The sequence below is a fragment of the Phaseolus vulgaris genome, chromosome 3 (genome assembly GCF_051622355.1).
Source record: "Phaseolus vulgaris cultivar YP4 chromosome 3, ASM5162235v1, whole genome shotgun sequence".
Classification (NCBI taxonomy): Eukaryota; Viridiplantae; Streptophyta; class Magnoliopsida; order Fabales; family Fabaceae; genus Phaseolus; species Phaseolus vulgaris.
In genome coordinates, this window is record NC_143500.1 from 43,388,468 (window position 1) to 43,460,556 (window position 72,089).

Below are 72,089 nucleotides of genomic sequence, written 5' to 3' on the forward strand. Positions count from 1 at the left end.
CTACACCTGATTGAGGATACAAAGATCTGCCTTAAACCAGTAGGCAAGATTGCTAGAACAGTAGCTGCACCTCACACCAAGCTTTTGGAACCAAACCAAGAACAAGCACTTTGTGATTTTTGAAATCTTTGAAGAACAAATGCTAATCCTTTGTAAACTCTTAATTCTCTGCTATCAAAACTTGTTTTTGCAAATGTATGAACGATTCTTAAACTCAGAAACAAGTTTTCATTTTATAGAAAACCAACTTATAACAGATTTTTGAAAAACAGTTAAAGCTGTTATAAAATGAACAGATTGAAAATAAAATGAACAGATTTATTTTCAAAAGGCAGTTAGAGAATTTGTTAAGTGAGGAGACTTAGTCAACCATTCTGGTGCAGAGATAAAACTGAAAACGTTTAAGCTTGACATGGCACCAGAGACAAAAAGAATCTATTCATTTACAGATGAACAGATTTATTTTTCAAAACAAAAGCAGAGAAAGTTTAACTATTTAAAACTCAGTCATTTTGAAAAGAAGAAGACTTATTCAAAATACCTGATGCACAAAATCTAATTTCCACAAGACTTAGCCAAGGCATCAGTTTAAAAAAAATGAATCTGTTTATTTAGAAAAGAACAGATTTATTTTTATGCAGTAAACGTGTTTTTTGTAAAACATGTAAAAAACAGTTTAAGAAAACTTATGCTTGTTCTTATCACATGGTCAGTGGTTATGAGGTGAGTTACTCAACAAAAAGCCCACTCTTAGACAACCTCTAAGCACTACCTAAGACACACTTAAAGCAAAGCAAAATACAAATGAAATGTACATAGAAGTCTTCATCAAACACAATCTTGAAGGGGCAGCAACCGTCTTCAACAATCTCCCCCTGTTTGATGGAGACAAATCCCCATAGCTAACCTCATATCTTTGTTGCTTTAAGCACCTGCACTGCACCAAATTTTAAACCAGAAAAACAACAGCAATATTGCATAGCATAAGACATGGTTTTAAGGTGCAGAAAAATCTCCCTGTTTCAGTTTTCAGTAGCTATTTTTCTCCCCCTTTGGATTCATCAAACAACATATAAGCATAGGGAAAGCAAATATGAAACAGAAACCATAACCATAATAGTCCAGAAAAATAAAACCATATTGTTCAGCATTACAGACATTTGAAAAATGATAAAAACAGCATTAAAAACAGAAGACTATTGATCCTTGTAGTAAAGCTCTGCAAGCTGTGCCTGAACCCCTTCAATCTGATCATCAAGGTGTTGAAACCTTGCATGAGTAGTCTCAAAGTATGACCTTTGTTTTGCAGACATTACATCAAGACGATACAACACTTGCCTTTCAAACATAGACATTGGTTCTCCTCGGTATTCTGGAGCTTGGTAGGCAACTATGGCATTTGCAGCAACTTCCTCATGTTCAGATTGGGTAGCAGGTGAGTCATCATCCATAGGAACAGCTTCATCCTCATCTTCATGTTCTGCTTGAGGGTCCTTCTCCATGAGAACCATCCACTTGTCTTCAATTTTGTGAAAACCCATTTTGGTGAGAGTTGAATTATCAATCTCACTTACAGCTTTGATAGGGTCGTTTCTCTCATTTGTAACATCAACACCAAAGTAATCAATTAATTTGGAAACAAGAATAGCATAGGAAAAGCGGTAATCGGCCAACCTTTTTGACTTGAGCATGTGTTCATTGACAATGAACACCCAGTTTACCTTAATCTGGTTCATGATGCAATATAGGAGAATGAGATCCTCTTCATGTAAGACAGCATGGTTTGTCCCTCTTGGAATAAGTTGCCATGCTATGATGTATGCAACTAGGCGTGGAGTGAGGTTCAAATGCCCTGCATGGAACCTGTTTATACTCTCTGTAGGATTCCTCATGCAACTCTTATAATATTGCAGCTTGTTGAATTCTTGGATTCCACTAGTGTTTCCCTTTCCTACTTTCAATCTAGCATATTTTATTCCAGCCACAGAATTCCACACCTCACTTGTGATCTTCATCTTGGTCCCTTTCACATAAGAGACAACATTCTTTCCATCCAATGTGAGGTTAGTGTAAAACACCTTAACCAAGTCAGGATATACATTACCCGTTAATTCCAACATCTTTTTCAGTTTCTGGTGCTTCAACACAGCCCTTGTTTCTACCAGTTTTTCAGATTTCAGCCAGTTGAAATCCAGCACTTTGGGTATGTTAATCTGTTTTCTGCTTGTCTCGTGAATGTAGGCATTGAAGCCTTCTTCATTTCCAGCGAACCAACCTTCTAGCACACCTTGAAAGGTGGTTTGCTTCCCCTTATTTTTCTGTTTCTTGGAAGAAGAAGCCATGGTTGAACCTGAATTCTTTTCTTGGTTTCAAATGGTGAGAACAGAAAAGGAATAGCCAATGTGGGTAGCAAGTATTCACACAGATTTATATAGAAATGAATGGGTTGATATGGCAGTTATGAGTGGATATGCATGAAGATTTTATGCTCTAAATTTGTGCAGAGAATCTTTGAAAATATGCAGCAAATATTTAGGGTCACGATGCATATACTCATGCCTTTATTGAGCACCCAAACCATCAAATCGGTTACATAACCATGACCAAAACCGTCAAAGGTACAGAGGTTAATGCCCACTAGGTCAGTCAAGCAGTCAAAGATCAAAATTTCTCTTTCCTAGTCATCAATGCATATCAGTGCAGAAAATAAACACATTCAATTGCGAATAAACAGATTTAATTTTTCACTGCTAGGCACAATTGACATTTATAATACCCAATTCATTAAGCAGAAAATTAAACCTATCTTTGGCTAATGGTTTTGTGAACACATCAGCAAGTTGTAAATCAGTACCAATGAACTTAATATCACATGTTCCATTAGATATGTGTTCCCTTAAAAAATGATGCATAATTTCAATGTGTTTGGTTCTTGAATGCATGACAGGATTTTTGGTTAAGTTGATTGCACTTGTATTATCACACAGCAGAGGTATATGATTAAGTAAGATACCAAAATCATTCAATTGTTGTCTTAGCCATATAGTTTGAGCACGGCAACTCCCTGCTGCAATGTATTCTGCTTCAGCAATGGAGAGAGCTACACAAGCCTGTTTTTTACATTGCCATGAGATCAAGCTTGATCCTAGCAAATGACAGGTTCCACCTGTGCTCTTCCTATCAATTTTGCAACCTGCAAAATCTGAATCAGAATATCCAGTTAAGCTTAATGAAATATTACCTGGATACCACAAGCCAACTTCTTTAGTTCCTTGTAAATACTTCAAAATTCTTTTGACAGCATTGTAGTATGATTCTTTAGGAGCAGATTGAAACCTTGCACACATGCACACTGCAAACATTATATCTGGCCTGCTGGCAGTGAGATACAGTAGTGATCCTATGAGTCCTCTGTATTTGGTTTCATCAACAGAAATTTCAGCTTCATCATGATCCAAATGACAGCTTGTTGAGAAGGGTGTGCTGATTGGTTTACACTTGTCCATTTCAAATTTCTTCAGCAGATCCTTGCAATACTTAGCTTGACTTAAGAAAATGCCATCCTTGAGTTGTTTGACCTGCAAGCCTAGAAAATAGTTCAACTCACCTATCATTGACATTTCAAACTCACTCTTCATGACTTTCACGAAAGCTTCACACAATTCTCCATTGTTTGATCCAAAATCATGTCATCCACATATACTTGGACTAGAATTGAGTCATCTCCTTTTTTCTTAATGAACAAGGTCTTATCTGATGTGCCTCTGTCATAGCCTTGTGAGGTGAGAAAATCACTTAGCCTCTCATACCATTGCCTAGGAGCTTGCTTGAGTCCATAGAGAGCCTTTTGGAGTTTGAACACATATTCTGGATGTTGATGGTCTTCAAAACCTGGTGGTTGTGAAACAAATACCTCTTCATTAATATAACCATTTAGAAAGAACTCTTCACATCCCTTTGAAATAGCTTGAACCCTTTGATGCAGGAGAAGGCAAGCAGCAGTCTAACAGCTTCTAACCGAGCCACTGGTGCATATGTCTTATCATAGTCTATCTCTTCTTCTTGATTGTACCCTTTAGCTACTAGCCTAGCCTTGTTTCTGGTGATCACTCCATGCTCATCCATCTTGTTTCTAAATACCCATTTTGTCCCAATTATATTCATCTCAGGTATTATAGGAACAAGAGTCCAGACCTCATTAAGAGCAAACTGATTTAGTTCCTCTTGCATAGCTAAAATCCAGTTGTTGTCCTTGAGAGCTTCATTCAAATTCTTGGGTTCAACTTGAGATACAAAGGCCATTGCTTCACAGAAATTTGTCAAGGATTTTCTAGTTGACACTCCTTTCTCAATGTTCCCAATGACATTATCAAGTGTTAAATCTCTTGGGGTTTTCCACTCTTTTGGCAAACCTGCAGCTGCAGTAGATTCTTGTATAACATGTGTATCAGCAGTATCAAAATGAATCGATTCATTTTGATTTAAAACATTTAAATTCATTACTGTCAAGGTCATCAACAGCAGTTTTAGATATGCTATGATCAGTTTCATCAAAAACAACATGCATTGATTCTTCTACTATAAGCAACCTTTTATTGAAGACTCTATATGCATGACCATTCAAAGCATAACCAATGTGCACACCTTCATCAGATTTAACATCAAACTTACCAAGATTTTTTTTGCCATTATTCAATACAAAGCATTTACACCCAAATACTCTAAGGTGGCTTACACTAGGTTTTCTGCCCTTATACAATTCATATGGGGTTTTCTTAAGAATTTGTCTTATTAAGGTCCTATTTAACACATAAGCTGCAGTATAAACTGCATCAGCCCAAAAATACTTAGGAAGCTTAGATTCATTTAACATAGTTCTAGCTAGTTCCTCTAATGATCTATTTTTCCTTTCAACTACACCATTTTGTTGGGGTGTCCTAGGGGCTGAAAAGGTATGTGCTATCCCATGCTTCTCACAGAACCTCTCAAACTTAGCATTTTGAAACTCCCCCCATGATCACTTCGAATTGATTTTATGCAGCAACCATTTTCATTTTGCAGAATCTTTGCTAATTTCTTAAAGGCAGAATATGCATCATGTTTATGTGCAAGAAATAAAGTCCATGTAAATCTAGAGTAATCATCCACAACAACTAAAGCATACAAATTTCCAGCCAAGCTAGCAACTCTAGATGGACAAAATAAGTCCATATGTAACACATCCAATGGATTTTTTGTAGAGACAATATCCTTTAACTTGAAAGAGGATTTGATTTGTTTACCTTTCACACAAGCATCACAAAGCCTGTTGTCCTGAAATTTAATGTTAGGCAAACCAGAAACTAAATCTTTAGATTTCAATTTATTCAAGTGATTTGTGTGTATGTGAGCTAACCTCCTGTGCCACAGCCAACACTCATCACTTCTGGACAGCAAACACTCATTTGAAGAGTTAGTTTCCATGATATTCAGCAGATATATGTTATTCACTCTCTTACCAGTAAACAGTACCTTACTAGATGAATTACTTGATATTGTGCAGCCTTTTGACTCAAAATTCACTTTGTATCCTTTGTCACAAAGCTGACTTATGCTGAGAAGACTATGCTTGAGTCCTTCTACATAGAGCACATTCTCAATGGTTGTTGAGTTTCCTGTTCCAACAGTGCCTCTGCCCAAAATCCTCCCTCGGTTATTATCACCATAGGTTACATGTCCTTCTGCTTTGAGCTTCAAGTTGGTAAACTTTGTAAGATCTCCAGTCATATGCTTGGAACAACCACTGTCCAAGTACCACTGATTTTTCTTGCTGCCAATCTGCAAAACAGAATAAAAATGATACAAATGGTACCCTTTTCAGTATAGGGTCCAACACAGATTAAAGTCTTCTCTTTGGTAGCCATTTTGCTAAGTTCTTAGGAACAAGATGCTTTCTAGCAATGCAAGACTTAGATGTATGACCAGTTTTCATGCAATAAAAACAGGTTACATGAGATGCCTTTTTATCAATTATGCAGAAACGGAAACGAAATTGCAGAGAGTGGGAGAGAATGAACACAAGCAGTTATACTGGTTCACTCAACTGAGCTACATCCAGTCTTCACCAAAACCAGGTGGAAATCACTAAAACACAGTACAACCAAGTACAATTCCCACTGTTCTTAAAACCTACAAGAACTTAGGTACTCTTGCTGAAAAAACCTATTTCAGCACACACCCACTCTTCAAGAAAACCTATCAAGAAGAGTGTTCAACCAAACTATTACAAGAAATGAGAAGTGAAACGACTACACCTGATTGAGGATACAAAGATCTGCCTTAAACCAGTAGGCAAGATTGCTAGAACAGTAGCTGTACCTCACACCAAGCTTTTGGAACCAAACCAAGAACAAGCACTTTGTGATTTTTGAAATCTTTGAAGAACAAATGCTAATCCTTTGTAAACTCTTAATTCTCTGCTATCAAAACTTGTTTTTGCAAATGTATGAACGATTCTTAAACTCAGAAACAAGTTTTCATTTTATAGAAAACCAACTTATAACAGATTTTTGAAAAACAGTTAAAGCTGTTATAAAATGAACAGATTGAAAATAAAATGAACAGATTTATTTTCAAAAGGCAGTTAGAGAATTTGTTAAGTGAGGAGACTTAGTCAACCATTCTGGTGCAGAGATAAAACTGAAAACGTTTAAGCTTGACATGGCACCAGAGACAAAAAGAATCTATTCATTTACAGATGAACAGATTTATTTTACAAAACGAAAGCAGAGAAAGTTTAACTATTTAAAACTCAGTCGTTTTGAAAAGAAGAAGACTTAGTCAAAATACCTGATGCACAAAATCTAATTTCCACAAGACTTAGCCAAGGCATCAGTTTAAAAAAAATGAATCTGTTTATTTAGAAAAGAACAGATTTATTTTTATGCAATAAACGTGTTTTTTGTAAAACATGTGAAAAACAGTTTAAGAAAACTTATGTTTGTTCTTATCACATGGTCAGTGGTTATGAGGTGAGTTACTCAGCAAAAAGCCCATTCTTAGACAACCTCTAAGCACTACCTAAGACACACTTAAAGCAAAGCAAAATACAAATGAAATGTACATAGAAGTCTTCATCAAACACAATCTTGAAGGGGTAGCAACCGTCTTCAACAATTTTTTCATCTTATTCTCGCTTGAGCGAGATATGCAGAGAAATTCTGCATAAACCTGTTATATCTGTTAAATTCTAAACCAACATTTCATTCAATTGATAAATTTATACAATCACTGTCATTGAGTCATTGAGTTAGTATATACATCTATATATGATTTCTAAATTAAAATCATTTTATATCAAACAACCAATTCTCATCAAACATTTCATTTAAATTGATACAACAATCTATTCAAATACATTCATTAACTCATTTAATTCCAAACTCATATACATTCTACAACATCTACTATATCTAAAATTTCACATTTCAATCTCAAACAAATTTCAATCTACACAAAAATAAGAAATCCTGCAAGAAAAGTTGAAATTGGTGACCACGTCACTCCCTACATCCAGATCTTCTACCCTAGAGTTTTATTGACAATTTAAACTAACTTCCCCAGATACTAACTAAGAGCTTCAAATCTACCAAAAGCTTAAAGGTCACTTAACTTGCACCAAAGAGTCCTGATCACAAATCTAACTATACCACTAGAATATTGAGCTAACAGAGACTACTTCTAAAGATAAAAGCATCACATGCAAGATTAAACTAAAAGGCAGACCAAATCAAAACTAACTCAAAGGAAAAGGAGTAAAAAATGAACTTACTCTATCTAAGATTTTGATCGGGCAATTTTGTAGAGTTCACTGTCAGGAGTCCAATGGCATACTCTAATTGTCTGAGTGAAGAGGTCAGAATCTTAAAGAGAAGACAAAGGAAAGGAAAAAAGAGTTTTTTTTATAGAGATGATGGTTCTTTTAAAATAAAACATGAATAACTGAATTTGAATTTTTATTTATATACTCTTTTAATTTTAATAATAAAATATTCATGTGTCATTTTAATTGTATCACTTCTAAATTTTTCTTGATCCTTACATCTTTTTTATTATATTAAAAAAATATTTCAGTCTTTTTTTCGAAAAGATAGAACTAAAGTTTTAACAATAAATATATATATATATATAAATATAAATGAATTGTGTGTTAGGTATTCTATAAAAGATATAACATGCTTTTAATTCTGATTTAAAAATCAAACAAAAACACCAAAAAAATGATGTACTTAGAAATTAAGCAACGGAGGAAGTTAAAAGTGTAGCGTGGGCCATCCAATCCAATCTCACTTTAACACAAGATATTGAATTGTGCAAATGAAGATTGAAAAAAAGTAATGCTTTTGTTCCAATATTTTCCCACGAGTCTACGTGTCACAGTATAAATTTACTTCACCTCAGGGTTTTCTCATTCACTAAAACATGTTCTCTCATACAATCATAAATCTCATACCAGATCTTACTTCACTTTAAAATCACCCCGACAAATTTTTTCTTAACTATTCATTTTCATTTTCATGTTAGATATCTCTCCTGTGCTATACATGAAACATACGTTAAAACAACAGCAGATGTAAACTTTCATAGTTTTATTTCCAAGATTATGGTAAGGTTTGAAAATTTTACTTGAAACTGATTTTTGACCAAGGAAAATTTGTATTTATATAGTTTTTAATTATTTGAGTAATTTTTTTTATCTTATTTATTAAAATAAATACTTTGTTTGTCAAATATATCTTAATTGTCAAGTATATTCCCAACAAAGTTAGACATCTCAGATTTGATAATAAAAAATTTAAATTTAATTTAAATTTACCATTTAATTTAATTTTACCATTTGAAACAAAAATGTCCATTCATTTATATATTATAATTGACCATTTTAAGCGAAACTCTTCTCATTCTAAAGCAAATAATTATATACTGGATGTGCCACACAAAGTTGTAAGAATAATTACCTTCGTTGATCATGCTGGCCGAAAGTAGGTTCAAAAAATTTCAGGCTCAAGTTGTTGATTTGCTGCTGGCCGAATGAGGTTTTTTGGACGTCTGGTTTGAAAAGAACGTTGTCACAGCTGGGAGTTCCCCCTTCCTAATATGGAAATCGTGAAAACTAATATAATCAGAATTACGAAGAAATTTGTAAAATATTCTATGCTTTCGTAATATCAAAAATTCAAAATCTACTTTGCCATTAGTGTCAAATAGATCAGAAATCGTTTGTCACAAATGTATTTTGGAGCAAATAAAAACATCCAAAGGAAAACTCGTTTTTTTTGCTGCCCCTATGCAGAATTGAGAAATCAAATATAATAGTATTTTTTATGTAACATAATTATCATAATAATCATAAATGTAAATTTGCTAAGATGACAAAATAGGTCAACAACCGAACGAATACACTATGGTGCTGAAAGTTTTAATCCATTCCACAAGTTTTAATTTTTATTTTACATACGTATTAAAAATGTATTAAATCATGTAAATATTTTAGAACTTTTAATTAAACTAAACTTATATTATAAGTGTTAATAATTTAAGTTAAAATATTATTTCATATATATTCAAATAACGCCATAGAAGAAAAAAAATTGAAATAATCTATAATTTTGTTAATCGAAAAGAAGGTCAGCGGCCACTCCATCTTTGACCCCCAGGTTGTTAGTAGAGTGGGCAGGTAAAGAGGAGTGACCAATAGAAACTAAAAAAATGTAAACTCAACCTGCAGGCCCGCTTGCCTAAAATTTTTGTATCCTTTCAAAGTATATACTGGTGCCGAGAGACAAGTACTGAGATGAATAGCTAGAGAATATTATATATACCAAAATTTTGGCCACCTGAATGCAGACCACTAAGGGAATATTTAGTGGAAGTGGAACAAATACACGTCCCCAGTCTATCTTAATTTCAAAACGACCAAAACAGAGCATGGGAAAGTGATGAATGGAAATTCTTAATTCTCTAATCTAAACTGCACTGGTTAGAAGCTCAGTTCGCGTACTATCGGTTCTAGAATCAACATCGTTAGCTTTACGATCAGATTTGGATGCTTTAGCACCTGCAGTAGTCAATGGGGAATTACTCAAAGATATTAATTTACCCATTTTTTTCCTACTAGAAGATGATTCAGTGCCACTCAGAATTTGTCTCAGTTGTGACTGTTGACAAACAATGCGACCTTTGTTCCATTCAGGGAAAGTAAAGGATGATGATGGGACATTATCCTGCAAGAATGACATGGCAGCCTTTGCGATAGGGAAATCTTGGGCATCTATGGTTTTCTCCATCTCACCCCGACTGATTAAAAGGAAACAAAACATATCCACGTTAGAAGAAAGAATAAACCGGTAACCTAAACTCAAGGTACCGCATATAGCACTTTTTTTTCTGATAAAAAAGAGTTTAACTCGTGTGCTGTGCAGATAATAAGTTATTCGAGACAAGCAACTTACACCACAACAACTGATGCAAGCACAGGAAGATCCTCGCTAATCATGAACATTTCCTGCATATTGTTCAGCCAAACTGATAGTGCTGTTAATGCAGCACCTTCTGACATCCTGCAAGAAAATGAAGTCCTAGATTTTACATAATCCGTTGAATATAAAGATGCATAAAACCTCAATTTGGGAGGCTAAAATAAATAGAGTTCTCAACTTTCAATTTTAATTACTGTCCCTGGAAATTTGAGAAAGGCTTCTGGTCACATTTATCTGTTCTGTTATCGTTTCAATTTCATTATCATTCTCACTCTTAAATTTCGTAAACTACCAATTTGTCAGTTGGTGATTTAGAAAATATCATAATGAAGTACTGAAATCTCCAAAAGTTAACCAGTCTACATGAACACAATTAGCTATGGAGACCTCAGAAACTAAAATGGCTAATTGCAGAATTGCCTGAATTGAAAGCTGGAGGTTCTACACACCAATGCCTCAATACTGGGGGGTTTAGTATGTTTTCATTTATTAAATAACAAACGTTTAAAAAGAATTTATTGCCACTATACCTGTGTACATCCACAGACCATACTAGTTTACTTTTACGAAAAAGTTCAGGGAACAGCCCTCGCTTTGATGCTTCATTGAGAACTCTAGCAGCCCTTTCTCGCTGAAACATCCACCAAAGAGCTTCTAACAGTGCATTGTAGAACCTCATCCCCAACCCACACCCTTCGGAAGTGAGCTTGTCAAAGATGTATTCCACAATCTGCCAATTAGACTCGTCGTCAAAATCTCCCTTGATCATCTGTCCAATCACTTGATGGACATCCGACACCCTTATTTTGATCATTTCATCAATTAAATTATAGGCATCCTTTGATCTGAATCCAAAAATTAAGGAGGTAAGCTAAAATATATTAGAAGTAAAAAGCAATTAACAAGTGATCGAAGTCAAATCAAAGCTTTAGAGTTTGGACTTTACTTGATACAACAATGAGATAGAAAATTGCAAAAGCTAAGTAAATAAAAAAATAATTTCCCCCATTTAACATAAAGTGAGAAAGAGTAGTATCTAATCAACACGCAAATGTCCAAGAAGTTGTTGAAAGTTCCATCACATACCATTTATGTTTAGTTGGACTTCGAATATGATTTACATCCATATTTAATCTGGCTTCCTTATTTATTTGTTTTGGTTACCGGTGTAGCCTGTGACCTAGTAAGGAGATGGAGATTATAGCCTTAGGTCAAGGTAAAATGGCTTGGCTAGCATGCATCCCGTGATCAAGTAGTCCTCAGAAGGAAATTGGTGCCACTGAGTAAGGCTCTTAGGCCATTTTATATTTTAAATTGTCAAAACAAATTCTTGCAAACTCACTAAGGGCATGCTTGAAAGTATGTCTACCGAGCTTGTCTTACTCATAATCACTTCGTAAGCTTTGGTTAAGCTTATAAAAAGTACTTAAAACTCCTATAAGTTTTCTCAGTTCATTTCAATAAGCTTTACCATGAAGCGCTTAATTGAATTTTTTACCAAACATACCTAAGACGAGTTCAGTGATATGCAAACACAGTAGTATAACATGTATCAATTGAAAGCTTGAATTCAAAACCATATTTTTTCTGTGAAGTTCTCCAGTACCACCATTTTCAGGGGACCAGCTACCACAATTTAATTTCAAAATTGCCTATTGGGAGGTCACATCATCTATATGAAGCAAAGCAAAATTCAGTATACAATTAACACCACATTGATAGAACGTGTAAAAATTTACTACCAAAAAGGCAAAAAATATATAGATGACAAACAACATATTCTATTGATTTATAACTATCTGACAGTGACAGCTAGAACTGTCTAGCGGTGACAGCTAGAACTACACTTATAACTGTCTGACAGTTATAAACTGACTGAAAAAAAAACTGAAAGTTATTCACTCACAAGCAAGGACAATGAGAGAAATGTGGCCTATATAAATAGGTGTAAAGGGGTTCAGAGGGAGATTTCATCTTGTGGATTGAGAAGATTCATTAAGTTGTGGAAGAGTCCAGGTCTCTCGAAAGTCCTGGGAATCATTTTAGATCTTTTCTATTAATTGAAACTTTTCTTTCTATGATTCTGTTCAGTTTATATCAACTGGTATCATAACTAACTTGATCCAGAGGGAGCAGTAGGGTATTGTCAAAAATGGAAGCAAGATTGACTTTCTTGGAAGCAAGATTGGAGATCCCTCTGTTCTTAGGTGAGAACACCTGTGGGTGGGCCCACCAGAACGTAAAGATATTTGATATTTTGAGTTGAAAGAGTAGACCAGGAAAAAACAGTGCAACAGGTGGAAGAAGATACAGAGGGGCACACTTCGAATTGGTTTTAACAATCAAATCCTACTACACCTGCAAGACAAAATGGGCAGCATTCAAGATTGTTTAAATCAGGAGGTTTCAACCATCCATGATCCACTGATGAAATCTTGTTGGATTTGAAGCAAGAGGGCTCCCAACCAGAATTCAAGGAACAATTCAAGATATGTTTGACCAGGTAAGAGATGAGGAAAGGGAAGCTGCCCTCTAATGAGTCGCTATCAGCAGTGATGGACTTAGTGCAACTCATACATGAAGGATGTTTGTTGAAAGAGGATAAAAGGAAGGGGAATCGTGAAGGAAGGAGGAGGTACCAAACTAGAAACAAATGGGAGAGGTCATTGGGCAAAATCAGTGGAGACGAATGGAAGGGAAAACATTCCAAGTGGGTGGCTGCATAAACAACCAAAGGTGGGAAGAACAAGTGACAGCAGTGGAGGCTTAGGGGTTTAATGATCAAGCCATCATCATTGATAGAATAGCCACAACGTCTGGGTTCTGCCTGGAGCCTGGAGAGAGGTAGATCATCAACAATGGCTAAATTCTGGATCATCTTGGTTAAGCTTCCCCCACCAGAATCACACCTTGGTGCTCAGATGGTGGCTAATTTTATGTTGGAGTTAGAGGTAAGAATGAAAAACAGTATTGTTCCTGATGAGATGAAAGGTCTGAATCTTCAAATTAGAAACATTGCAGGTGAGATGAAAATGCTATTCAATTTTTTTACCTAGTGGATCAGTCCAAGACTGATAAAGCAAACTCTCTCCCACCACTAATGAAACAGGTCCAACAAGAAGAGACAGGAAATGGGTCTTAAAGATGGAGGCAAAGAGAAATTGGCAAAGGCTAATTTTTCCGTTCTTGTCAAACAATTTTAACCCAACAAAAGAAAGAGGATAACAGCACAGTTTCAGAGGCATTAACACTGTATTTCAAGGCCAAAAGGAAAGCAGAGACAGAGCACCAGAAGAGAACAAGCACACTTACAAATTGGAGTTTGACTCTAGAGAAATAGAGCTATTATCAGTATTTTGGGACTACAATTATTGAATGAAAACACTTAAGTATTTGAGACCTGATCAATCCCATGAATTCTAAATCACAATGCTGATCAAGTTTGGAAGTTTCTATCAGAAAATATTCAGATTGTATTTAAATAAAAATCTAAAAAGAGTGTGGAAAAATAAATTAACCATATCAGAAAACTGTATGGAATAAAACCTCAAGACCGAAATTCATAATTTAGTAAAGGTTAATACTATCCAATTGTGTGATTTCGTGTTAGTTGTATCTGGTATTAGTCTCATGGGCTTATTTAATATTCCTGTATTCAAAAAAAGAGAAAAAGGACTCATGCTTCAATGCTCTGATGATGAGCCAAAAATCCTTGCACTGTAATTTGTTTGTTTTTAGTTCAATTTCACAAACAAATAAGATAACGTACAGGAATTGGAATCATCATAACTCAACTGCTATTTTGTCCAAAATATTGAAATTCAATTATTTACACAATACTATCACTGTAATATGCTTGAGATCATCAATTGGTATTTGTAACCACCAAATTATTATAACTTCAAACTTAGATCAGAAAGTAGCAAAGCTAAATTAATAGAAAAAACACTGCAATATTATTAAAGAATGCTAACCTGTCATTCTTTGCATAAAGAGCTAGCATCATGCAGTAGCACATGACACTGGGAAGTAGTCCTGAAGCTTTGATTTCTTGGAACTGCTCCTCACTCTCGTCAACAAGCCCAGCAGTGCAGTATACACTTAACACTGCTTCAAGTGTCAGCTCATTAGGTTCACAATTTGCTTTTTCCATTTCAACATGAGCTTTAACAGCCTCTTCATACTGACCTGCTTGCCTAAAAGCTTCAATCTCACCGTTGAATGAATTCACATCCCGTTTTAAACCTGACTCATTCATCCTGGATAAAATTGCTTCCGCTTCTTTGTACAATCCCCCTCTTGCGTATGCATGAACAAACGAATTGTAGGTCTCAAGGGTTGCGTTGCTTCCAACTTCTTTCATAGTGTTAAATGCAACAAGAGCCTCTTCATACAGTGCAGCCTGCCCAAACGCTTCAATCACCCCAGTGTACGCCTTGGAAGTCGGCACTATTCCTTTCTCTTTCATATGCATTAAAATTTTCTTGGCATCTTCATAAAGCCCTCCCTTCCCACAAGCAAATATCAAGCCCTCGTAAGTCTCCATGTTGGGCTCAATATTTTCCTCCACCATGTCATGAAACAAAGTGACCACCTCCTTGAAGTACCCTCCCTCCCCAAAGACCTGTATGAGAATGTTATAGGTACCCACATCAGGATCCGTGTTACTTACTTTCATCTCAAGAAAAAGTTCACGAACATCATCATACCTCCCGTGCTTCCCATACAAATTCAACAAAATACTATACGTGTCCGCATTCGGCACACACCCTGCAGCCTGCATCTGCCTAAACACGCCCATCGCATCTTTGATAGATCCTAATTCAGCATGAGCCTCTAATAACACATTATAAGAAGTAATATCCGGCAAATTACCCCCAGATTCCATCTCCCTAAGAAGATCCGAAACCTTCTCTAACCTATTCAACTTCCCAAACGTCTGAACAAGATAACTATAAGTATTGATATCAGGAACTATCCCACTTTCATTCATGGTCCTAAACACCATTTCAGCCTCATCACCTAACCCTCTATGAGCACAAGCACAAAGCAAAGTATTATAAGTGATAACATCAGGCTGAATCCCCTCATGTCTCATTTCAGCAAACAATCCTAACAACCCCTCCCAATCCAACCCACCCCTAGCACAAGCATTAATCACAGTGTTGTAAGTCAAAATACTCGGCGAAACCCTCTCCTGCTTCATTGCATCGAGGAGTTCAAGCGAGGCCTGGAACTGGCCGTTACGGCCATAAGCGTTGATGATGGCGGTGTAAGCGTAGACGGTGCGCGCCACGCCGTTGCTTGGCATTTCGTCGAACACCTCGCGACACTTGTCGAGCAAGCTTTCGCGACCCAAGAGCGTGATCATGATGGTGCATATGTGCTCGTTGGGCTTGCACCACAGCTGGCGCTGCATGTACTTGAAGAGACGCAGCGAGCGCTGCCAATCCCCGCGCTGCGCGAACTCCTTGAACACGAGGGCGAAGTCGTTGAGGGAGAGCTTGTTTTTGAAGGGGTCAAGGCACCGCGCGATGCTTCCACGAGGCGGAAGCGCGGTGAGGCGGTTGATTAGGGTTTCCACATCGTAGCTGTACTTTCCCTTCTCCACCGTCACGGAGGGGTTTATGGGGATGAGCTCCTTGAACTTGGTGGCGCGTGATTGGAACTTGAAAATTCGTTTGGGGGAGGTTGCGAAGAAGAGTTGGCGGAGGGCGGTGGTTGGGTTGAGGAGCGTGGGGGAGAAAGGTGAAGGGTTGGGTACAGAGATAGGAGATGAAAGAGAAAGGGTCATTTTATGCGACGCGGTCGTTTTGCGAACCTAGTTGGGAAAACAGTTACCTAGTGGCGTGTTCATATCAACAAGAGCAATGTAGAGTAAATGGAAAATGGAGGTGGAAGAAGTTGGAGTGAGGAGACTGAGGTTGACGATGGTAACAGAATTGAGGAAACGCCACGTGGTGTTTTTCGTGGATAACGGTCAGAGGATGGTAAAAATGGGAAAGTAATCGGGTTATTTGACCCGATAAGCCCAATTCTGGACAACGGTTCAAATTCAATCGGATCCTTTTACCCCGGGGCAATTCGCGGTAACGGATTTTCAAACGACCTTCAAGCGGGAGAAATGTACTCAAGCTCTCTGCGTTTTGCTTACGCTATGCCACGCTGTTTACATTAATTAAATTAAATGTAATTAATGTTTAAATGGTGCAGAAGATATATGTAGTTGGGTACTTGAGAAAGACCTAACATCCGTTGGATTGAACGTCTACTATAAACATGATGATAAACGGAATTTACCAAAATAGTTTAATTCCTTCCTTATTTTACTAAAATGGTAAAAATTTATTTTTTTATAGATATAAATAAATCGTATTCGAAAGTATGAATTTATTATTTTTTAAATTAAAATCATATTTTTAAGTACATTTTCAAGTTTTAGAAAAATTTAGTTTAAATGTATGATATAGAAAATTTAGTTTAAAATCGTGTCATAGGCACAACGTTGATATTTTTATATTTATATTTTTTGTGAAATCGTATAGCACACCTTAAGTTAATTGTATGTTTTAATTTTTTTTTTTAAATGTGTTATGTTATGAAACATTTTTTTTTTAAATAATTTATTTTGCAAAAAAAAAAGCGTTTTAATCAATGCTTTTTCATTTAATAATTGTTTTTGTTTTTATTTATTTAAATACTTTGTTGTTTTTTAAAAATATAAATGAATATATTGATTTAATTTTAAATTAATATTTATATTTGATGTAATTTGTGAAATTAAAACCAATAAGATTATATTATAAAATAAATAAAAATAATGAACACCTCAAAAAAATAATAATTTAACAAAGTTATAATTCATTTTAACATTTAAGGTAAGGTAAACAAATATTTATTTGTGAAAGTTGGTCATAGTTAGTCTTCTAGTTTTTCTTATAGGTCTTCAATAGTGTTATTCAATTCATGTATCAATTTGAGTTTGTATGTTATCATATTTATTATTATTATAATTGTTTTTTTCTCACTTTTAGTTTCACAATAGGAAAACATAATTCATGGATGACATTGAATTGTATATCAAAAGTGGTGTCATCATCGCAGAGGTTGCAAATATGAACTTGTTGAATGAAAATTGAGCATGCATGTTACAATGATGATCCACATATGAAAATACTGAAGGTGACTACAAATTAAATTGACCAATATATTATTATGGAGACCAATGAATATTGGAAGAAAATCTAAATGTTGATAAGAAAGTTGTGATTGAAGTTGTTATGTGTCATGCAATGTGACATATTGTTGAAAAAATAAATGTTAACTTAGCGTGAATAAAAAAACTTGATTTAATGTATTAAAATTAAACTTACATCAGCGGGATATTGTTGTTGATGTGATATGCATAGATTTTGTTTTAAAGGAAGCACATTCCTCACCAATCTTTATCCTGATTAAGTCAACCTTTAAAATAACAAAATATCGGTTTAGTTGGACGAGGCATTAAGAGAGAGTACATACTGCAAGCAGGACATCAATATCCAAAAGAAATCATTACCTTACTCGAAAAAAATGAATAAATATCAATCATGTGTTATGCCTAAAGTTATAATTGAAAAAATTATAAATTTAAAGAGATAACAACTCCTTAATCTGAACGTCAAATGATTAATAATGTAGTTAGAGAAAGTTTCAAACTCTTCAACTATTTTGTGTTCACATTATTATCATTTGTTTCTTGTCATTTAACTATTAACATTTGTTGACTTAATTTACCACCTACATAACATTTACGGAATTAGTTATATTATGGAAACCGATTTTCATTTATGATACTTGCGTGTACGGTAAACAATAAAAATACCAACTACTATTAATAAATAAAAGAAAACATTCTTATTATCAAAACAAATATCACAACAGGAACAATGATCCATGTAAACAATACAAAACTTTTATTTTCAATTTTTTATTTATTTAAATTATTCATCTTCTTATTTGTTATCAAATTAGTGATTTATTTATTATTTTAATTTTCTAAATTATATTAAATTAACATCACTAATTTAGTCAATCAACCACATTTACAGAAAAAAATACACGAGCTTACAGATTAAATATAAATATTAACTTAAAATTAAATCAATATGTTCATTTAAAAATGTTCAATCAAATAAATAAAAAACAAAAGCAAGTCATTAAATAAACAAAAGCATTGATTAAAAACTAGTAAATTTGCAAAATAGATGATTTTAAAAAATCCAAAAATCTGCTAGCACAATTTTTAGAAAAAAAAAAAAGAGTTAATCTAAAGGCATACTTCGCACACGATTTAAAAAGAAATATTAATGTTAGGTAATATAATTTTAAACAGAATAAGCATATAGTTTTTCTTTATACCCACAACTTTGATTACACGTAATGGAATATAAACAATAGTGTGTCTGAATTTTTTATCATATTAAAATATTTAATTTTAAAAAATGAATAATTTATACAAATGCTCTTGAAAGAATATATTGTGGGGAAATCGTGCTCATTTTTGAATTATTTAATTTTCAGGGGAGAGGTTTATTGTGTAGTTACTAATTTATATTTTTGTTAAATAAAAATTATTGGTAAAAATATTCTAAAAATTAAAAAATGGCAAAATAACGGTTAGAAAAATATAATAGTATGTAAGTATGATTGATATTAAAAAAACTCATTATTATTTTATTTGCGTACATTATTTGAATTTACAATTTGTTTTAACAGAAAAATATTTATCAAAAAGAGAGATGAAATTAATTGTTTATGGAAAGTCGATGTAATGAAGAAGATACAGGTAGAACAGCATATTACAGAAAAGGTTTAACTTTGATATCACCACTGGTAAACTTTTGTAGAGTGATTTAATACTTTTTCTTTTAACATCTTTTTATTGCTTGTTTATTTTAAAATACTTACAAATATGGTTTTTTTAGCTTCTTAGCTCTTAAAAAATACTATTTAATTGTAAATTTATAACTTCCAACCGTCTCGTTAATCTTAATCATAAAAAAATAAAAACATTAATCAACATAATTAAAGTAATAAATATATTTTAAATTAATATAATTATAGCTTTTGAGATATACAGTTCAATAAAGTAATATATTTATTATTTAATATAAATAAGATAAATCCATTTTTTTTACTTTGTTATTCATATTTTTATTTATAGTATTTTTATTTTAAATAATTATATTTTGCTTCATACTTATACTTTATAATTTTATTATTATTTTATCTAATATATACATTTTTTAATTAATTAATTTATATTTTTAACTATTTTTCTTACATTTACATGTTAAATTATTTTATTATAATTAATAATAATTCAAATTGATTAAATTATAATATTATTACATATCTTTTAGAATAATACAATAAAGATAATCTTTTAATTTATTTTATTTTTAATTAAAAAAAAAATCAAACTGAACAACTTGTTTCCTAAAGTTGTCATCCGTGTTAAAAATCACTTTAAACTAGTCAAGTACAGATTTTCACTTGTTTCTCTTCCAGTAGTTTTATGTTGTTCATCTATGACTTTTTCCTTCTTTCTCTTATTCTGTTTTAGTTAAGCAAGATGATATATTTACAAACAACTTGTTTTAAAACAATTAAATTTTAATTTATAAAATATCAAATTAATTATTTAAATGTGAATAAAAATAACAATATATAAATAGAAATAACAACAGTCTCTTTATTTTAAAATTTAAAAGTTAAGAAGTTAAATTAGAAATAATATCTAAGTTTCTCGTATGAATTTGTTCATCATTCATTAATGTTGAGTCTCTTTCATGTCCAAAAAAGTTTTAAAAAACCCAACTGTAGTATGTAAATACTTATTATTTTTATTAGTTATCAACAATTTTCTTAACTTTTTAAGAAAAACATTGCTTTAAGGAAGGATCCATTAAATTAGTATTAATGGCAATAGTTTGATAAATGATTATTTATTTGTTATGTCTGTTTGTTTTGTAGTGTATTATTTTATCAATAGTAATTTAATTCATAGTACATGTGAAAAATACGAAGAAAATAAATTGATCCACGAGTAATATGAATATATATTCCCAAAATACAAGTAATTTCAATTTTTGAGAAATATAAGTTATATAAGTATTAGGGTTTTGTCTTAACTCATCATCATACATGGTGTAAATTAGTTTCAAATAGCAACCATGTTTTAACATTTTAAATATCTTCCACGCATCTGTTTGACTCTGACTGTAATTAAATAATGTTAAGATAATAGTAAGAGGGTGCTGTCAAGAATATTCATGATGCAGGAAAACCAATATAACGACTAATGTATAGTCACCATTTTAAGAGGCAACAAGTTTTTGTTTAACCATTTTGATTCCCCTTTAAGATTTAGCTATACCTGCAAAATAACGTATAATCAATATTCACCGCATATGTAACACACTGAAATGTAAAAAAAATAAAATACAAAATGGAATAAAAGAAAACCATTCTTTACTTCTTTTCCCAAAGTCTCTATCGAAATCAAATTTTTAAAATATAAAAATATAAGTAAAAATAATCTTTTAGATTAACGATTTATATCATTTCATTTTTCCATCAACCATAATTATATCATATGTAATACTAATTACCATAATCCAACTTCATTCAAATATTATCATCAATAGTCATATGGATTCATACATTAAAGATATCCAACTAACTTCTTCTGGAACATGTGTTAAGTAAGTCTTACCAGAGACTAACATCTGATATGATCTAGTATTTAAATTTATAAAACAATGCAATTATATCATGGTAAGTTCAATACAACTCAAGTTGTATACATATGTCACGGTATGCTTGAACTCCATCGCCAACTTCTCACCACTTGATATCTTAGTATATGTGACTTATATCATATGCTCGGTGGTCGGACATCAGTGTCTGCAGGAGCAAGTCAGCTCGGCTTTTGGGTCGAGTTCATGAGCCATTTGATTGGACTCAAGTATGTGCATAATGTTTTTCATACATGTATTTGACATAATTGTTTGCGTACAGGGGTCTGGTAGGTCAACAACGCATATGTTAATGGGCCTAGGGTGCATTTGGGTCTATCATTGGTAAAACGGTCTCTGTCAGCCTAAGCCCAAGTGCGCTAGGGTTTGACAGAACAGTTGGCATGCATGATACACGAGGACACATGCATGATACGTAATGACATATGCATGGTACAGTGATACGTAAAAGCATTTAAATGTACTTGAAAACAGATTGAACCCCGAGAGTGGTTACCTTAATTGGTACCCAGACAATCATTCTGTTAGAGTTTGATGCACTCTAAGGAGATAGAATTCTACACAGCTATGTTGTTAAGATTACACACACTGTAACCGGCACGCATCACATTTTTTTTAGTCTCTAAAATATTATATAATTTAATTAATACAGTAACTAATTATTTTTTATTTTTAAAATTATTTTTATTTAATAATTTTATTGTAGTGTGTATACATCTTGATCATTACGGTAACATTTGGGTTGCTTCATATGTAACAGATTCTCCTACTCCAGTAAATGGTGCAAAAAACATGGAATATTATTTGTTAGATATATAGTGTGAAATGAAATTACATTCCCAAACAACAGATATTTTGTTTTCCAAAAATACTATCTCAGAAAACTCTAATATATGTACCTCATATGCAAAATAAGATGAATAATTCACTTCATGTTTCCTCCAAAACTTACCATGCATATACATTATGATATTTGATTAGAGTCTTTAAATAATTTTGTAGACACCTTTGTTGCACCCAATATGTTGTGCTGTATTAAATTGGAAGGCAATAAAGTACAATAAGAAAGGAACATAGTAATTAAAAGGTGGTATTCTTCGGTTGAATCTAATGAATTATCTTGGTGAGAAAGGAGAAGTAAAATTTTCATGAGTTAAATTATTGCTTTCACGATTAAAAAATAACTTTAAATTCAACTTAATATTACAAAATCCATTTCATAAAATAAAATTTCTCTACATATATTAATTTAACCATATAGATGTCCAGTCAAATTTCTTATTTTTAAGAGTTTATTAAATCAATACATTTCACACATATGATTTAGTTTACACACCTTCCTTATCGCGTGAAAAAAAAATTAGTTGAATATGAAAACATAATTTTCTTAAAAATAAAATGTATTTAAAAATAGTTTTACAGTATCCCGAAAAAATGAAAATAAACATCCTCTTTTATATTTAAAAAACGGTAAAAGATAACTTAAAATAATGTTCCAACAAAAATATAATTAGAAAAAAACATTTATAATCTATAATAATTAATAAACATAATATATTTTTAAATATTTATTTATGTGCCCATTTTCTTTTCATCCTATCTATAATTTATGACAATTTATTTTTATTATAAGAAATATTATCTATAGTTTATAACAATTAAATATAAGATTAGAATTTTACTTGTTTAATGTGTAACCGTCTTATTGTTTGTATTTTTATCTTCTTTAAACAACTTCTTAAATAAAGATTGAAAACATTTTGATCACGCAATTATAAAAGTTAACAAAAATAGATTATTTTTATATATTTTATTGATTTTAATCTTTATGTTTGATAGTTATTTTTTAATTGTCAGAATTTTTTTAATTCTATTAATTAATTTTTATTATCATAAAAAATGTAAACATGAAAACACCATCTTCGACTCATAATTATTATTTTTAAATTGTGTTAGTTTTTTTTATGATTGAAAAAAAAGAACATGACAAAACGTTTTTTCACTTAACAATAGTATTCCCGATTTAAGTAAAACTAGTTGAAAGATTAAAAAAAAACGTGGATTTTGAGTTGAAGGGAAACCTAAAAGACGAAAACTAAAAACGAGGGCGTTTAAGGGGTTTAGTGGGTGCAGTTTCATGAAGCGGTCCACGTCAGCATTGTGAGATGGAGGTGGTGGAGCAGAGAAGGGGCCCACACTGGAAAAATATAAAACGGGAGAGGCGAAGAGATCAACGGGCCCCGCTCCCGTGTTACGGTTTGTGATTGCGACGTGGTAAATGTAATGTTATTACGCGGAGGACAATCTTGTCATTTCCTTTCTCACTTCCTAACAGACACAGCTCCCACTGTGAAGAGGGGAAGAAAGAAAAACAGAAACAAACTCCCATCCCATCATCATTCACTTCTTTCTGTTGTTGTTGGTGTTCCTGTTCTTCGGTTTGGTCTCAACTCAACCGAATCACCTAACACCCACTCTTGGATGCATTAGACAACAATGGAGGATTCCGAGGTATAGTTTTAACTTCCATTGGTCCGCACCATCTTTTTCAACTGCTTCTCCCGCCGCCTACCGCGGTTATTTCTTTTTCTGTTTTTTTGTTTTGTTTTGTACGAGGAAAATCGGTTCGCTTTCATTATTCTCAGGGTTCACGGGAATGGGGACGGTCGTTTTTGATTTGTGGCGCGTTTGGTGTTTTGGGTTTTAATTGGGTGTTTTGCGTTTTGATCAGAAATTGACGGCGTTGAAGAAGGCTTACGCCGATATCATCCTTAACACGGCGAAGGAGGCGGCGGCGCGTATCATGGTGTCGGAGCGGAAAGCCTCACGCTTTCAGCAGGAACTTGTTTCCACCAAGGATGAAGCACTTCGAATGCTGCTTAGGCTCAAACAAATGTTCGATTCTAAGGTTTGACATTCACGCTCTTGCAAAGGGGTCTTTTTGTTATTAAAAGATTCTTTCTTTGCCCTTTTACACTTCGTTTTTGTTTTTCTTTAAATTGGTCTGTGTTTGATTTGGAGTTTATTACCCTACTCATGCTTCGTGATGCTGGTTTTTTGTGTATTGTTTGTTCTCGATTGGTAATGTTTCGAGATTCCCGTTTTGCCATGTTGGTTTGGATTGCCGGCTGATTGCTTGAATCAGTTTGATGAGTTCAATGTAAAAATTCTTAGTATGTGGGATGGGAGAAGAAAGGACATTCTAGATGATTGTAAAAGGTTGCTTCTTCGTGGAGTTCTTGAAATATCTTCAATTGCTTAAATGTTGGTTGCTTTGTAATGGTTATGCTTGAATGACAGTATTATTTCAGTTCATCCTGTGATACCATTATTTTAAACCTGGGGTAAGAGTTCTTCGGAATTGTCACATTGTTGTTTTCTTTTAAGATTTGGATCATTGATTCTCACTTTATTTTTAGAAAAACAGGGTTGTTTGTTGGAAAACTCTTCCTAAAAATAAAAGGGATTGGCTATTTTTTTTTGTGACATTTTGTCGTGGTCATCAAAGGATTGCAATCAATGTTCATTTGATGAAGTATGTGATATAGTCGTGACATGGTATCAGAGGAATCCACTGGTACTTTTGTAATTGCTAACTGTCCATCAATGTACTGTACATCTAGTTTTAGGACGAAGCGAACTTTATTGTGAATGTAGGCACAAAACTATTACTGGATACTTTTCATGCTTGTATTTTTTTGCGTGATAAACTTGTTCTATTACTGGGGAATCATGTAAAGAAATATACATTGTATTATTGTTTTTCAGATTTTTAAAGTAAGTTCAACTCGTAGCAAGTGCGGTGATTTTTCAACAGTGAGAGATTACTACCATTATAGCACATGCGACATGCTAACATAAGAGGAATTTAATATACTAACGTAGCTGCTAATATAGCTGAAGCCAACCAATTGTGTCCTCTATCTTAAATAATTTTTGTGTTGTTTCATCTCCTGTTGTGTCTAATGAATGACAGACAACTTTGCAGGTCAGTGAAGCAGAGCTGATGTCATTGAATCAGCGGAAGAAAATTGAGGAGCTTGAAGCTCAGCTCCAGGAAGCTGAGGAAATAGTTAGAGACTTAAGAGCAGAGTTGAGAGAAACCCAGGCTGAGCTGGAGACTAGGATGAAACACCAAATGCAACCCCCTGTCGAGCAAAGCATAGAGGGTGAAATTTTAGCTCAGGAAAATTTTCTGCAAGACAACAAACTTGATCATCATGATGGATCTATTTATTCTGCTCCTGGTTTACAGTTTGAATCAGTCTCTATTTCTGAACCCAGGAATCCAACTGTAAATGGATCCATTGATAGCAGTAAGTTTTGTGGGTCACATGATCATTCAAACAACTGCTACATTCATAACCCAGACTTTGCATCCATAGTCATTAGGAGGAAAGAGCCCAAGCTCTACAGAAATGGATGCACTCAGAGAATACATGCATTTGAAAGGAGCCTTTTTGATGGCAATGTGTCTGTTTCAGGAAACTTAGATAATGTACAGGATGAAACTTTAGTGAGTGTGCATGAAGAAGGTAAAGCAATGACTGTATCAACTAATGCCAATGATGATATTATTTGTGAAAAGGAGAAACAGGATGAACTTGAAGTGGTAAAAGCAGATATTGCTGACCTTGTCAAAGTTCCAGTTCATAGAAAAAAGAGAAGATTTGGGAAAAGGAAGGCTATTAAATCTAGATTACATTCTAACCAGGTTAAGGAAACAAATAAAGAATCACATCTGTCTTGTGCAAAACATTCTCCCCTTGTATTGGATAACAATAACCCCTTAAGGGCAAGTTCTTCTATGGCATATGAAAATGAAACTCAGAAGGAAATAGTGTCTCCTGTTGCTGATGTACCCACAGACACAACTGCAACGAATGAGCAATCAAGATCTCATAGCAATTCTCAAAATGGGGAAGTATTTCTTAAAGCCTGTAGTGCTCAGGGCAACACTAAAGCGGACAAGGAACCAATGGATACATCAGATTTAACAACTGAAAGTGTGGAGATTCCAGCTTGTAAAAGTATTGAAGCATCTAACGGGTCACTGGATAAAATTAACCCAAAATTATCTGATGTAGATGCAAAGGTTTCTAATCGACCTACAAGTGATAAGTTTCTTAAGTACACATTCTGTAGAAAGCGTAAGAAGGAGGCAGTTAGCTGTGATGAAGATTGCTCTCAAGATAATATCAATTCAAAGAAAAAGTGTGGAGAGAAGCAAGATCATAATGTTGATCCTCAGAAGTCTTGCACGATGACTGAATCATCTCGGGACAGCCGACGACTAGCACAGGTTGCTCGTCAGGTTGGTGATTTGTGAATGTTAGTTTCCATCTTTCACTGTTTTTAGCATGCATATGTCTGCACATACTATGTGATTGTGTACCAGTGTTAAATAAACTACTCTTTTTTTCAAACATGGTCATAGCATTATAGGAGATATGTTGTTAGCTGCTGACAACGGTTCACTTTGACTAATATTTAGCTAATTTTAAACATACCTAATTAGAAATGGGCAAATTGTTTTGACTAACTGGTAATTTTGTTATACTCTTATCATACTTTCTTGTTTGGTGAAGAAAACACTAGAGCTGATGATTGATGATCTTCACTTTATTCAAGTTCTTATTGAACTTCTTTTGAAATCCTCAATTATTCCTCAAGTCCTTTCCATTCCCCCTTTCACTAGCCACTGATCTCATTTTATACAATTACTGTGGCATTCCAATGCACAGTCAAAGAATTTTCTTATGAAAAACTTGTACTTATGATGGCATGTATAGTTCCAAATGCTTATGAAATTTGATCATTGAATCATTTGAACCTGGCTGTAGACAAATCTCATATAGAGATTCTTTCTTGACTCCAGGGTTATGGTCTGGTAATAGAGACAACCAAAAACATTTGCCTCCCTTTGGTTTGAGGTTCAAAAACTGTCTAGTGTCCAATCAAACCCCTTTTACCAGAGCAATTTTCTAGCCAAGCTTGTCTGCATTAAGAGTCTTTAATCCTCCATTTTTTTGTGTTGTCTACTTCACAGCTCAATTTTTTATTTTTCTGCTACAAGATATTGCTATTTTTCTATTGATTTCATAGCACCATCTTCCTTTTGTTTTGACTTCTTTCCTCTGTTATCATTGCTCTTTCTCAGCCATGGCATCATCTTGGAGATGATGATTCCAATTAAGGTAAGCCTATTGAAAAGTTGAGTTACTTTAAGCTTTTAGAGGCTTGTGTAGGACTCAGTGCTTAACTTTTTTCATGTTCCTTGACTTTTGTTGTTATTGTTTTGTCAACTATGCCTTAGATTGGTGGGGGTGATTGCCTGTCTAGAGTCTCTCTGGACTATGACTTTTAATTGTTAATGGTGAATGTCTTTACTTTTTTTCTATGTACGTATAAGTATTTTTATTATACCGGTAACTTTAGTATGACAACATCCATCTCTCTAACCATATCTGGGATTGACGTATGTCTCTGGTTATTGAAAAACACTTCCTCTTTATGGAAATCCAGTTGTCTGGACTATGATTATTTATTCTGGTGATGTTTCCTCTAATTGTATTTGTTTCTATACATGCTACATACTGAGTTTTGCAATGTATACATGTCTTGTATGTCTATTTTATGTTATTTCACATTAGCCTATTATGTACACCCCTAGTGTTATTGATCCTAGAATAGATAAATTTTGACTGTTAGTAGCCTACTTTACCCATCAGGCATATATGGTTCACTTATTCTGCCCAGGCAATTATCAGTGTTGAAAACACAAGTTTGACTCAGTAAACACAATATTGTTGTCTCGAAATATGACCCATGCTAACTGATGCTTATTCATAAACTTCAATCTCTCATAAATAATTTAGCAGTTATGTGTTTCTCGTTGCTCAGAAATTTACTTTGTCAAATGCAAGTTGACTATTTCCAATTGGTTCTTGACTTCTCGCTCATCTTAAATAGCCTGTTTCCTTAGTTCTGTATTAGTCTGTCACATTGAAAAACTGCTAGCTCTTTCTTGATTCTATGATGTTGGCAATTTTATTTTATTTTTCACTATTTTTATTTCAAATGGAGTAAAAGATATGCTTTCTTTTTCATACAGAAAAGTAGTCATACATCTACTAGAATGAATATGCTGACTTGAATTTTTCACTTCATATACTGCGTTGTCTTCTGTAAACCGACCTTCGCATCTTGGTCTTCATTATTTGTTAGTGAAGACTGGGTTTCCCCAAGTATCTCCAGAATTTCTTTGTTAATTTTATAGACTTTTGCTTTATTCTCTATTAGCGGTTGTTTGGGCTAAATGGTTGGAAAGAAATGCTACTGTAGTCCACACTATGGTATTACTGCTCGAGTTAATTTTAGATTGAGTAGTTCACTTAGATTCTATGTGTTTTTCTGTTAATGACCTTTTTAGCTGTCTTCTCTGGTAGGTCTTACAGAGATTGGGGTGCTGTTACATTACCTGTATAACATGTTCTTTATCCTTTGTTTTTCCCCGTCCATTCTTTGATTAGTTTTTAAGGATTTCATCATCTACCATTTGTATCTCTCCTTTGTTTATTACAAAAAAAAACTGTCCCCCATTTTGCTTTAAATTGCCAGCACTGTTTGAATGAAATGCTAGCAATGATTTGGGTTCATTTTATGTTTCTACTTTCTAGTACAACTTCCATTTTTTTAATATTACTTTTGTGTGAAGCATGGAACACCATATGCACTAACCTTCTTTATAGCTAAAGTGGTAGACTTGAAATCTTTACTTTACGTATTATGCATTTTCTTCCCCAAAAAGACATTGACACTCGAGTCTTCATTTTATTCCCGTATAATTGCAATTAAAATAGAAACCCCTTATCTGGTTAGATTTTGTTATTGCATGTGTTGTTTATTCTACTTGCAAAGTTTCATATCAAACATCAAATGCTTGCCTCTGGTTCTATATCTGTTTGTTGAAGCAAGGTTCTTGTTTATTACTTTAGAATAAGCTTTTAGAGAAATGAATGAGAAAATGTTTACAAATTTGCTTATAAAGAACTAATTTTAGTTTATGGAAAAACTAATCTCATTGTTTCTTATTTTATTCTTCTAGAAAGGCTTATGACCCTTTGTAAACAAACGGAATAGCAAATATAGATATATTTGAACTGTATTTATTTTTATAGAAAGTGCACTTGTTTTGAGCATTGGATGTTGTCATCACAAGTTTTCCTTGGTAGTAGTAGAAAGATGTTTGTCATCTAAAAACTAAAGGGAGGAAGCTAACACACTTGAATTTGGTTTGCAGCTCATATCTTTGTCTGAGAAGAAATGGTGGCAGTAGATCCATCTATTTATGATGTGTTGGTTAGATGGGTGGGAAGAGACTCAAGCACAGTCCAATGCGCAATTGTTTCCGAAGGTGGCGTTTTTGAAGGATGATTAACCTTGATAAAGCTGTGGAATGTGTTAATATTATATTATAACTATATATCAGCTACTACTCTTTCATCCTTAGCTTAGAAATCTCTAGCATATTATTTAAAACATAAAGTTATATATAAATATATACTATTGCTACCCTTTTGTAGGGGTTCTGTTTGCAATACAAATTTTGGTAATGATATATTTTATATTGCCGTCAATGATGCTATTGCTTTTCATTATTTGTTTTTCAATACCAGAGTAGGTGTTGTTTGCTTGGCTATTTTGCTTTGAAGTAGCACTGTAGAGTGAGGCCTTGATGTGCTGACCGTTGCCTATGCAACAAGCAAATCAATAACAAGGCAGAGAACGGGGTCTCAAATATTTACTCAAGTTGTGAAAGTAACATGAAGATGACACTCGAGGAAAAGTTGAAAAGATTTGCGTGACTCGTGTAAAATTGCTGACTCTTGCACGTTGTTTTTTTAGCTTTGTTTTCGAGTAGTGGGCAGCATAGTCTTTATGCTTTGTTTGGAGTTGAGGGAGACGAAAAATATGGATTTGACTGGAAGATATTTTTTTAATAGATAAAAAAAGTAACATTATAGATTTAATTGAAATTTGTGAATGCAGTAAAACTTAATAAAATATACGGAAATTGTGATCAATATTTAGTGTCTAATTAATATTGAATGTACAATATAATGATGAAAAAAAAACGGTAAAAATACAATAACTACATAAAATAAAATAAAATTCATGCCAAGATGAACAATCTCAAAACCTCTATTAACATTTGTCAAATTATTTAATCATTATTGCTTCAACTTATACATCATCTTAAATTTGTGAAAGTATTTGACGATCACGAGAAATTGGGGGATGATGTGCAATGCATTCAACATAGTCATTAGGTATTGATGGGTGTTCCTCATCATTGTTATCCCTACCATGTTGTCATAATCGTTAACTTGAAAGATATTCAACTTGGTCAACAATTTTTCTTCTTCGAAATAAGTTCATGTCGTAGTGATCCATGATCTATGTGATGACAATGTCGTATGGAATAAACATGTTGTCTCAATCATGTGTTGCATGATGTAGTAAGGTCAATTAACCAATATATTATTTTTCATGACTCATAACATAAAAATGTCTTCATGCAACAATTGAGCAAAATGGTTAGTCTACAAACTCAATATGTGCATTAAGGTGTAATGCAGTCAGTCATTAATATTCAAACTACATACATTCATAACATTTTGATCGTGCATATGTGGTATGATAATGGATGTAAGTGTCATGTCATGATTGTTGTTCAACTCCTCAAGGATGTTTGAAGACCTCAATTTCTGACATTGGTACTTCAAATGAGTCAAAGTCAACCAATCTGAATGTGTGATTTTAATCTTCTTCTCTTTTGTTAACCTTAGTATTGAGGTTACCAACTTCTGTGATCTTCACATTTAAATAAAATATTCAAAGTATGGAGCTTGCAACATAAAAAAATTGATCCAAAGTTTGGAAATGCAAATAATGTAAAACCCTGACGGTGCAAGGAAGGGTAAATTCATGACTTTAGGTATCAAGATTGGTCTCGTATAAAACCCCTTTCCATACTCAATCATTTGATTATGTTGATTGAGAAAAGTGTATCAGGAATTGCAACATCAATTATTGGGAGTTTTTCCTTTACTTTCCCTGCAATTTCTTAACACATGAAAATAACAATCATATGTAATGTTACATTTCCAAGAAACAAAATAAACCCAAGAGTTTAAGCCAAAATTTCACTCCATTTTCTCTTAAACAAAAATAGGTTTGAGAGCAAAGTGAATTTTTCATGTTAACTTAATTAAATTTCAAAATTTTCATCCAAACTCAATACTCAAATTTGCATTTTGTAACACGCATAAAATCAATATGACCTACCTTGCTCAAAATCACAAATTTTAAACCAGATTCAATTCAAATTTAGCTCAAACATCCAACTTCAATTCTGAAATTAATTTCTATGTCCTTATATATAGAGTCAGAAATTTATAAAGAAAAAATAGGAGTAAAGAAAAATATTTTATAGAGATATGGTGTTTATTTTAAAATATTTATCTATATATATATATATATTATTTTAATAATAAAATATTTATGTGTCATTTTACTTATATTATTCTACTTTAAAATTATTTTCTAAGTTTTAAAATAATAAACAATAAAATTTTATAAAAAGGATATTGTTGAAAACGTTAAATGTAGTTGTATAGTTTAAACATTTATGTGGAATATAATAAAAAGAGGATATTATTCAAATGTTTAATCAATCATTTAGTTTTTACATTCACTTCATTAAAAAAATTATATTTAAATAATTATTAGGCTTTAGTTTCTATTATATATAAGAATACACTTTTTTAACTATCTTTGTAGATTTTTTTTTATTTGATAATTTTATCATTTATTAAAAAGAAACATTTTTTGTAACTACCTCTATTATCCTTAAATATAATTTTCTAACTTTTTTTTTCTATTTTAAGTAATAAATATTTTTAATTTTTTTAAATTATATTATTTAAATTAAAAAAAATGTAAATACACATAGGGAAGAATAGATGTGTTTCCGCCAATATAAAAAATAAATGCAAGAGACATTTATCTTTTTATATATTTATAAGAATTAAAACAATAAGTTAATGCATCTAAACTAAATGATTAATTAAATATTATTTAAATGGTTAGTTTTCATTATTTTATATTTTTGCATCTTTTTAGAGGAATTAAAACATTTAAAATCATAGATAATAAAATTTTAGAAAGAGTATATTACGAGTCCTCCCTGAAATAAATATTATAATAAAGTTGACACATTAAAATATCAATTGTTAGAATAAAAGTTCAAAATATTTATCATTCGTTCAATCAGCTCGAGAATAAAGAAATTGGCTATTTTAAAGACAACTATTAGAAGCCATTTGAATTAGTTTATTTTAAAGAAATACTTATTCCTAAATATTTAAAATATTTGTTAAAACTAAACTAATATTTATGGTCTAAAAAACCCAAATTAAATATGTCAATGGGAATTTTAATTTTGAAAACATTTTTATTAATAATTATAAAAATATTACCTTTTTTTTTTCTGTCTGGAAAGATTTGTATTGTTATATTTTTCACCAAAAAGGTATAGAAATAGAAGAAGCAGATAATAATAGTGCGGGAACTGAGTAAACCCTAGTTAGTGGAATTGGGTGAGAATGGGAATAGCAGGTAAGGTTGGGGATTATGCTTTCAAGGCTTTCACCGCCACTCTCGGATTCACCACCATTTACCTCACCGCAACCTTTTCCGTCAACGTTTACAGAGGCCTGTCATGGCACAATGCTCAAACCGTACTTCTCTCTCTACTATTTTTCGTTATTTCTGTGTTATTTTGCTTATTTAGAATCGGTATTTTGCATTACTTGCTTCGATCGATCTAGGTTTTATGGTTTGTGACTGTGAACTATGATTATGTCTTTCAATTCAATCGATTGTTATGTCCAATCAATTAACCTTTCCTGCTTGAACTCTCTGCTGCCTATAATCTAGCATCGTTTTGTGTGTCGCTTTTCCTCGATCGTTCCTGTTTCGTGCAAATCTCGTTTCTTCAAATTCTGAGACGTAATATTGCAGCATTTTGAGTGAGGAGCGTGATTTATTTTGTTGCTTCGTATTATATGATGCTGTTGTCTGTTCTGATTATTCGGTCTTCCAAATTTGTCTCTGCAATGCATTGCTTAATGATTATTTTGGTTGAAATTTTGAATCTCGTGTCATTGAATGCTGGCAATACGTAGTTTTAATTTCTGTGTTGGACTGATATTATGGATTTTGTTATGATGCCATGGTTTTACAGTCAATTGTACTCAAGCAGATATATCTTTACCACTTTGCCTAATGTTGGTCACTTTGGTACTTTTCTGCAGAAACTTGTCAAACAGGATGCTGATGAGCAGGCACCGTGATTTGATCTCACAAGCCCTCCTTCTTAAATTTCAAATCTTGTTGTGTAGAAATGTAATGTGAGTTTCTTTCTCATATTTTTTCACTTAATTGATCAATAATTGAGTGGCAAATGATGAGTAATAACCCGCTTAATTAACAAAGGTAGATACTCATTTTTTATAGATTGTGCTCATACATAATTCTTTGTTTACGTGTTAATGTGTCTGACGACTTCCTGGAATCTACTTCTGGTCATATACGATGACATACGATGGTAGATAATGGAGTTATATTGAGTAGGGGTGAAAATCACCTTAAATGTTGGTGAATTATTTGAGTTCATCTCAATAAATACTCACTATAAACAAATAAATTAAAACATATAATTAGGCTTGATAGTTTGAACGAGTCTCACCTTAACTCTCGCATACATATATAGAAAGATAAACGTATCACATACATAACATATATAAGAAGTCAGTTATAGTCTATTAGATCTATTATGTCATATTTGAATGGTCAAGATTGAGGGAAAAATTCATGTGAATTTTTAATTGATTATTTAACTAGTAACTAATTTTTAATTTTGATAATTTATATATTGTTGTATGACTTATATTTATACTTTTCATTTCATACAGCAATAATGGTTCTCACTTAACACGATTTTGAATGTCTATAATGTCACTTGGATGGTTGTATTTTTATTTGAAACATTATTTAGTGTTTATTGTCATCGAAGATATATATACAATTCTTTTAATGTTAATTTTTAGGAGTATTCTAAATAAATCTGTTTACATTTTCTTCAAAGAAGTCCTCTATTTACACAAAGAAATATATATTTTTACACAAAAGTAAAGTCGTAAACAAGTTAGAATTGAGTGAATCTCAGTTGTCTGGTTAAATAGTCGAGTCATTTTTTTTTTATCAGCATTAAGTCGTATTTGAGTATTTCTTTTAGCGGTCAAGCTTGAATAACTGTCTTGCTTGATTCATTAAGAGAATGTCTAAAAGAACTTATTTATAAGTCATTCGAGTTTTAAACAAACACTATTATTTTGGCGAGTTTGTAAAAATAGCTAGTGATATATCAATAAGCTTTTTAAATCTTATTTTAATAATTTACTACTTGCGTGAAGATAATTTAATTTATTTTTAATTTTAGAAACAACTGAATTTTTAAATATTTATATGATTAACACTTCTTTAATACCAGCTTAATTAAGATCCAACACCTAGTGTTAAGAATGTTGATTGGCCATTTTGCTGTATAGTTTAGTGGAGATGAATAACACCTTTCATCTTCAATATGAAGCTCGAGGTTTTCTTTCTTATATTTTATTGCGTTAAATTATTTTGAAAGAATTTGCATAAAGTTGTGTGATTATATGTAGTGACATGATTTTTATTCAAAATTCTGGTACTTTTGTTTAGTGATAGTTATATATTATTGAAAAGGTCTATATATTACTATTTGAACACGAATTTGATTTATGTTTTGTTCAAACGTTTTTTTCCTATTAAGTTGAAGTTTTATTATTCCATTTTTTAGATATTTCTCATATTGCCTTCTATCACCGTTTATCTACTCTGCCTGTAATAGCTTTACCTGGCAGCATCTAGATTTCAATAATTTTTTTTCATACATTTTGTTGAACATAAGGGTTGTGTAAATAAATCTGTTGTAACTTATAATTCATCTGAATGGTAATAGCTCTCGATTTTTTTCTTTTTTTTTTTCAATTTGATATTAATCGATATTTATTCTAGTTTTCTTTCAAGTTTAAGAATTTAAGCAAATAAAAGTAATATGAAGTGAATAATGTTTCTGGATGCTTGAGCGAGAGGCATAAAAGTATAAAAGTTTATTAAAATATTAGCTGTTAAGAATGTGATCCTTTCATAATTGTATTTACACATCTTGATTTTATAATTTTTAACAGTTGATTATTTAATCAAATTATAACTCGCATCTTATCTTATATTATAAGTAATTTATAAATGGTATTTGTAGTTACTGAGTGGACGAAAGAGACCGCGACACAAGTTATCGAGTATATTGTCGTATTGGGCCTGTATTGAACTATCTCCAAACATATTTCACAAAAAGTGATTCCAGAATGTGTTTTGATATGTACTCCTCTTTTATTCAAATAATGGTTTAAGATGGTTTCTGTTTCTCATAGAGTGAACTTCATAGCAACTTTGGTTAGAAATTCCAACTCCAGTTTACGTGAAGGGAGAATTCTCTCATACGATTGAAAGAATTAAAAACTCAGGATCACAATGATTAGAATTTAAGCATAATCACTACCAACATTATTGAAGTTCCTTTCTTTTAAGTATTCAAGCTAAAAGATGCAACCTGAATAACTAAAGCAATGTAATAAGTGTGAAAAGGTTTAGGGTGTCAGAATATTTTCTTAGGTTGGAGCAAGGATCACGATTCAGGTGGAGTAGAAGAAACAAACTTCAACATTCGCATATTATCACTTGCTCCTGCCTTGATATGCAGTTCCACTGAATTCAAGTAAGGATATTGTACATGCTAATCCATCATTGAAGCAATATCGTCACCATCTTCTAATTGAAGCACTGGTATTCTAATGCACACGCTTGGCACATTTTCTTCTACTTTCGATGCAGATTGAATTATTATTTTTTTCGCAGAAGCTTGAAATTTGTAAGAACGTTAGCTTAATGATTGGATAGGAGTTGGTTGTCATCTCGTGTTGCACAACGCTCCATGAAATGATTGTAACACAAGTTGAAGATACCATATTAATTAGAGATATAACTAAAACAAAATTTATAGTAGGAAGGTTTAGTAGGTCTATCATGTTAATCTTGTAAATAAATTAACCATAAATATCTAATTTCAAGATTAAAAATGTCTTTAGTTTAAGTGATGTAAGATCATCTAAAAATATAATTAAAAAGAGTATATAAATAATTATAAATCTTCACTTGTAAACTAATTTTGTAGGATTTAAGTAGAACTAAACTTACTTTCTATTAATATACAAAACAAGATATAAACCGTTATCTATTTATAAATGTAAATAATGTGTTTCATATTTAGAAAATTAATTCCTATTTAAGAGATATTTTGTGACAAATAGGAATATACAAGTTAAAAAATACTTTTAACTAATAGTAATGGGATTTTTTGGCCTAAGTTTGTTTTTTTAAATAAGTAGAATAATTTAGTCCAACAACAATCGAATAGACAACCTAGAAAGTGCTGGGGATGAGGGTTTGCACATGAGAATGTTATTGTTGGATCCTTTCCAATAAGATGCTAAACAAAAATGGATAATAGAGAGCACACATGAAGAATAATACACTAGAATAGAACATTGTTATCCAATGATGAAATGCCGATAGCATGCCAGTGTAGAGAACCTTTTAACATAACTCGAAGACACAATACTTAATCATAAAATACAAAAAAAAAAAAAAAGCAGCCTATCACTTCTCTGTACATATACAAATTCACCCTTATTTAAGATAGTGTGGTATTTAGTCGCGAACTCACTCCAATATGCTGTTCTTGTCCAAAGATTTATCATGAATATGCAAATGAAATTCTGCGCTGCGACGTAGAATATATGGTCTAGCCCGCACAGGCCTTCTTCACCTGGAACGAAGACTAGATGGAATACTCGCGAGTGGCAAAAATTTAGATATTCTGATCGAATTTTAATACCAATAAAGGGGGTTCTTCCACATTGAGAGAGAATCAAACTTGCATTCTAGATTGTCCAGTCATCTGCAAGGAAATAAGAAATACGGGAATTAGGAAAAATGGCATCTCAAGAATCTAAAATTGCATGCTGAAAGGTGACAGTAGCAGCGAGAAAGTTGGGTGCCTTGTTTAGAGGCATTTAGAAAGCTAACTTACTTTTAAGCTAGCTCCGATGTAGCAAAATTCCTCGAATCTGCATGAATCTCTGCCAGTGGATTAGTGATGAAACCTCCATCAGGCCTAAATCTATGGCTCGTCAACTTGGTTTCACCATTCTTGTCGGCTTGGTAGCTCATGGCAGGAAGAGATGGAGTGCCACCTGATCTAGAGATCCGTGGGATCGAATGCCGGCCATGTGTTTTCCTCCAGAATTTGGAGCTTAAAAATTCTGCTCCAGGTAGCATGCAACATGTGTTGCCATGAACATCAGATTTCGTCATCCTTCCACTTGATATAGCCAAATCATAAGAGATCTCATCCAATGCCAACTCAAGGCCATGCACACGAGTCTCTAAAGAACGCATTCCATTTTGTGAGCTTCCCATAAATTTCTGTGACAATATGGAGGAGCATGTTGGAGATGTTTGTCATTATAGAATTGACACAATGACAGTATAAAAGAATTTATTTAGGGAACTTGGTGTTAAGCATTAGGAACAAACCTGCAGAAGATCGAGTAGACTTGACTGCTGCTTCTCAATCTGATGTAGCTGATCACGGATCAGCGATAAATCTTCAATCTCTTTGTCATTCCTACGGAGATCTTTAGAGACACCACTGGCAGGAACTGAGTCTTCACTTTCTTCGTGATATGGAACCACACGAGATCCAGCTTTGGACCCACCATACTTGTGTATTCTATCGTCAGAACCTCTATATAGCAGTGCCCCCTTCATTTCTGGCATTGTAAATCTGCTTTGATCCATTTTGATCCTTTCCAAAGCAATTCCATCCATCTCCTGAAGATCTCCCTGATCAGCCACAGCAACTTGAGTATCCCAATTGTTATGATTTAGTTTTCGGGAAACAATCGAACTCGTTCTCTTGTTGTTGTTGCCACTTGAAGCACTCCTATTCTTGGCACCACTAGCAGAAGAACTATCTGTTTGACTGAATCTGCTAAAAGGTGTAGTTTTCTTCCGCAGATTGGCCATCACTGAACCAGGACTACATGAATTTTGAGAGACAGCAGGATAGCGTCCATCACTTGCATTCTCTGAATCAATAATGAGTCCAGAAAGAAAACAGGTATGAAAAACACTCAAAGACAATGCAACACAACAAATTAATCATACAACCAAATGAGCAAGTTGCCAAAATGGTGTCCCTAATTATAGCACGTTTGGTTCCAGACCCAATTGTGATTCACATAAAAGCTAATGGTCATAGCTTCGACATCTGAGACGTGGTTTCTTATTTTAGTTCCCAAATATGCACTAAATTACAGGAGACAAAATTCTTAGTTTATCTAAAGATCGAAAACCGTATATTGATCATCCCCTGTTACCCCTTACCCGTACTTTCATCTAATCATGTTTTCTATTTAAACCCACAACAGCGAACATAACATGATCAGCTATTTCGTTACTGATTCTCAACTATCACGAATTCTCCAATAAACACTAAAATCCAAAACTGCAAAATCAAATTACCTTTAGAAGAAGATTGTGATTTAGCAGGTGGCGTAACTTCATCCGAAACATCAGGAATCTGCTTCCACGCTTCCAACATCTGATTCATTACGTCCCGAACTAACTTTACCTAAACAAAACACCACACATTCTCAATTCACTTTCAAATTACCATAAATGAACATCAACGCAATTTTTTTTTATAGGATCCCTTTACAGTTCACACAAACCTTATCAAACCGTCGATTCTCAAAAACTGTCAAACACTCGGTCTTGAACTCCGACAAGAAATCCCTCTCTACGTTGGCAACCACCACGAGAGTCTCCGCCGCGGCCTTCCGCGTGGCCCAATCGTCGTTGCTCAACGCCTCTACCAAGCACGGAACCAAGCTCTTCAACGGCGCGTGACCGGACGCGCCGCCGGACGCAATTACGCTTCCCACGAGCGTCAACAGCCCGGGCTTCGCCTTGAATCCATCGCGCTTCAGAAGCTTTTCGAAACGCGGCAGGAGCTTCGACAGCCTGCCCGGGTCCGGATCCGGAGCACCATCAATAGCGGCGGCGAGACACAGCGCCGCGGCGGCCTGCGCGTTCTGGTCCTGCTCCGTGAAAAGCGCCTCCGCCAACGGCTTCACGAACGAATGCAACGGCTGCCTGCTGACGTGCCGCGACAATGCCGCAACCGAACTCACGCACGTGGATCGCACGGACGAGTCCGCGTCGCGGAGGCGGCGTACAATGCTGCCGATAATTTTAGACAGGTACGGCGCAAGCATATTGCCGTGCGTCTCCGCGAGTAACCCTAGGAGCTGCACACATTGCTTGCGGACCGGTGGCTTGTCGGAGGCGTCAGTGGAGTACATGCACGATAGAAACGCCGGCAAGGTGGCTGCATCGAGACACCGAGCGATAGACTCGAGTTCTGCGGCGGCAAGAGACTGCGTGTCGCGGTCGGAGAGTTTGGTCAAGCATCCGAAGACGCTCTGCTTTACGCTCTGCGGTGATGACGACATTGTGGTTACGGTGACGGTTCCGGAGAATGATCTGTTAATTTTCCGGTGGTAGAGCCGGTGGAATTTCCGGTAACATCGCAGGTGAGTTTAGTTGGTTTTGCGAGGGAGTGGAATGGGAGAAACGGTTTTATTGATGTCCAGTTGCCGATAGTAAAGGTGAAGCTGAAGACATAAACCGCGTGTCGTTTTCTGGTTACTTAAGCGAGAACAGCTGCTGAACTACGGTGTCGTTTTGTTGACGGAGACCGGGTTTGGTTTGTCAGTTTTTTATTTTTAATTTCTTTTATTATGTTCTCCTTTTTTTCACTCTACTCAAAGGCTGGTCGGGTTGGTTGTTTCCATGCTGCTTACTTCTTATGTCCTAATATGTCAATGAATGTTAATGGATTTAAAAAATTAATATATATAATAAAAATTAAAATTAAAATTAAAAAATATAAAAATAATAATATTAAGAATTATAATATGTTTGTATAAAAGATTGGAATTGCCAATTTATAATTACCCAACTTGAAATTCCTAATTTTTTCCTAAACTCATTCTCTTATTTAAATTACTATTATAATCCTTGCTTCCATGTGGGAGTGGGTTTCAATTATTTTATATCATCACATCATAAGTCTACGAATAATCTCACGTTTTCCCTCATAATCTGCTCTTTTTTTTTTCAACTGTAAGGCTAAATTAATAAATCATAAAACGTTATATTTTATGGAAAGGACATTTGTATAATTTGAAATATAAAATGGTAGCTTTTTTTTTCTTGGCCTCTCAATTAAAATGTGCTTTGTAGCTAATGTAGTGTTAAAGACATCCGAATTTTACTCAACCATTGAAGAAGGCCTTGTTAAAGGCCTCCACGTGTAGATATGAAATGTTGGCAGAATTATTATAGTGACCTAACACCACACTACAAATCACACACAATAAAATGGAGTCGCAGAAAACGTCAATGACGTAAAGAGAGTGTGGTAATGAGGATTGTGTATTGCCACAGAAAAGGCACACTCCAATCCCAAAGATGAAGAGATCAATTATGTGTTAAAGGGAATAATCAATCATGGGTGATCAGTGATGACGTTCAGCTCCAACATTGTTATTAAGGTGTCAGATTCTCGTATGATGGTGCCACGCCATTATCATTCAACACTTACTCTCCTCCTACTTAATCCACTTGCTCAAAACCAATGTTTCTTCATATATATTCATCATCACACTACCAGATTGAATTACTTTGATTCAAGTGATTCATGTGATGGTAGAAGAATAGCATTTATATATGACAATGAGTTATGGTTCATAGTAAAAATCTGATGGGATTATAGCCATCTTAATTAGTTTCAGAGTCATTAATCAAGCATGAAAGTTGCAACTAAGTAAATGTTATGAATTTGTATCGCAATTAAAACAGAGAGGTTTATATGGTTATGATAGTCATGACCATTACTCATTGGGTACGTTACTGTGGTTGAAGAAGTGTGAGAAGTTGCAGAAGGTAGGACCCATGTTCTTTATTTGTCATAAGTAGTTCCTAATATAACCATATCTAATAAAATCATAATAATATAATGAAAGTATAATGCTATAGCTCAGCATTAAATTGTTATCAAGGTGCAAAGATGAATCAATGTCGAACCTACTCGCAGCGTGGGTCTCAACCTCCACACCTACCTTTCTTCTTTTTACATACAAGAGAAATAAATAACTTAGCCTTTTCTTCACACTATTCTTAGAGCTTCAACAAGGTAAAATATACATTATTTTATTCAAGAAATTCTTATCGATTTTGAGAAAAATGACTTGTAATTTTAATTGAGGTTTCACAATGAGATTTTAATCAGCCACAATGAGGTTCCACAATGAGTTCACCAATTAGGAGGGATAGCATGGTATTGCTGATAAAAAAAAATAGCATGGTGGAAGGTTCTCCGGTTTTTAGTAAGTTGTGGAGGTGTGTTTTTAGTAAGTTGTGGAGGTGTAAAGTCGTACCTTCTGTTTTAGTTACTGCTTGAAGGATTTTGGAGAATAAGATCGCTACTAGGGTCAATCTGGAAAGGCGAGGGATAATAGTTGAAAATGCTTTGTGTTGTCTGTGTGGGAAGGAGGAAGAGTTTCACTACCATTTGTTCTTCGGTTGCAGTTTTGCTTGGCGTATTTGGTGTTTGTGCTTTAAATCGCTTGGTGTGTTGTTTGTATTTCACATTGATCCCAAGTCCAATTTTGCTCAGTTCAAGATGAGTCAGACTTCTGATTCGGTTAATAGTGTGTGAAGTACAATTTGGGCGGGGATTGTGAGTGAAATCTGAAACCACAGGAATTTTATCATTTTCAAAAGGGGTGTGGCTGATGTGTTTTGCGTTGATGCAAGTAAATGTTTGGTCTTGGTTTTCGTGCATGAGGATGGTCTCTTGATGATTTCTGGATTGTGTTTTAGGTTATGCTTATGTTGGTTAGGTTGACGATCTTAGTTTAGAAGTAACTTTATATAAGAGTTGAACCACCCCTGAAGTGGTTCTCATTAATTTATTGTTTATTACTGATAAAAAAAGACAAACACTCTGCTTAAAAATGAGTTGTAGAATGGGAGTGAAAAACTTTTAGAGTGTAACCAAATGTGGATCTTGAATACCATCAACTTCTCACCAAACACTTCATTACACCATCAAAACCTTGCCACGCTAGATAAGAAGATTCAGTGACCGGAATCAAGTTGGTGAACTATTCAAAATTAGTCTCCAATAGTTTTAATTTAGGTACGTTAATCAAACAAAATAGTACAGGTTTAGCACGTACGATTCAATGATCAGTCAAAGGGATCAATAAAAACTAAAAAAAACAGTAATAATATGATAGTTGGGCATATATTTAGTGGCGTAAAAACTCAACTTGATAATCATTAGAACAAACCTTGTGATTTTCAACACACTTGATATCCTTTTTGTTTGTTTGTTTTGTTCTTGAAAGCTGTGTTGTACCAAGGTCCTTTCGCGCCAAAGATCCTTTGTATCACCAATCTTCTTAGCCACTGATGTTATTCAAAATCATGCATAAAACATTGATGGAAAAGGACTAATCTCTCTTTAATTGGTGAGAAGTCATCTTTGCATTATTGTCTCTTCAAATACATATCTACATAAATTATACCCTCGTCCATTCATAATTAATTAAGAAACACCAGAAAAATTATTTTGTCCTTCATAATTGTACCTTCTACTTTTTTTCTTATGCATAAGTGAGTCTATAATTGATCTATACTTAACACATATATAGTTTTTGTGCTCCTTAACCACCGGAAAACGAGGGTTTTGCTAACTGTTTCTTATATTAAATCTCGTCACTCTTAACAACAATAATGTATTTATCAACAGATGTACGTGGTTTTCGAAGAAATATATTTCTTTTATGATAAAAAAAAAAGTTAATCATTGTTTCTCCTATGCTAATCGATATTTTTTAAGCATATTCATTTATTGATACTGTGGATTTCTTTGCCTTAAGAAATTGCATATTTACGCCATGTATATCATTTATTCATATTGTTTTCGTACATTTATATAGGTTAGAATTTAAAGTTAAAGATAACTTGTAACACTCTATTCCTTTAATATATAGAAGACATTTAAAAAAATCTGCAACCATAGTCATGCCAATTTCTAAAGACAAAACGCGATCATCTTAATAGTTCTTAGCTTTTTCACTTCAATACGCTTAAATCAAACACATCATTTATTTGATAATTTAAGTTTATATTTCTTTTTATTGTTTAGGCCATGTTAGGGTTTAGAATTGAGTTAAGGTCTTGGGCCAAATAATGATATCCATAAAATTTGAAATCTAGTTCATTGTTTATATCAAAATGTAAAAAAATAAAATACACACATATATATATATAAACGGTCTAACAAAGCATATGTCAATTAAATTCGTATTATGATATACTTTTATAATGTAAAGTATGGAATCACTTCTTATTTTCACTGTGGTCTCACAAAAGTAATAATATTAAAACACATAATAAGCATCTTAAAGATTTTATTTTTTTATATTTCAGCCTAAAAACTTTTTATATCATCAATTATAACTACTGTAAGTATAAATTTTGAAATAATTATTACAGAAGTAACTGTTGTACCACACATAATAATTTGTATTGAATTCCTATTTGAATTAATCCAACAAATAATTATGGAAAAGATTTTATTAACACCAAAAAGATCATATTAGATAATAAATTTTAAGAATTAGTTCATAAATTAATCCTTCTAATCTAACCCTCGTCCATAATAAACTTGGAATCTTCGACCAATGATACTGGCATATAGTGTTTGCACTGACATAGTTTTTTCACTATTTTATTGTAGAGAGTTTGACCTAAGAGAATGAAGTGTAGCTTTGGCAACTAGCCATGATTCACGTTTAGTTAGCTTTGTACAATGAGTATGCTGATCTTAACATGCCTTCTGACCAAAATCATTGATCTCAAAGGAAAACAAAAGTGTCCCACTCACATGGGAATGAAATAAACGACTGAGAATTTGTAACAAAAAAACAAAGAAACGAGAAAGAAACAAAACTGATAAACCCCTATGTGTCTATTTTCATCCCCCTTCCATAAAAAAAATATTATTCATGGTTGTTCCAAAGTTGAACCCATCAAGGCACGTGCAGTTTGGGAAGAAGCGAAAGGACACGTAACATGAAGTGGGAGCCAAAATCTGCGCAATTCTCTACTCCAGATACACATTCTTCACCTTACTCATGGATTTGTCTCCTTCGGGACACACACTATTTACTCTCTCTAACTACCAAATGTGAAGCGCATACACAAAAACAAAATCAAAATTTCTTATGACAATCTAAACTTCAGATCCTATCAATAATTTTTACATTGCAAATGCCCGTCTAGATCTGCAAGTTTTAAATTAAATAAAACAATTAATATTTTCTGATAATGATTATTTCAAATAATGTATTATAAATGTTCCCGTATGCCAATACAGTCCCACATCGCTCAGAAATCGAGGTCAATGGCAGTTTATATACTCTCTCCTCCCTTCACCCTTTGAGACGCCTTTTAAGAACAAAACCGTGATGGAGCAGCGACCTCCAAAGCGGACAATATCTCAGATGCGATCCAGGTATTTATACTTTATAAAAAATGTTTATGATTATTAATTTACCATTAGTCTCTAATTTAGAACTTTAAAACACACTTGAATTTATGCTCTAATTCAAATTATAGGTAAATAGAACATACATAATATAATATTTTAAGTTCTTAAATAATTATAACATCATAATAAGTAATAATAAATTATTTTCTCTCTCTTAAATTATCCTATATTTTTATCTCTAAATATTACACTATATCTCTAAATAATATAATATTACATATTATATAAATCAACATTATAGTTATGTAACTGATTATATTTATATTTAAATTATATGATTAAGTAGTGTAACACTCAAAATATTTACTAATGTTTTTTATATTTATCTCACAGGATTTAAAGTAAGCTTATGAAGAGTAAACACAAACAATAACTGCACAGTAAATGAAAGAATCTGAAAAAGAGAGTTGTAGAAGAGTCAAAAAAATAGAGCACTTAGAAAGAGAGAATAAAGTTTCACCGTATAAAAAAAAATTAAAAAAAAATCATTAAATAAAAATCAATTTTAAAAATAAAATATAATTAGTTGATATGGTGATTAAATTAGAGATTATTTTAGAGACTAAAAAAACTTTTAGTTTCTAAATTAATTTCTATTATTGTTAAATAATTTTTAAATTGAGATCTAATTAGCTACCAATATTTTAACTACCAATTATTTAAATTCTAAATTTGATAGTAAAAACCTTTGTAGCTAATTAAATACCAATTTAGAAACCATTTAACAATGATATAAACTAATTTAGAAACCAAAAGTTTTTTAAGTTTCTAAAATGATCTTTAATTTAGTCACTATAACAACTAATTGTTTTTTATCTCTAAAATTGGTTTTTATTTCATGATTTTCTTGTAGTATTTTTTTTTATCAACAATAAAACATAAATAAATGGGAACCACTTCAGAGGTGGTTTAACCCTTATGCATGCTACACAAAAGTCAACTTCAAACAAAAACCACCAAACTAACTAAAAAATCCTACCCGTACTACACCTAGAAAAAACAGCTTCAAGAGACCAACCTCATACATACCAAAGGTTCCAAACACCAATTAGAATAGGAAAACGAAGCAAAGCAAATTTTAACAGAAATCAAATACCAAACCTTTACTTGCACCAAAACAAATACTTCAGACGCGTCAGCCACACCTTTTTTAAAAATGATAAAATTCCTGTGGTTCCATATTTCACTCATCACCCCAACCCAAATTGTGCTCCACATGATATTAACCGAATCATAAGATAGAGTCATCCTGAATTGATGAAAGTTTGACTTCGGATCAATGTGAGACACAAAAGATACACCAAGCCACTTAAAGCATAAATTGTAGTGGTTAATACAGCATGGTGTTACAAAGAGTAAAAAGATCTTATATAAAAAAAATGAATAACGGAACAAAAAGGAAATGGGCCAAGCCAGAAAAGCCCAAAGCTAAAAACAACTAATAAGCCCAATCAGAAACAATTTTAACATAAGTGTTCATATAATTTTTTTGTATTTTTGTTGAGAGTTATTGTAAATAAATAACTTAGATTAATGATGAATACAAATTTTAAAGACTCATTTGCATGAAAAAGTTATTCAAAGATAATTCAAATTAATATATATTATTTTCATTAAAAAACTTTTTAAAATTATTTTTAACAAGAAAACGCTTTTAGATGTTATTTTGTGAACTTTTTGGTACGAGTGTTTACTCAGAGTTTAAAACACTCTATATTATCATCTAACAACTTTTTTTCTAAAAATTTATGAAATTACCTTATTTTAATTTAAAAAAATTATAAATTTGCCGTATTTTAATTTAAAGATTCTTATTTTGAACTTCAATTTAAAAATAACTTTAAACATGTAAACAAAATGAGCCAAAACAATTCAATGTATCTTGGAAGTAAAATTTCATCGTGTTTAGATAATGTTTGTGCTCCTCAACGCTACTTTTGTAAACCACGAATCTTATTCAATAAAAGATTATCATGTTTGATTGATATTTCTCATAATTATATTTGTTCTTTAAAAATACACATAATTAAAACTAAAGTAATTTTTTTCATGTGAAATATTTATGTTTAGTTATTTTTTTATAAATATTTTAAATATATTATTCACATTAACTCGATTTAACCAAAAATACTTCTATTTGATTGAACTATTGAAAAGTAAGTCTACAAACTCTATTAAATTAAAAAGTAGCAGGTTGTTATTTACCTTTTGGGTAGCGAAAGGGGCTACACTATTAAGATCTGGCTGCTTCTTCCTGCACCTCCATACCTTCTTGTGTCACCCCATAAATTTTTCGTATTTCAAAAATACCCTTTTCAATATTCTGGATTACATAATCTGGAAGTTTTTTTTCTAGATTCAGAATTAGCTTATGGATTATGTAATCCGGAAGTCTTTTATGATTAGCTTCCGGATTACATAATCCGGAAGTCTTTTCTAAATATGAAATTGACTTCCGGATTATGTAATCCAGAATATATCCGGATTACATAATCCATAGGCTTATTATTTCAAATCCAAGGGGGTGAAAAAAAAAGGATAAAATGGTATTTTCATATTTAGTATGGGGTGTCACAATAAGAATAAGGTATGGAGATGTAGGAAGAAAGAGTCTTAAGATCTCCCCACTAAAAAACTATTATTTTTAATGGAAATGCCTCGGATATCCCATAACACAATAAAAATATATATCCACTGCGCATGTTCTTGTTCATATATATTTGCATTTTGATTATTCTAAAATGAATTAAATTTAATTTTGTGTTATTTTTTGAAAATATTAACAAGTTCCTTCATATTATTTTTTTTCTCAGAAAAATCAATGCTACAAAAAATTATATACAAGAGAAACAAGTTCCGAAGAACCGAATATTTTTGTCAAAAAACATAAATATGAAAAAGAGAGGTCTAAATAGTCAATTGGGGTGCTGATAGCAATACCTCAAATTGATTCCATTGGGTCATCAATCTCGTATAAATTCAGCCCAACTATGTTTCCACCAGTACCAAACTCAAGAACATTTTGTCCTGGAAATGGACACATAAAAGGTGTTAATATCTTCCTCCACTTCTTCCTGCACTTTCATAAATATTTTAATTCTAAAACTACCATTCAAGGTGTAGTTTTTTTATTTATTTTCAAATTATAAAATCCATAGACCTTTCGAACTCTGTAATTTAGAATACAATTTTATATTATGAATTCTAGAACTTAGAAATATAAAATTATATTCAAAATTCTTGGAAGGTGGTTTCAAATTTAGAAGAAGAGGATGAGGGGTGTCAATGAAGAAGATGAAGAAAATGGCAAAGTTGTCATTTCATATCTTTTATAGAGGTGCAAGAAGAAAGCATGGAGGTGCAGGAAGAAATCGGCTAAAAGGTTTAGTTAGCAACTTTGTTGTTTGGGTTGATGATGGGCCATGAGTTTGGATTTACTTTTTCCACAATGTTTAGAGAATAAAAACATAAAAAAAATATTTATAATTGTGTTTTTCACATAAATGTTGTGTAAAGTGTGCTAATTAAGTACCCTATTCTTTCCATTCAATGGTATTCCAATTTTGGTCCAACCAGTTGCATGTTCAAAAGTCAAAACTATGGTATTATTGTGATACATATTACAAGAGTACTCTACCTTGCCTGTTAATAACTTCATCTCTGTTGAAAACATATAAACAAGGTAGCAGAGCATTACGGATATGTTTGGAACTTCTTCTTTTTTAATTAGTTTTACGAAAAGATAATATAAAAAAATAAAATATCTTTAAGTTAAAATTAATTAATGTACAAATTAATTTATGTAAAAGAATTATTTCATATCTTTTATAATTGTCGATAGAAAATTTTACTCAAACAAACCCTTACCCTAGATGCGTGTGGTTGAGTCAGGTTGACTCTTGAAGTACGATTATAATTACTCCTCTCGTACGTAAGTCTTTTGATTTCTCTCGTTTGAAATATATCTAAAAACATTTTTATCATATTTCAAATCCAAATTCGAAAAACAAAATAAGAAGATTGATAAACCTGTTCTCCTAATTTTATTTTATTTTTTTGTATTCGTGATAAACGAACTTAGGATCTTACAATAATCTAAGTTAAGTCCTGATTAAACAATTAAAAAATTTAGATCTTCAAATTAATGGATTCAAATTCATCTTGTTTTGAAATAAGGGGCGTAGATGTTTCTTATAATTTAACCATATATAAACATAAAGAGATGAATGGTTGAGAGTGGTCTTTTAAGAACCTAACAAATAATTATAAAATGGTCCCAAATTTATAACATTGGTGGCCTAACAAATTTATTATTTATGTTCTCATCTTTATTTATTTTTTTATTCAATTTTATAATACAACGTTTTTGCTGTCATTATTCCAAAATATGTAACATAAACGTGTTTTCATGATATATCCATACTTTTATTACAAAAAAAAAATAAAAAATTGTTATGTATTATTGTGTTTATGATGAAAAAATGTGTTTCCGTTATTAAAGAGCACTCCATATATAAAGAAAACGTGTTTCTACAATACATAACATAAACATGTTTTCATGATATGTGGAGAGTGGACTACTAATACAATAAAAACATATTTTCATTCTATATAAGTAGAGATAAGATAACTCTTTTACTTTCATATATTTTTAGTGATTATGGTTGTATTTTATATTGTAATTTTTATTTATAAATTGTTGAACATCTTTATGACATTTCATAGTATATAATTGGGTGCAAACATCACTTTATAAGTTGATTTTATAAGGTTGAGTTAAAGTTAAGTTCATTTTCTAATATGCTATCAGAGTCATGACAAATTCTCCCTGCACCTCTATATATTCTTTTAATTTCAACAATACCCTTTTGAGTATGGTGAAAAGTGTGATGTTTTCTTTTTCACTTTTAAGTGGTGGTGGTTTCTTGTGGTGGCTGGTGGTGAACGTTGGTGGTTGAAGTAAGTTTTGTGAAGTTTTTACTAGTAGTAAATTTTTCGTTCGCTTATTTTTTTCATTTTTTTGGAAGTCACAAAACCCAAGAAAAAAAACAGTGAGATGCAAAAATAAAGTACAAAACATTTTATAAAATTTATCTTCGCACTAGAGAATGTCGAATACAAACGAATATTCTCGTCAACCATTTCATACACGTTCAAATGATGAAATTGCTTGCCATTGGAAAAGAATGAAAGTGATGTGGTTGGAAGGGAGGTATGGCATGCACTTGAGAGTATTTAAAAAGGTTATGTTATGCTTCATTTCTAGTTATTTACATTTTTTAAAAAGGTTTAAATCGACTTTTTACCATTAATATGAAGGTGAGGAAGAAGGTATAGAGATGGAGGGAGAATTTTTCCATAAAAGTTTATTAGGCCACCTGCTATGAGATCGCCCATAAATATATAAATATATAGTTTTGTGCACTAGTTGACAGTCTTGACGTGAAAGAGTGTGATCATAACATTTCATAATATATAAGTGAGTGCAAATCTCACCTTATGGGTCTGTTTGCATCCGAGTACTATTCACTCGGATTGAAAAGCAAATAAAATATGTGTTTGTATCTGCGTAATGGTGAGGAAAGAAAAGCAATTGGTTGCGGGAGAGCAGAAAAAACAATCTTCAATGTGCAGCGAAGAAAAGCAACGAAACCAACAAAAAATTTAAATAACATTACTAAAAAGTCAAAATTACCCTTAACTTTATATATATAAAATAACATTATATATATATATATTACAACAATAATAATAAATTATAAAAAATATAAAAATAAATTACAAGTTTAATAATAATTAAAATAAATCTATTAAATAATAATATCAATAATAATAAAAATTAATTTTAATTTTGATTTGTGAAAATATTTTTTTTAAGAAAAGGATAAATTTGTAAACTTACATTTTATACAATTTTAAAAAAATAAAAATCTTCTTACAACCATCTTATCACGCACAAACTTCAATAAACTTTTCTCACAAAAACTCTAATATACCCTAATCCAAACAACATCATCTTCTTTACACTTTTCTCTCAAATCACTCTAAATCCACTCCCTCGAATCCTCTCCCCAATCCAAACACACCCTATAAGTTGATTTTATTTAAACTTAAAGTCTATTATTTAATAATTTCATTTATTAATATACTTATATAATTCTATTTTTAAGTAATTTATATTTCCATAATGTTAAACGATCTTCTATCTTATCTGTTATAAACATTAAATTATCCTACATTATATTTCAGAAGTCCACATATATCTAACCAAAATATTAATGTACCTAACATAGGTAGTGGATGTGAGCTCCTTTTTTTTAAATAACCCTTTGGTAAAGAATGTGTCAAACTTACCAAATTAAATACCACATACTCAACAAAAGGAGAACATCATCAACATAAAATAAACGAGATATTGTGAAACATCTTTTTTTGCATATTTGCATGATTCTTCAAAAACCATATAAATTATTATTATAAGGGATAAATTCTCCTTTCAAATAAGAAAAATGTAAAGAAAAAATTCTTTAAACAACTTAAGAAGTTGAAGTTGGATAACCTCGTCTCCTCTCAACAAAAGATATAAATATAATAGAGAATGTGATTAATTTGGTTGTGATAAATGATAACCAAAACTTAAAAATACCCATTAGGAAATTTTATGTTCACACAATCTTATGCATTTTTCATATTAAATTTATAGAAAACGTTCCTTTTTACTCTTTCATTACATTAAAACGTGATTAAATAATAGTTAAAAATGTTACCTTAAAGTTAAAAGACGTGATCTACACTTTATACAAAAATTTCACAACCAATTTGACGTAATTTTTTTTTAGGTTACAACTTTTAAAAACTACTCCTTTAAAATATTATAATAAGTCACTTTTTTCTTGTTATGCATTTAGATCATATTTCTTTAAATAATACCATTCTTTATACAATCTTTAAATATTAATATAGTATATTTAATTATTTTCAAAACATACATGTGTGCAATTAATTGATTATCTATTATAAACTAGTTCACTTTTGTAATACACATTTAATCAATTAATTGATAGAATAATAGATTAAGTTCATATTCTGTTTCTATATACAGCGAATGAAAAAATAATAGATTTCTTAATCATAATTGATTAAGTTTTATCAAATTGTTTTTTTTTATAAATTGTATTCTATGTTTTATTTATGAACAACAATTACTTTTTTTACCGGTTGGTACCAAATAAGTTATATTATTTGATCTCGATGACCAACTGACCGTGTTAGAATACATTTAAAGCAGTTATAATAAATAGTAGTTAATGCAGTTGTAGAGACTCCCTGAAAAATCAGGGACACATCCTACTAAATTTGGGTAACGTTTTGGGAAATCAGGAAACCTCCCCAAAAATAAGTTAACACTAATATTTGATAGATTCAGTCCATCATAACAAATGGTCCATGACCAAATACTATAAATAAAGTCTCTTCAAAGGAGTAAGATATGTTTTTATCAAATATATCATATACTTTTATGTAAAATACTTACTTGATCATCAGATAACCTTTTGCAAGTTAACTCTCAACCGGACACGAAGGAGCAAGTACGAGAAAGACGAAGGAGGAGCGACCAAGGGATCAAAGACCATTGTTACTGCCAGTTTCAGTTCTAGGGACTATCTAGGCTCCTTTTAGTCTATACAAGTACAATTGACACCCACTGTGAGGTCGAAATAGTATTAAAGAGCAACAAATAATATCAAAAAGGCAAATACGAATCCTTCGAGAATAAAATGATAAAATAAACCAATCAGAACACACTATTATTTTGGAGGAGGAACCTAAAGGACATTCCTTTACTAGTCAAATCATGGAAGCACAACTTCCTTATAATTGGAAAGGTTTGAACATTGTCTGATATGATTTTCGAATATAAACCCAATGTGAGGTAATCGGGAAAATGATTGTTATCATTTAAATTTGTTGTGATATTATTCTAAAGATAAAAAGTATATGATTGTTGTTATTTAAATATTTTGTGATATTATTCTAAACATAAAATATAGGTTCGTTATTATTTAAATATGTTATGATATTATTCTGAACATAAAAGATATGTTTGTTATTATTTAAATTTGTTATCATATTATTCTGAAGATAACATATATGTTTGTTATTATTTAAATCTGTTATCATATTATTATTAAGATAACATATATGATTGTTATTATTGAAATCTCTTATCATATTATTTTGAAGATAATAGATACAATTGTTAATATTTAAATATATTGTGATATTATTCTCTTGAGAAAAGACTAATGATAGGAGATCAACCAAAACTCTATAAATAGAAAATCATCACAAAAATAAGATAAGTATTATTCTATGCAATACACAATGCACTGATATATTTTATGCTCTTACCCATGATCGTTGGAGTATTGTCAACAAGTAAAGCCCCTCATCTCACTATGACTTCCACATATATAAGCATCCCTTGCCGAACGAACGCGGCACTACGTGTGACTCTTAGGCCAAGACAACTTGCTTAACAATTTGCAATCCTTTCTGAACTAACTCTTTGACCAAAGTAGCTTGCTTAACAATTAGCAGCCCTTTCCAAACAACTCTTCGGCCAACGCAGCTTGCTTAACAATTAACATCCCTTCCCGAACGAATGCGTAATGTGTCGATACGGTTAAGGAAGTTTTGCCTTAAAACAACAATCCCTACTGATATCCTCAATTTATACCCGTCGGCTCGACCTCTCTGAAGCTCGACACAACTTATTTAAATCAGATTGATCTAATGCTTAACATTCAAAATTGTCAAGCAATTCAAAAGCCTGAACGACGTCCAAAGGATCTTAATCTTAACAATCGTTATTGTTTAAAACTATACAAGTGTCAATAGAGGCATTCAAACAACTACTGAAAAGATCAAAAGCAATAAATTCGTTAGGTCAGCAATCAAAAACAAGAAGTCACTTCATACCTCGAAGCACCCAACCGTCACATTTAGACTCTTCTGAAATAAAGGTTCCTCGAGTCTGGGGGCAAGTGTATCGGTCGGTACCGGACAAGTCATGTCACTCGGCCTCGATGACCGACCGAGTTAGAATACATTTAAAGTTATTATAATAAATAGCAATTAAGGCAATAGAGATTCCCTAAGAATCAGGGGTACATCCCACCAAATTTTGGTAATGTCCCAGAAATTATGGAACCTCCCCAAAAATAAGTTAACATTGATATTTGATAGATCTGACCCATCATAACAGAGGGTCCATGACTAAATACTATAAACAAATTCTCTACAAAGGAGTAAGATTCGCTTTTATCTAATACATCATATACTATTATACATAGTACTTACTTTCGTTGGAAAACCTTTTGTAGGTTAACATCGAACCAAACACAAAGGAGCGAGTATGAGAAAGATGAAGGAGGAGCGACCAAGGGATAAAGACAATTGTTACTCCCAACAGTTCCAGGTACTATCTAGGCCATTATTTCTATCTAGGCCCCTTTTAGTCTATACAAGTACACTTTTGATATTACTAATTACATTTTTTTTAAAAACTCTAAGTTGAAAATCATTCTAATTACATATCTTTGATAATATCTTTAATCAAGGCCTTTTGGTGAAGTTATTCTCTTTACTCCTAATTTAAATATTTGGATATTTGTTAGTGTAGGTGATGTCATTCTAAACTTTTGTGAATACTTTGTTACATCTTGTGAGGTGAATTTTCGCACTAAGTTTATGCATCATAGGTTGTATCTCTTGAGAATTGTTATAGGGATATATCTTCACTATTAACAAAACTAAATAAACAAATGTTTGACAACTAAATTAAAATTATTAAGTGTGTAATAGATAGTAGGCTTAAAGAAGAAGGATGTTAGAGAAAAAGAACATTAACATATCCTAGGTAAATTTAAAACTTGTATGTATAAGGGGGTGTAACAACTTTAAGGAAAACAGGACAAAAAGAAAGTGAAACTAACCAGCTAAGACATGTCAAGAGAAAGAAAAGTTAACAATTTTATTTTCAAATGAAATATTTTAATAAACACAAAGAAATAATGAGTTGACGAGTTTGCTTAAAATTATAAAATCGTAAAAATAATAACTTTGTAATCTTTATTAAAACTCTATTTTTCTTTTATTAACCTGACAAACCCAAATAAAATTCATATCAAACTCATAATATAGCAAAACTGAAACATTATTGAAAGCAAAACAATTTGATGCAATCTTTTTAACCATTATTTTTTAAAATTACATTGTCCTTGAACTTGTATTTTGTTTCCATCATTGACTCTAATAGGAATGTATGCTTCCATTGTTTGTTTTTATTATATCTTACCATTGTTATCACACCTTCAATATGATACATGATTATTTTACCTATGTCACTTCACTCTCACGAGGTATAAGCCTTACTATTATATGATACACATATCACCATATTATTTCTTAGGGTAATTTAAAAATCGCTAAAGGGTTAAATTTGTTTAATTTAGATTATTAAAGACATTATTTCAAAATGTGTTCTCAAACTTTTCACATAATAAGATGTAAGAACATGTACCACATAATAAGATTTTATAGGAATTTCCTTTGAGAACTCCATGTCTCATCTTTATCTTCTACAAAGTATAAGATTAAATGTACTATCCAAATACTCTAATAATTGAAATTGAGTTTATAAAGTTCAAAAAATAAAAGTGATAAACATTAAAATTAAATTAAAAAATTTCATATAATAAAGTGGTATGTGTGGCAAACTCATTGGAGTAACAAGTTGTACCAACCTTCTTAAATTATGCTTAATAAACACTAAATATGGCATGCTTTTGGCATAAGTCATGCGAGTCAAGTACAAAAAGTTGTACCCTAATTATAAGTCACAGTCCTGCAACTTCAACACACAAATGTTCCAAAATGACACAAAATCCTTTAACACAGAAAATTAAGAACAAAAAAAGCAACAAACTATCAAGCAAGATGGCTAAAAGCATATAGCGAGCATCACTTGGATGCTTGAAGAGGAGGTGTTGGGTCTAGGATTTACGAATGAGAAATTATAAATTGGAGAATGATTTATTTTGAAACCTTAGTCACTAATTTAAAGAAAGTGGAGACTTAAAAAATGAAGGGAGAAAATAAATCAAATTTTATGTCAAATGTTGAAGGTAATGAGTGAGTCTCTTTCGGATAAACTATAATCATTTTATTAGTTTAGTCTCCCTTTTCATTACAACTTATTTGAATTCTAAATACAACTTTTGAAAATTATTGCATAAAGCATTAACCACTTATGAGTTGTGCTCTTAAGGTGACTACTATTTTTTTATTCATTGCCTCTTATGTTGTGGTAATAGTTGCCGACAAAAATCAAGGTAAGGCAAAAAAATATATAATGTGAATTATGCTTTTCAAATTATGTTTAGACAATTATTATATATTCGTAGACAATTTAAGTGTTTCCTAAAGCCAACAAGAGTGTATTTTTTATTTTATTTAAGCATCTCGTGAATAAACCTTGGAGAATAATTGCATAACACTCATAATATATCTCTTGGGCTAGAAATTTCTTTGACGAATTTCGGTGAAATTTATCAAGAGAGACTAAATTTTATTAATTAGTTTTGCATATAGTCTTACAAAAGTTGATAGATATTAACTCCTTAAAATTACTAGAAACAACTATTCCAGGGGTGAGAGAAATAAAGTTTCATAAAGTTGGATTAAAAAATCATTAATTTCAATTGATAAACCAATATTTGCAAAAAAAATTACCATAAAAAGAATTAGATCCACAGACCTTGTAGAGAGATGCATAGGTTATAGGCATTTGGAGACTTCATACTTGTTGACATGTTTTACAAAGAAAAGGATGCCACCTTTCACCCAATGAGGAACCATTTAGATGGAACGAATAGAATGTGTCTACCTAAAGGATTGTAGGACACTACAAATGTTGAGTTCTTGTATTACGTATGGGGGGAATTAATTCATTCAAGGATAACAATTGACTCTTGGATACCATTCAACCTTCAATTTTCATTTTCATTTTCTTGTAAAAGTTGTCATGAATAATTCAAACTTTTTCAAATCTAAAAGTTGGGATCCTCAAGTACAAGAAAGAATCCTACATCATAAAAATAACATATTATGATTCAAGTAGAGATGACAAAGCACCTCCAAATTATTGTTATCCACCTCAACAATATTCATTGTTGTCTTCATTTGGAGTCAAGAAAAAGAATAATGATTATTTTACGTAGGTAGAGGAAATATTTTTGTTCATCGATCTAGCTTAATTAGTTAGATCGCACCAAGTATTATTAGTAGTTGAAGTATGCCAGTTAGTTTTTTTTTTCTCTCTCTCCCTTCAACTTAGGAATGTCTAACATTTGTTCTTAACCATTCTTTGTTTTTTTTACGATAAGTTCATATCCCAGTTAGTTTATTTCTCTCTCCCCCCCCCCCCCCCCCACCCCCCTCTTCAACTTATGAATGTTTAACATTTGTTCTTAACCATTCTTTGTTTTTTTTACGATAATGAGAACTCGCATATCATAATTAACTTTTCATTATTGATTATAATAAACATATAGTCCATCTCATTACTAATAATGGAAACAATACATTTAATATTAAGTTAGACAGAAAAATATGATTAAATTTATCTCTCTCTCCCTTCAACTTGAGAATGTCTAACATTTGTCATTAATCATTGTTTGTTTTTTTACAATAAGTTCATATTCTGAGAACTCGCATAACATAATTGAGTTTTCATTATTGATTATTATAAACATATAGTCTATCTCAATACTAGTAATGGAAACAATACATTTTATATTAAGTTAGACAAAAACATATGATTTAATTTATTATATATGATATGTTTACTTACACGATTCTATTTAAACTAACAAATTACATGGATAACTCCCCTTTAACTTTACTTTCATTGATGTGTTTAAGAGTCTCATGATTTTGCTCCCTATATCATTGAGTTATTAATATCTTATATGATAGACACACAATTAACTATTCAATATGATTATTTTAGCACAATATTTTTTTTTATAGAAATGATTTAAATTTGTATATCCATAAGAAGATGACATGTGTAACAATTTATGACAAGATGAACATAAATCTAGAATATTATATGAGGAGAAAATTCTGATACTTAACTTTATACATAAATTTATCCAGCCAAATATTTTTTTCAAAATATTATAATTTTTTTTTACAAAAATTAATATAAACTTTTTATATTCGAATTTCAAATATTTTCCTTAACATTTATAGGTCTTGAATAACAACAAAATAATTTAAATTTTACCTAATAATACCTTTATCTTCTCCCCTTCCAAATTTAATTCAATCATAAAAATCATTATCAACATCCACAATCTTAAATTCTCTTAACCATCTTCATAATTTTTTAAGCCTATTATTCATAATATTAAAACTAATAAATGTCTCCATAGCTTTATGACCGGTATCCTTCCATATACCATGTATATCTTAAAACCTCTTTCATCCAACATGATTTTGTGTTTTTTCATATTCAATATATAATAACTTTTAAACTAACATATCTTGTTTCTTATAGTATTAAAATATTATTTATTCCCTAATATCTTTATCACACAGAAATCATTGAGATTGTATTAAATATGAAGGCGTCATATTAATTTTCTATTTTTAAACATCTGTTACACTTAATATGAAATATGAAATTTTTATTTTCTTCATTCTCTTTATTAATATATATATATATATATTAATATATTGTACTCTTAATAATTTTTTTGTTATACTTTAAATTCGTCTTTAATTCGTGATATTGGTACATTTCTTTGTCTTTCTATAGTTTTAGTTTCCAAATTTTAGAAAATCCACAAAAATGGTGTAATTATCACATTTGCATATTTTTTTAACAAATTTTAAATCCTAAACTCATTAGATTAAAATAAAATTAAAAACAATTCAAATAATTAAAATAGAGAGAATAAACATGTGCACAAAAATTAATTAAATCATATTTACGATTTTTCTATAATATAAATAGTAAAATCAAGAAATATAATAATGACACCAATGTCATAACTTAAATAGAGAATTGAAATTATAATTAAATTTATTTTTCTATTTAGAGGTGTATTTAACGATAAAAGATATTTTTTCTTAATTATTTAATAGATACTTTTTATCCTTATTTGTAAATTGATTTAATATTTTTTATAAACATGATTTATATTATAATTAAATTATTTATTACAAAGATAAATTAAATTTATAATATATATATATATTCCAAGAAACAATCAAGTGGGAATTATTGTTGCACTTATTTAAAGAGTTTATTTCAATGATAATAAATATAGGGTAAGTATATGCTTACGTAGCAACTATATCAACGACGTCGTGTTGCATCGCACATACTGATTTTTACATATATAACCTTGTCTGTCTTAATCTCCACGAGAATTGTCACTCTGAGTTGCAAGAATTTAATAAATGACAAGGGATAGTTAGGTAATTGAACAAGCTATAAAGATTCAAACCTGGACCTCTTCTGTTGCAAAAAAAGGCAAGAGGATCAGAGGAGTTACCGTGATCCATTGTTGTTCTCTATCTAAGTTTTTATTTCTCTCTCTAGAATTTTCTATCTGCTCGTTCTCCCTCACAAATTAGGGTTTTTGCGAATCTCTTGTTTGTCTGTAATCGAATCGAAGCCATGGTTTCCGATTCAATCTCTGCCGTGCCGATTCCCTCCGCCGCAAACACTAAGAACCCCGGGAAGAAGAAGAGGGTTCGATTTATTTTCGTTTTTTAATTTTCTAATGATACATGCATTAGATTTTTCATTCTCATCAATCTCATCGATTACAATTGCCTGTGTGTTCCAGACTAACAGGTCTGCGAAATTGAAGCAATATAAAATCGATGCGCGCCGCGAACAGTGGCTATCGCAAGGTACGTTACGAGCGCACGTGCGCACTTTTGTCTCCATTGATTCATTCACATCACACCTTGATTCTGGTATGTATTGTCGATTTGCATCCGAGAGTTTCAGGTGCGGTGAAGAGTAAGGGATGCAAGGACGGTGTGGAAGATGACATCGTTCGCGCGCCGCCGCCGGCTGTAAATCACGGCAAGCTCTCGTTGGAGCCTCTTAACACGAGGCGCGAAGGCGAAGAGGACGATGGATTGGTCCATCATGACAGCGATTCGGAGTCTCCTACCAACTGTCCCGCCGGCGTGTTGTGCGGCAACGATTCGGGGACGAATTTCACCGGCAGCAGTAGCGGCGGGAGCAGCAGCAGCAGCAGTTCAAGCAGCGGCGGGTGCTGTTCTGGGAACATTACCGAGGAGGAGGAAGAAGAAGAAGAAGGTGAGGACGATGATGATGGTTGCTTGGATGATTGGGAGGCCATGGCAGATGCTTTAGCCGCCGATGACAAGCACGAAAACCCTTGTTCTGATTCACCCCCTGTGGTTTTGCCTCGTGAAGGGTCCAATTTAGGGTCTCCGAATTCAAAACCCGAGAGTAGTAGATTGGTCCCTTGGGGCTCTGGTAGTAACCGAGCGTGGAGGGCAGATGACGCCTTTCGCCCTCAGAGTTTGCCCAATTTGTCTAAGCAGCACAGTATGCCGAACCCTGATCGGCGCTGCGTAGGAGGGGTCCCCTGGGGTCGTGTCTCCACGCCGTCCCCGTGTCCTATTTGCTGTGAGGATCTGGATTTGACGGACACGAATTTCTTGCCATGTTTCTGTGGGTTTCGGCTTTGCCTCTTTTGCCACAAGAGGATTCTGGAGGAGGATGGGCGTTGTCCCGGGTGTAGGAAGCCTTATGAATGTGAACCTGTTGAGACAGAGGCGAGTGTGCATGGAGGCAGCCTCACTCTTCGGTTGGCACGTTCCTGCAGCATGATCGAGAGATCTTGAGCCCGCGGTCTGTCCTTTTCTGTTTTTTTTTTTATCATCGTCTGTATTTTAGGGGATATCTAATTTTCATAGATCTAGCTGGCCTAGTGTTATGAGTTTTTGAGCACCTTGAAATCAAGTTGTTTCTCGTTTGATCTTATGGTGCATGTGGTAATGTAGAGTACTCATGTTGGTATGTGAATACATAAGGTGGTATAGAAATTCAATACATTTAAAATGGTTAAATCATGCGGGTTATTTCCTTTAAGCTTCTATTTATTTTATTCATGTTTTGATATAGTTTCTCTTCTCTGAAGTCTATTATTTCTATTTAGAACGTCATGTTTAATTGAAAAACTTAATTTCTGATGATGTAAACTTTTTTGGTGGTGTTGGAATGTGTAATGTTTATTTTCTATCTTTCTTTCTCTCTCTTACGTAATTGCATTTGTATTTATTGCACTCTGAGATACTTATGATGCTGTCATGTGTCATGACCTCTCTCCCTTAAGATATTTGTTGCTATGTATTAATGAATTGAAGGTATATGTTAATAATGATCATTAGCCAAGTCATACTCTATATTGTTTTCGTATAGTTTTTATCATCTGAGTGATCTTTTGATTTATGAGTGGGAAGGGAGGAGCGAGGACGAAATCGGAGGAGGGGGGAAGCATGGGAAAATAAAATCCACCCAAATATTGGAGGGCATTTGAAGGGGATATGTTCTTCTCATTTTCCTTTCCTCCACTCCCCACCAACCAATATTAATATTACCTTGTCTCTGCTTATAGGTCACTACAGTTTTTCAAAAGCAAATTTGTAATCATTTTACTGGCTTGTGAATTTCTGTCCACGAAAGATGGTACAAAAATACTTTTAGTTTATGTTGTATGCTACTTTGTGTCTAGCCTTTCACTACATTTAACAAATCTTTTATGCAAAATTAGAATTTGTTTAATATGGCTGCAACATTTTGTTGCTGGACCATCTTGCACAAATAAGATACATGCCATTATTATAGCTTGGTCCTTCTTTTTCCTACAACCAATTCTCTCCTCACATGAAAGGGATCTTGGACATCCAGTTTTGATGTGAGTTAAAATTGTAAATACAGCTTTTTTCATGACATTTGAACATTTTTTTGTATTGTTTCCCATTGATTCTCTTTTAGGAACCCAACAATATACTGGTGTTAAGTGTAAGTACGAAGACAGGTCAATAGTGTTTTCCAGTTTTTCAAGGTATGGGAATATCCTTATGGCATTGTTATGCATTAATCTTATAGGTTTGATTCAGTTTCGTCAAAGAATGATTTCTCCTTCCTGCTTCCTTGGGGTTCAGATAAGTGGTATATGACTGGTTTACCATTGATTCCAATCAACTACCATCCGAACATCAACTTGACTCCTTGTATTCTTTCAAATTGGTACTTAATTTAAATTTTGTTTTTACTAATAATTTGTGCAAAACAACCATTTACTGTGTATACAACAACTGCTGAGTCATTTTACATTGATATATAGTTCCTTTTATATTTTGCTCTTTCCTTCTCGTTCCACCCATGATCAAGAGACCCACAGAATAAACTAGCATAATTTTAATAGAGAAATTGGATTATATGTATAACTATGTAAATGTTTATAGAACTGGCTTGTCGAAAATTCTTTCAACATGAGTAGTTGGTTCTATAATGTGAAAAGTGAGTTAGTTTATTTAAAACAATAATTTTTTGTAAGATCAGTAGGCTACTTATATGATAATGAATGACTTTCGAGAAGATGCAGTGTAAGAAAGATTGAGATTTTAGAATGAAAATTATTTCATTTGCTTGGTATGATAATAAAGGAATGAGAAATCAGGAAATTTAATTGGCTGACAGTTGCATGTTTTTTGCTTCTCTCGTACTTGTCATAATATTCTCATTTGTGGTCGTTTTTATACTTGGTAGCTTGCTTTTCACAACCAATTTCTCTGTCTCTCCTGCAGTTACTGGTTTGGGGTTTGTTGTAGTGTAGACAATGGAACTGATCACGTGAAAGGTACTGATAAATATTTGTCGATGCCTTGTGAGCTCTGGTTATACAATTTGTACTTGTATTATGTTAAATGCTTCATTTGAGAAGGGATGGTCTTATGAGAAATATAAACCTTTTGACTCTCACCTTAGAAAAGATAAAAGGTTCTTCTTCTTTTTCTTCTTCTTATGTTATTATTATTATTATTTCTTTGATTTATGGGCTACAGATATACTCCTGTTGGTTGTTTTTTTCTGACAAATTTGATGCCAAACAGATGACACCATTGTTCGAGTATTTGAGAAATAGAACTATGATGAGACATACAAATACATAGATAATCAGGTTGCTCTGTTAGTGTTAGGTCTATCTTTTTTTTGTTTGATGACGTTCAGAAATAAGCTAAAGATTAGGAATGGAGTCCAGCTTCTATACAGGTTATTTTGTGCTGTCTAAGTTCCACTATTTTTAATATTTTTAAATATTACACAAATATTTTAAAATATTAAAATCGGTGTAACTTGGAGTTAGAACAGAAAGATAGCATAAAAAATGCATTAGAAGCCAATAGCAGCCAAATTCGAAGGAATCCCTTGGAAACTAGGATAAGAGTTTGAATGATTCTGATGATTATTTAACCAGAGTGATAAAGTAATAGCAGTTGCTGGAATGTCGCTTTGCAAACAGAAGACGTTTGGGCCATTGGGAGTGGAAACATGCACACAAAAAAAACTAACTCTTGTAAATGTAATTGAACATGCTCTGCATGTGAGTAAATTAGATTTGGGAAGTATCACTATAACTTTATGGTTGCCTGGCTGTTCTGTATTGATAAAGTTGTTGATGTGGAAGAAATGAGGAAACCTCTTATCTCAAGAAAAAATTACATGTTGTACACACTAAGAAACCAATTATAATATACCCCTTTATTGTTATTGGTATTAGTTATTGCGGTAAGTTTGCTCAGTTTTATAAAATAGGAAGGTGGGTAAGACTTGATGATGCTGTATCTCGTTTGCCGCGGCTTTGAAGCGTATGCTTTATGGCAAAACATAGGTTTTTAAACTGAAGATTGTAATGGATGGCCAACTAATATCTCGAAAGATAATTTTCTGTCCTTAGCCATGCTTTTCCTGTAATAGTGTTTCGTTTTTGTAGTTCGTAAACTCGTGGTTTGGCCCAAATATTAAATTAATTGTTTTTACACTGGCAACACATCTGTGATTTTTCAAACCAGTTGTTTGTGGATAGAATTCTGTTTACATTCCCCCTGAAAAAGTTTGAGGTGTGAAAACCATAAGCTGAACGTGCATTTAATATTAAAGGGTCTTGTGCTTTCAATTCCCTTAATCTTATTTATCTATGCATTTAACATTATCGTTTGTTTTTAATAGTTTTTTTCTGGGTCAAATGATATACTTTACCGACTTTGTGTATTTACTACCAACTGGTTGTTTATTTGGTTTGGCGCAATCGACGAGCTCGTATCTGCAATTTGTATGATGAAAATAGTTTCTCGTAACGAGTCTGTTCCTTGTTGGGCCATGTTTCTTTAGGATACGAAGCAAGTGCTGCAAACAAACTGGATTGCTTATTCGTAGTTGATTTTCTTTCTGCATTCACACATTGCGTAAAATGGAGTCTTTTAAATGGAATTTGCTCTAGTGTATTGGATTTGTAGTTTCCAACTGTTTGAGACAAAGTGACAGCATGTAGTTATGCCCTTCTCGTGAGTATTTGTCAACTTACTTTGTTCCCGTCAAGTTTCTGATGGGTGCGTCTTGCCCCTTTTGTGTATTACAGAAAGGAGAAAAGAAAGGGACTATTTAGTTATCAGAATTAAATTAGGTTTTTCGATACGTTACGTTTGACCGAGAATTGAATCTTTTGATTTTGTTAAATGAAGCTGGGTGTCTTACAGAGAAAATTAAGAATTAATCGAATTCATTTTTTCCCTTATTATTTCAATAAGTTGAGTAAATAGTTTATGCACAATGAATGTAAAAATTTGTTAAAAGGACATTTTTTTGTCAAAACGAATGGATTGTCAATTAAAGTGGACACTAGAATCTGCAAAAAGGGTCTTGTTTCTTAAACAGCGAAAAAAAAGGTGATGTATAAGCATCTTATTGGCACCTCTTGTTTCATTTTTTTTTAACATTGGAGAAAAGAAGAGAAAGGAAAATATGTATTTTTTTGACAATGAATACTTAATAATATTATTTTTTTTATTGTGATTTTTTTAAATGTTAATTAATTAATAATTAGAATAGAAAGAAAATAAATATGGGCGCAAATACGGACGTCGATGAAGATCTGGATGAGAAAAAAAATGTTATACCCATTAAATGTAAAAATCGTCAATGTTTTAAGAATTTAATCATAGTAATCCTTTTTTATGAATTAAATCATTCAAAGTCCCTTAAAGACATCTTGACATGTTAAACCTGCCTAGGAATCAATTTCTCCTTGATCTTATAATTCCAAATTTTTATGATTCTTGTGTGAAACTTTAGCTATATCTCAAATTCAACAACAAATTCTACGTTTGTTTTGTTTCAAGTTTTAAATCGATCCACTGCAATTTTAATGTAGGCCATCATGAAAACTTTAAAAAAGAAAAGGTTTACAATTTTGTCCATCGACAAAATTTAGAAAATTTCATTTCAGGTACCAATAAAAATGTCTCTATCGCATGATTGTTTAGCTTTTTGTTTATAGATTACCTTATAAGCCTGTAAGATCATATTTCTTCATTTTTACACGATTTAAGCGATGATAATCCTAACCTAGTAGTACAAATAAGAACGAAACTAAGAAAAAAGAAAAGAAGGTTGCCAAAAACATATAGTTATTTTAAGTTCACTCATTTTTAACACTTTTATCAATAATTGGAGTATTAAACAAGAACACAATTCCTCCCGCCAGAATCTGTATGTAAAGAAGTCATTTACATTTGATTTGGAGGATCCTCACAACTGGATAAAAACGAACCAAAAAGATTATTACATTTGAAATTATTTAATTCACTGGATTATTAATTAATAGGATGAATTAATGTTTTAAAACATCAGGGAATTTTGTATTAGTTTTTAATACATGAAAGACTAAGTTAAAGATAGAGTGATGCATTGAGAACCATACGTGGTTTGGAATAATTGCAAAGAAAGAAATGGCATGGTTACTTACTTACCCTGAATTGATGCGTTTATTGAGGAAGTTTATAGAAGCTTTGACCACTTCTTGGCGTCCCTGTTCATCATATGCACCAGTCTTGTGAGTTTCTTCACTGCCACAGGAAAGAAATAAGGAGAAAAAGAAAGAAAAGAAAGAAAGAAAGAAATGGGAAATGGGTCACAGTGGAGGTGGCTTTGGCAGTTGCACATCCCACATCGGTGCAAGATCTTTCTATGGCTGGCATTGAACGAGAGGCTCCCTACATCAGTTCCTCACATTGCAGATTTTGCCTTTTCACCATGCCCTTTTTGCCACGGCCACGAAACTCTCCTTCACGTGTTGCGTGATTGCCCTCGAGCCAGAACCGTGTGGGTTCATCTTGTTGCCCCCCAGCACCAACGTGCATTCTTCTCTTCCTCCCTATGGAACTGGATCTTCGCCTATCTTCAGCACCCTTGGTCCAGGGCTAACTCCCATGATGAAGATGCTGTTTTATTCACTGCCACGGTTTGGTTACTGTGGAAGGATAGAAAAAGTTGGGTGTGTGATGGACGTAGTTTTTCCTCCGAAAGAGTGGTTCAGCGTGTGGCCACTCTTGCTGATGATTATGGGCGCGTTGTTGCAGTGGAACACTCTTCTCCTACCACCGTTGTACGCTACGTTTCATGGTGTTTCTACTGGAACCAACCCCCTTCGCAGCTTCACTTGCGCTCCATCGTCTCTCCCAAGTTGTAGATTTCCATACTCATAATCTTTTTTACATACATCTTCTATATTTTTCACTATATCAAATATTCACTTCCTTTATACACACCAAAACTCTACTCATTGTAAATGCTAAATTTCTTCAGACTCATTTTAATCCACTTTTCATCCACTCTATGCCTCTATGTTGGTTATCTAATGTAATAATGCATGTGATTATTGTTATGAAATCAGAATAATATTATTATTTTGATAAATGTTTATGTGAAAATATAAACTGAGCTAGTTGAGTTTTTTTAATTTATTTTATTAGCTCGCTACAACCTACGTGTGATACGGATTTGTTAATACCCAATTTTGTCTGGTTAAATAAAATTTTGTTGAAAATATGTGTTCAATTAATGTAGAAAAAAATAGACATTTTAATAAAAATTGTAAATATATGTATATATATATATATAAAAAAATGTACAACAAGTTTTATAATTATTATTAAAAAATATACACAAAAGGGTGATTTGATTTTTTTTTAAATATCATACAACATGATACATACATATTTCACATATATCAATCACATCACATCATTAACATATCAAATATTCAACAAATTACAACTATATTATTTTTAACTAAGATCAAGAAATCATCACCCACATCTCAATGATCATGCAACATGATTTATTATATTTAATGTCTTTTAAATTACTAATGTTAAACATATCTTACTAAAAATTAACATTTGACCTATTGAAAACACTATTAATCAACTCAATTTCTTATGTTAGGATGACTACTTGATTCTTAGGTCTTAAATAAGATCTCATCCCAATTCCCTCGATCATAAGGATACAAAATTATTTTGAAAATTTTGAAAATTGAAAGTATAAATAAAATTTATTAAATAGTGTAAGTCTTATAACTCTCTTGCATTAGAGAAAAAAATTGCAAGGTCTTAAAAATATGTGGTAAAGTGGAGTTTCGGTATTGAAGATGACTTTAAATGTGTGTATAGTTACTATTTGACCCCTTATAACTTGATTGAGTCGTTTGATTTAATAGAATGGTAATGGATTTTAGTAAGAAATTTATTGGTATATCTGATTGAATTAATAAAGGTTGACAAATTATTTTTAGTCTAATTTTAAAATTGTTTTAAGGTGTATTTTTTTAAAATACAGCATTTTTTGTTATAAAAAAATTAGTTGAGAAAAAAAAAACTTAACAATAATATTAATTTATATAAAATTAAAGGAAAAATTCAATAAGTGAAATTACTTTAATAACTGAAATATTAAATTTTAGAATAAGTTACTAATTTACCAAACAATTATCACAAATTCCACCACTTTTTCCTTATCTCCTACTTGATCCTCTCTTTCAAAATCCAACAAGTTCTCAAAAATCTTTAAACATTCGTCAAACCAAATACAGATAATTCTCATTTATGATCTCAATTTAATCTCCATCAACTATAATAAATAAAGCTTTAGGAAGTCAATAATGCACCTGCTGTTGCGGCGTTGGCTAATAATAAGTTTTGTTGAGCTGACAAAAGGTTGATTCTAACAAAGATTCCACTAAAAACCGTGTACTGTCCTTAAAGTCTTTTTGGTAGGTTGTAAAATATTAATAGTATGTTTGAATGGGGAAGAGGATTTGAGAAAGAGAATTTAGAATGATCTAGGAGAAAAGTAAGATAAGATTGTTTGTATTGGGATATATTAGAATGATGAAAGTTTATTGAAATTTGTAATTAATGTGATATTGAAAAAGATTTTTTTAATTTTTAAAATTATAAGTTTACAAATTTGATAAATAATATATTTTAAAAAAAAATTATTAAAGAATTTATTATAAAAATTAAAAAATATATATTAGAATTAAAATAATTTTAAAAAAAATTAAATATTAAATTAAATAAAAATATGTATTAATAATTAAAATTAATATTAATAAAAAAATTATGAATGTTATATATATACTAAAATATATAATTTACATACATAATCATATATAATTTATTAATTTTAAAAAAAAATAGTACCAACTCATCTTTCTCTGCAAATCTTATTATGAGAAAATTTTAAAGCAAAAAGTTGCATATTTTTTCATGTTTTAACTTTTTTTTCTTTTCGTTTTTCTAACCTTCTGTGCATTCTCTATTCTTCGCTATTAAAGATTGACAATCAGGTCCTAATAGTCAAGAAAAGACCATTCAATGTCGAAAAGTTTTGCCCTACTAACAATAGGAAACAGCAAAATTACAAGGAAAACTTTTCCACGACCCCTTTTCTCAAGCAAATCTAAGTACAATAAAGAACCAGAAGGAAAATTGAGGGTGGAAGGAGAGCGATGATAAAATCTTTTAATTTATATTCAAGATTGTATCGTTTTCCTTGTGATTTTTCCTAAACTTTAAAGATTCATGCACTTTATAAAGTTAAAGAAACCATGATAAGTGAACAACGAATAAATAGAACGGAGCACTTTATGTAAAAAAATGTTGCAGAATAGCTCTCTATTTGTGTATATATTGGTAATTTTCCACTGTACATGAGCAAGACCAAATGACAAACAAGAGGCCAAAAAATCAACGACTCTGACATTTGCTTTTCTGATTGATTCCTAAGGTTGCAAAACACAGTGCATGCTTTGATATCAACACCACCAGGTGTCGACAAAATTGGAGACAGACACTAGTCAATCTGTGATCACAATCTAGCCTTCTTTGAGGACAATGGTGAGAGCAATGATGGTGATGGATCGCATGGAAGAGAGATGGGTGAGCATGTTGCAGACAGAGGTGGACTGCAATCAATTGATAGCATTCTTTTGAGAGATTTTTTCTCAACCTCCTTCACTTTCCCTTTCATGATGAAATCTTTTAAGCGTCTTACATCTGACAATTTGACAGGTTTCAAAAGAAACTCCTCTGCTCCTTCCTCCAGGCAACTGTCAATTAGTAGGAATTAACTGTTAAGAAACATGCCTATAAATACTTGTCACCCATTACATGTATGCATTATTGCTAGCTGAAGGATATAATGCAATGTTTTTATACAATTTGGTACATTACCAGAAGGTTCTGATAAGAAATTTGGTAACTATTTAATATTTGCAAAGCACATATCAACCCCTATTATGATTTCTTATGAGTCGGTGGCTTCCAGCATAGTTAGTGAGTGCTAAGCTAATCATGGCATAACCAATCACTGAGCCACCATATGACCTATTGGCTATTAAAGATTTGTAGGGAACTTTAATTACTATTCAATATGTCAGATCTACACAAGGATAGGTAACTAAACGTTTTGAGGTACTAAGTCAGTAATATCCTTGTAAGTATCAGGCTAGAATTAGAAAAACGTTGATATAAATTGGAATTCAACTAATGGAAAGGATTCGACAATAAAATCCAAATAGTCGTATTTTTTCAGTAAAAAAATATCATACTGTAGATGCAATATGAAGTAGATCTCAACGTTTGCGATACATTTTACGCTCCACCTCGCCAATTCATAGACAAATCAACAAACACCATCGAAATTGTAAAGTTACCGAAATACATAAATTGTTTGAAGAGTTCATTGATAAAAAAAACTAGATGCCACCTACAATTCCATTGTTGATCCAAAATACGTGTAAGCTAATGGAGGATGCTTACCTATCAATTCGAGTCAAAACATTCTCCGATGACATGATCACCACTGGAATCTCTCTAAACACGGAAGACTCCTGTTAAAATTAACAGAAGGGAAGTGTAATTAAGAATCAACGCTCCCCTGTTTACAATCTAACGACCAACTTTAAACCCAACCCAAAAGCACAAATACACAATACAATTTGTGTCCAACTAACAAAATAAACACCAGTAGTAGCAGTTATCAATCCTTAAAAAAAGAAGTTAACCTAATAACACCAAACAAAACACCCTTCAGAGAATAAAAATCGAACAGACTACACACCTTGATTTTCTTGAGTAATTCATATCCTGTCATCCCCGGCATGGAATAATCCGTCATTATGAGATTAACCTTCACACTCTGTCCCCACAACCAATAAACAAAAAAGAAAACGTTAGCACCAACCTATTTCAACAATCAACATATAAAAAAACTCCAAAAACTAAATAGCTGAATTCGCTTACATCGAACCCGAGAGAACTGGTCTCTCCGTCCAAGCCCAAATACTGAAGAGCACGCGTTCCACTCTCCACAACCGTCACTGAAAAACAGCCATTCCAAACACACACACAACTTCAGAACCAATCTCAATTTGGCAAACGAAAAAATAAAAAACTGGTTATACGCAACGCCGGGTCACCTTTGCAGGAAGAAATCTTGAGTAACCGTTCAATGACCTTGCGATCAACGAGGCTGTCATCGACGGCAAGAACGTGAAGCTCGGGAGCAGCAGAAGGGGATTCCTGGAGAAATTCCGTTAAGTTGTGGCGGAAAAAATCGCCGACGATCGCCATGAGTGTGAAAAGTTGAAGAGCAGTGGGTGCTGTGAGAAAAGAAAGTAAGGAGGAAAATGGGTGGATTTTATTTATATATATTTAGTTGGAGAGAGAATGATGAATATATTAAATAATAAAATGGATGAAAAGTAAAAGAAAATAATAATAATAATAATTAAAGAAGATGGATTGGGAGGATCGAAATCTGAGAGATCTTTGGAAATCCATGAGAAGCGATTATGCCACCTCCACTTGTCCCTTCTCTTCTCACGTCAGTATCAAAATCTTACTTTTATTATTACATTTTTTCTTTTCATTATTGAATTAATTAATAATATTAACCTTGGTCACTCTCAGAGGAGGCCAACCGTATCTTCTTTGCCTCCACCACTCTCTTTCTGTACTTCCCGCGCCTTCTCAATGCCAAGTTTTGACTTCGCAATGCCTATCACACTTCTCCCTGCATGTATCTTCCAGGCGTAATAATTCACTTTT

General features: G+C 32.3%; 5 protein-coding genes across 14 annotated transcripts; 2 read left to right on the forward strand and 3 right to left on the reverse strand.

Moving 5' to 3' along the window:
* Positions 1 to 9,828: 9,828 nt before the first annotated feature.
* PTAC2 (plastid transcriptionally active 2) lies at positions 9,829 to 16,658 on the reverse strand. Its single transcript, XM_068608634.1, has 4 exons — positions 14,492 to 16,658; positions 11,048 to 11,362; positions 10,491 to 10,598; positions 9,829 to 10,335 (listed from the first exon to the last, which is right to left on the reverse strand). The coding sequence occupies exons 1-4, from the start codon at positions 16,309 to 16,311 to the stop codon at positions 10,005 to 10,007; spliced, it is 2,574 nt and encodes an 857-aa protein (XP_068464735.1). The 5' UTR covers positions 16,312 to 16,658; the 3' UTR covers positions 9,829 to 10,004.
* Positions 16,659 to 23,554: 6,896 nt separating this feature from the next.
* LOC137807823 (uncharacterized) lies at positions 23,555 to 29,958 on the forward strand. 3 transcript variants are annotated; one of them, XM_068608635.1, is made up of 5 exons: positions 23,555 to 23,830; positions 24,051 to 24,227; positions 25,308 to 26,633; positions 27,480 to 27,516; positions 29,622 to 29,958. In XM_068608635.1, exons 1-4 carry the CDS (start codon positions 23,816 to 23,818, stop codon positions 27,513 to 27,515), a joined length of 1,554 nt encoding a protein of 517 aa, XP_068464736.1. In that variant the 5' UTR covers positions 23,555 to 23,815; the 3' UTR covers position 27,516; positions 29,622 to 29,958. The 3 variants fall into 3 exon arrangements, with proteins under 3 accessions (XP_068464736.1, XP_068464737.1, XP_068464738.1); XM_068608636.1 differs by lacking the exon at positions 27,480 to 27,516; XM_068608637.2 differs by lacking the exon at positions 27,480 to 27,516 and having other exon boundaries at positions 23,628 to 23,830; positions 25,308 to 26,650.
* Positions 29,959 to 37,053: 7,095 nt separating this feature from the next.
* LOC137807825 (TORTIFOLIA1-like protein 3) lies at positions 37,054 to 40,465 on the reverse strand. 2 transcript variants are annotated; one of them, XM_068608640.2, is made up of 5 exons: positions 39,331 to 40,465; positions 39,122 to 39,230; positions 38,132 to 38,685; positions 37,626 to 38,020; positions 37,054 to 37,493 (listed from the first exon to the last, which is right to left on the reverse strand). In XM_068608640.2, the coding sequence occupies exons 1-4, from the start codon at positions 40,111 to 40,113 to the stop codon at positions 37,628 to 37,630; spliced, it is 1,839 nt and encodes a 612-aa protein (XP_068464741.1). In that variant the 5' UTR covers positions 40,114 to 40,465; the 3' UTR covers positions 37,054 to 37,493; positions 37,626 to 37,627. The 2 variants fall into 2 exon arrangements, with proteins under 2 accessions (XP_068464741.1, XP_068464742.1); XM_068608641.2 differs by having other exon boundaries at positions 37,429 to 37,493; positions 37,594 to 38,020.
* Positions 40,466 to 59,787: 19,322 nt separating this feature from the next.
* Positions 59,788 to 64,192, forward strand: LOC137807826 (uncharacterized). Of its 7 annotated transcripts, XR_016519155.1 has the most exons (6): positions 59,886 to 60,117; positions 60,215 to 60,281; positions 60,382 to 61,260; positions 62,407 to 62,476; positions 62,577 to 62,661; positions 63,222 to 63,424. XR_016519155.1 is itself a non-coding variant. In XM_090299536.1 (5 exons), the coding sequence occupies exons 1-3, from the start codon at positions 60,043 to 60,045 to the stop codon at positions 61,251 to 61,253; spliced, it is 1,014 nt and encodes a 337-aa protein (XP_090155662.1). In that variant the 5' UTR covers positions 59,886 to 60,042; the 3' UTR covers positions 61,254 to 61,260; positions 62,407 to 62,433; positions 62,521 to 62,634. The 7 variants fall into 7 exon arrangements, 3 of the variants coding, with proteins under 3 accessions (XP_068464743.2, XP_090155662.1, XP_090155663.1); XR_016519153.1 differs by having other exon boundaries at positions 62,407 to 62,661; XR_016519156.1 differs by lacking the exon at positions 62,577 to 62,661.
* Positions 64,193 to 69,605: 5,413 nt separating this feature from the next.
* Positions 69,606 to 71,694, reverse strand: LOC137807827 (two-component response regulator ARR5). Its single transcript, XM_068608643.1, has 5 exons — positions 71,459 to 71,694; positions 71,283 to 71,359; positions 71,101 to 71,178; positions 70,800 to 70,870; positions 69,606 to 70,087 (listed from the first exon to the last, which is right to left on the reverse strand). The coding sequence occupies exons 1-5, from the start codon at positions 71,610 to 71,612 to the stop codon at positions 69,847 to 69,849; spliced, it is 621 nt and encodes a 206-aa protein (XP_068464744.1). The 5' UTR covers positions 71,613 to 71,694; the 3' UTR covers positions 69,606 to 69,846.
* Between the last annotated feature and the right edge of the window lie 395 nt (positions 71,695 to 72,089).

Excerpts from the sequence above, each read along its gene's own strand:
- LOC137807827 (XM_068608643.1), bottom strand. The coding sequence starts at position 71,612 with ATGGCGATCGTCGGCGATTTTTTCCGCCACAACTTAACGGAATTTCTC. Across the intron at positions 71,179-71,282 it reads CCAGTTCTCTCGGGTTCGAT|AGTGTGAAGGTTAATCTCAT; the intron begins GTAAGCGAATTC and ends TTGTGGGGACAG. Across the intron at positions 70,088-70,799 it reads GTTTTGACTCGAATTGATAG|TTGCCTGGAGGAAGGAGCAG; the intron begins GTAAGCATCCTC and ends ACTAATTGACAG.
- LOC137807825 (XM_068608640.2), bottom strand. The coding sequence starts at position 40,113 with ATGTCGTCATCACCGCAGAGCGTAAAGCAGAGCGTCTTCGGATGCTTG. Across the intron at positions 38,686-39,121 it reads ATCACAATCTTCTTCTAAAG|AGAATGCAAGTGATGGACGC; the intron begins GTAATTTGATTT and ends TTATTGATTCAG. Across the intron at positions 38,021-38,131 it reads GTCTACTCGATCTTCTGCAG|AAATTTATGGGAAGCTCACA; the intron begins GTTTGTTCCTAA and ends ATATTGTCACAG.
- LOC137807826 (XM_068608642.2), top strand. The coding sequence starts at position 60,043 with ATGGTTTCCGATTCAATCTCTGCCGTGCCGATTCCCTCCGCCGCAAAC. Across the intron at positions 60,118-60,214 it reads ACCCCGGGAAGAAGAAGAGG|ACTAACAGGTCTGCGAAATT; the intron begins GTTCGATTTATT and ends TGTGTGTTCCAG. Across the intron at positions 60,282-60,381 it reads CGAACAGTGGCTATCGCAAG|GTGCGGTGAAGAGTAAGGGA; the intron begins GTACGTTACGAG and ends CGAGAGTTTCAG.
- PTAC2 (XM_068608634.1), bottom strand. The coding sequence starts at position 16,311 with ATGACCCTTTCTCTTTCATCTCCTATCTCTGTACCCAACCCTTCACCT. Across the intron at positions 11,363-14,491 it reads CTTTATGCAAAGAATGACAG|ATCAAAGGATGCCTATAATT; the intron begins GTTAGCATTCTT and ends TTTTGGATTCAG. Across the intron at positions 10,336-10,490 it reads CTTGCATCAGTTGTTGTGGT|TCGGGGTGAGATGGAGAAAA; the intron begins GTAAGTTGCTTG and ends CCTTTTAATCAG.
- LOC137807823 (XM_068608635.1), top strand. Across the intron at positions 24,228-25,307 it reads AACAAATGTTCGATTCTAAG|GTCAGTGAAGCAGAGCTGAT; the intron begins GTTTGACATTCA and ends ACAACTTTGCAG. Across the intron at positions 26,634-27,479 it reads TAGCACAGGTTGCTCGTCAG|CCATGGCATCATCTTGGAGA; the intron begins GTTGGTGATTTG and ends GCTCTTTCTCAG.